Source organism: Ruditapes philippinarum, unplaced genomic scaffold (assembly GCF_026571515.1).
Source record: "Ruditapes philippinarum isolate M1 unplaced genomic scaffold, ASM2657151v2 ctg4837_1_1_1_1, whole genome shotgun sequence".
In the NCBI taxonomy this organism is placed as follows: Eukaryota; Metazoa; Mollusca; class Bivalvia; order Venerida; family Veneridae; genus Ruditapes; species Ruditapes philippinarum.
Window position 1 is genome coordinate 5,975 of NW_026860330.1, and position 72,089 is coordinate 78,063.

General features: G+C 30.5%; 1 protein-coding gene across 4 annotated transcripts; it reads left to right on the top strand.

Moving 5' to 3' along the window:
* Positions 1-1,554: 1,554 nt before the first annotated feature.
* On the top strand, positions 1,555-58,228 carry LOC132759678 (sex peptide receptor-related protein 2-like). Of its 4 annotated transcripts, none has more exons than XM_060751491.1 (2): positions 1,555-1,646; positions 55,614-58,228. In XM_060751491.1, exon 2 carries the CDS (start codon positions 55,644-55,646, stop codon positions 56,820-56,822), a length of 1,179 nt encoding a protein of 392 aa, XP_060607474.1. In that variant the 5' UTR covers positions 1,555-1,646; positions 55,614-55,643; the 3' UTR covers positions 56,823-58,228. The 4 variants fall into 4 exon arrangements, with proteins under 4 accessions (XP_060607474.1, XP_060607473.1, XP_060607472.1 ...); XM_060751490.1 differs by lacking the exon at positions 1,555-1,646 and adding an exon at positions 46,147-46,263; XM_060751489.1 differs by lacking the exon at positions 1,555-1,646 and adding an exon at positions 49,187-49,454.
* Positions 58,229-72,089: the final 13,861 nt, after the last annotated feature.

Here is a 72,089-nt window from a genome sequence, read left to right on the forward strand (position 1 = left end):
GCATGAAATTCACTTTCTACTTTGTCATTACAAAAAGGACAAAGCCTTTCATTTACCGGTAGGCGTTCATATCTCTATTCTTAGTGGTGCAGTTCCGCATCTGAACTAAGCAAAAGCGGACCTGTTGCAACGCGGTATTATGATTTTGCAATATTTCTCAGTTCCAAAAGTTGTCTTAAACTGCCTATATGTGCGCAGTTTGTTGCCACCGACCCCGCTTCTACTTTTTTCAGATGTAACATTAACATTCCACTTTGCAATAAAACTTTGCATTGTTCTAGATTGAACTTTTTCTAACATAGCTTTTTTTTGATACCATATTATCAAAATTACAAAATTCTTTACATTCAAGATCATTAAAAATTTGTTTTGTTCTGATTTTGTTTTTACATCTTGCACTACCAACTGAATTAGCATACATTAAAACTTTGTAGTTTTTGTTATGGACCTAGGCATCATACATAGTATGTGCCAAAAATTAGAAACACTTATCATCTGTCTACTTTAAGTTGGTTGCCAGCCCATATCGCCTATAAGGGCTGCTTATATTATATCAAAATGAAAGATTACTACCTGCAAACGATAGCACTGTTAATTAAAGCATTTCCCTCAAATATATAACATTACAAACTCACCCTACACCTACATGGCTGCGAGGCAAGCCGTGTATACAAAACAAAAGGCAATAGATTGACACCGTAAAAACACCGTAAAAACACACAAAAATTGTGATACTGTACACAGTCTGTTTAAAGAATATCAATCATTGATTGAAAGTTCAATGTCCATTATATAAAGTATTATTTTTCGCAATGAATAAAATGTGTAAAATTCAAAAAAATTTTTTATATAACTGCAGTTAACTATGCATAGTTCTTGTTTATAAGTTGAGTAATTAATGTTAAGGAGTTCAGGTGCAAAAACGCAACACGGATATTTTTCAATTAAACAAAAATAGGATAAAACAACATTTTCTGTTGATATGTGCACGATGCTAAATGCTTAAGTCGTTTTGAATTTATTTGCAAGAGTTTAAAGTGTTAAAGTTTTTTTTTACGAAGCCGGAAAATACGTTATCAAAATATAACATTATATAAAACATATTCAACTAACTGCTTAATTCTAGAATGTACGCGTTTTAACGCTCTTGCTTGCTACCTCATAGACACGCCTTTTAACGTCAGTATAGCGTTACTTTCAGTAAAATAACTATTCATTATATTAATATATGCATTAAAAGTTGAAAAATTAAAATATGAAAGTAACAACTATGCTTATAGTAATATAATCATCTAACTCATCTAAAAGCGTTTACATAATTGCGAAATTTCAGTGTTTGAAAATTTTTCGACTCCTTCGAAAGAAAAAGAAAAAATGTGTTTTAATTTTTAATTTTACTCAAAGATGTTATATATTTCATCTTTTATATATATGATAAGTAAAATAAAATGTATTCATTTCTTTTTATTTAAAACTAAAACGTAGAAAAGGCTATAAATATTTAACAGAGACATGCTTTTGTAGCTTGCTGTAGATGATATTGGCCATGAATGTAATTGAAAGGAGAGTTTGTTACAATCACTTTGGCAAAACTTCTCCGGACGTTGAACAGTGTTGATGTCCTAATGCGTCACTTTGAATACAAGGTATGTTGTTTTATCCTATCATTGATTTATACAAAAATGAAATATAGCATTAAATGAAATAGTATTAGTAAATGTTTAAAATTTATCAAGAACATTTTGAAAATTATCATATCGTATATTACTTGGACATTGTACTCCTTCTTTAATTTTAAGAGAATGAATGAGACAACATCGTGAACTTACTTCTATTCAAATTTAATCTATTTTCCTGTTTTTTTTTTGAAACCAAGGGCGTGTCAAAATGATATGCTTAAATGAATTAACCGAGAACAATAAATGACGTATTTTGTATCTTTGATGACGTAATCTTGTATCCATAGATATCGCATGATTAGATATATTGGCATCTGGTATTTCCGGCGGTCACTAAACTGTAACTGATTTGACAAGTAGAGATTTTGATGCTAAAGCATCAAGTCGCCGGATAGAAAAATGATTGTATTATCATAAATATAAGAAAATATAAGTTTAATGGTTCAAGTATAAAAATAAGAGGAACAATGAGTTGAGTAATGTTTGCCACTGAGGCTTGTAAGGCAAGTGCTATGCTGGTAATTCTTCTTGTAATTTTACTTTATACATATACTGTTGTACCATACATTGAAATCCGTATAGGTTACTAGTTCAGATTCAGATAATTACCGACAAATAATTACCGATCATGGAATATTTGCAAAGTGACGATGAAAATATAATTTAATTATTACATGAAACAATACAATTTTATTGTAAAAGTGTTGTACATCATTATTATGTGCTATAGAAAAAATATATAATTTAGTTGAAATCAATACACGTATTCCAATCGTTACATACGATATATAAAATTAACGTTTAATTGCCTTTCAGTGCGATAAACTATCAACACATTAAACTATATAGTTTATTATTATTTTTTCTATGTATCTAATACGATTCCGGACCCCTGACGTCATACCGTTTTGGAAACCTGCGTGACGGAAACCGACGGAATATACCGAAATCAACGATTACCATTATATATTTCAATAATGTGCCTCTTAAGCATAACATTATTTTGGGATGTTCAACCTAAACTAAACAATTGAACTTTCTTGTCGAATGTTTGACAGAAAGGGCCAAGTTAAACCCTTTACCAAGAAGAAATTAAGGAAAAGGTTTTGAAAATGTATTTTTAATGTAATGATATAAAGTATGAACCTGATTAATGAAAAATAACTTATGTAATTATCTGTACAAAATTACAATGATTTACGTCTTATCAGTTACCACCATTAACAAGCTACCTGTCTTATCAGCAATCTGTAACTATTAATAGATTTTATAACGATATACAACATATATAAACATGTAGTCACGTGATTCTTACGAAAGACCAGGGAGCATTTGTTTATAATTAGATAAAATAATGTAATATAAAAGGTCTCATAAAAAATAAACAACCAAATGATTCTAAAGTGTCATTTCAAATATCATTCATGATTTATATATTATAAAATAGCAATGCTTGACACACAGAAAAAAGTAAAAGTATCTCTAATATTCAATGACTGATCCTTGGGGATACGTTATTGATTCATTTTATGAAAATTGTAATGTTGCTTTTTAAGACGTCAATATGTGCATATTTCATTCCACTGAGCAAAGTTATCATATGTTTGATTTTTTGTGATTACTGAAAAATAATTGTTGTCTTTATTTGTTCGATGATTGATATGCTTTTATTTTCAGATTTTAAGGGCTTCTCCTACCATAGGTATAATATTAAACTATTACAAATATAGTCGCCGGTTTCTACCGGCGACTAATAAAGACAGGATCTACGTTTTAATGATAAGATTTCTGTCCCTGTCTTTTTATTTGTTGTTGCTTTTTATGTTATTATACGACTTGCCTACGCAAAATGTTTCTATTTGATTAACTGTCTTGTTAGATAACATCTAATTTTTTAACCCTTTGTACAAAATAAGTAAGCATAATGCTTTTTCCTTTTCTTTTATACATGTTATTTCGCTATATATTCAACAACTATTTTCAATTTTATAATAGAACATGTCTTTATATTTGGAAATTAATGTAACACATTTATCTCTTTAAAGAAGCATGAATCTCTCTTGAAAACGTGAACAGGAATCAAATATGTCTGTTATTGAAAGTTATTCGTTTGAAAGACGGTCGGATGCTAGATTCAAAACAACATCAGTTTACTATCAAACAAAATGTATTGTGCATTAGGACTTGTGAACTTTGCATGATTGTTACACTAAAATCTCCTGGTATAATTATACGTTCTGTTCGTGCAATGTGTATTTGATTTCATCTATGTTAGCTATAATAAAGGTTTCGTGCTGTACATGATTGACAACATACACTATACTATTTCACGAGACGTTTCAATTACATTATTTGACATCATGTTGATAAGAAACGCGATTTAATTACAGAGCATATGCAAAGCATTATTACATACGTGGGGTATATAATAAACTTTCTCTCTGATACCGCAGGCAGAATCTTTATTAGAATATTTAAAATTCACTTGCCTATTTCGACAACTTTGTCAAACATAGATTTTACCACCTGGATGAATACCGTGTTTTGTACAGTTACCGATGTTGTAATGAAATGTCACTTAAGTGGGTTTTATTTCAAGGTAAATTTTCAAAGGACATTGTTTTGATAATGGTTTATTAACTAAAATAATGATATGAAATCATGGAGTCTGTTATTCAAAGAAAATATCAACAACAAAATTAATTAGAAGCATGAATCACAACAAAATTACATAAAAATTGCAGACTCGGTTCGATTGTGTATGTATACAAGGGATAATGAAAAAGCGAAACATCCCTTACGTCCTCTAGCACCGGCTTGAGTGGTACTCAATTTTCAACACTTGAAAGTGCTTGAATCAATGAATCTAAACCTCTTTGATTAAAATAAAAGACAAATCAAGAAAACGGTTAACTACTCACAAAGAAACATTCATTATAGGTAGTTAAAACCAACATCCTTTTTAATACTAGCATTAAAATTTGTTTTATGAAATACTTATACTTATGTACATTGATTACTAATAGATTAGATATTGTGTTTATTTTCTAACCACTTTATAATCATTTCTTATAAATTACCAAGCAATATTTATTTAGATGCAATTAATTTTAAAACTGCATTTCTGAAATATATACAGGTTTTATTGAACTATAAATGTGACTGAACGTTTTCTGAAAATTATAAGCAATTACATGTATAATAATTACTCAGAGGAATTTTTTGAAAATAACTCTTTAGTTATCTTTATTTTTTTCATTTGGTTCCCACGATATTCATTTTGGTGGTGATATATTCTTGATCAATAGTTTGTTTCCAGCGATCTTACTTTCCGTTTGAATATCATGTTAATAGATGTTTGGCAGTTTTAGCTTTTGCTGTCATTTTTCTTACTTTATTGCCACTCGTATAAGTGCATTTCTTATTTGTTTTCAAGCATTGTGATTTTCCTGTTTTTGAACATCCTGAGCTGCAATGAAATTCTTGAAAATAGGGCAGAGTATTTTGATTTATTTATTTTCTTTTAGAGATTTATTAGTTTTGAGGCAATAAAAATAATAAAAATATTATGTTTATGTATTTTAAAATCTGGTAAATGGGGAATCCTTCGCATGCAATGAAAACAACAAATAACATGAAATTGAATTTATTTATTTTTTGTTAAAACTAATGGAAGACTATATTACAAATTTGTCTCAAGCGTCGAAAACCATTAAAGCTTTCAACCTGTTTGCCTTTAGATGCAAAGTTAGAAAAAAGAGAAAAAAAGAAAATAATTGTGTTTACAGTTATAATGTGCACAATTGTTGAAATGTTAAAAGTCTATACAATTTCTTTCATGTGTTATTTATAATCTTTGTGCCTGTTCTGCACCAAGGTCTATCAAGCAAACTTCGTTTCCATATATTTTGTAGATATGTATTGTCCTACATTGGATAAAGTTTATATATGCACTCTCATAACCAAGCAGTTATTTTGTAATTAAGAACACATTTTGAATTTCCTTAACGATTGAACGACACAAGAGACATGCTGCTGTAAATATGAAAGGGAAACAAATCTAGAATTTTTGTTAAAAATTTGAGATATAAAAATACAAAACAATTTGCTGAATAAATAAGAATATTTATTACATGAGTATAATGAGTATTATTAACCCGTATGGACTAAATTAACACGCTTGTTGAATAAATTCATCTATTCTGTATCGTTTCGAGCAATAATAACTTTAGTAATAATTCTTGCATTCATTTAAAAATATAAACTGGCCCATAGTTAATAGCTTAATACAAGGCAGAGTAGGGCCGAAAGGAGATTATCAACCGACAGAATGAATAATGACAGCCAGGACTTCAGCCCGAGGGCATTATTCATTTCTGGACCGATTATCAATAATTTGTCGGTTATTGACGTATAAAAAATGGTTTAAATTCACTTTATAAATGTAATAGTAGCAGTATTTTCAATTACTTTCATATTTCTGGCATTGAAATTTCTGTCGGTAAACTCGGTTCAAATACTTTATGACACACTACGAAAATCACAAATACAACAGAAAATATAACAAACAAGACTTTATGACATACTAAGAAAATATAATAGAAAATATAACAAACATGAAAACGTTTGGAAATGCACTATAGGCACTATCTTTTTCATGTTTATTTTCTTCGTTTTCATTAGGCTGCTAGGCTGCTTACTTCACAAATTTCGAAGCGTCAGAATGAAAACTTTAAAGATCAGTATCTTCAAAAATGAAGTTCATGATATTGAAAAAAGCGTGGAATAATTTAAAGAAGTGTCTACAATGTATTTCCGACCGTTTTCATGTTCGTTTGCAATATTCTTCGTTTTCTTTAGGTTGCTAGGCTGTTTGGATGCAACTTCACTTTCTTTAGGCTGTTTAACTGCTAAGCTGCCAACTTCACTAATTTCGAAGTGTCAATGTGAAAAATGTTAAAGTTCGGATATTTATGTGCTATTGATGTATACAGAAAGTAGGACAATCATGCATTTCATTGACGAGTCCCATCAAACACTATTTATATTCTAAAGTATGTAACATGCCGTTTTACAAACTGGTTTATGGTCAGGTTTTATCATCATTTTATCTTTCTTGCTATAATGAAATGGAAACAAACAAATAATTATATTACTCTAGCAAACTTCTTCTGATGCTTTTTCGCAGTTGTGCTTTCAACAAATGTCGCAATTAAGCTATGAGTTTTTCCATAAGAATTTTCATTCATATTTTATGACAATTTCTGTCAGTAAAGATGTGCAATTTATATAACGAGGGTGTAACAAACAATTGGTTTTATAAGTCATTAATCTGACCTTAAGTCTACCTCATGATTCTTCTTGCACTTTCGACAACGTTTGTTTGTTTGTTTCATTTTAGCCTTTTCCCAACAGTATTTCAGTCATATAGGCGGGTAGTTTCCTAACCATCGTTCCTGGAGAGTTACACCAGTACAAGACTACCTTCCTCCGCGCTAAACTACCAAAGCATCTCTCGGTGATCGAACCCACGCCAGAGAGGTAACTGGATAAGAAGTCATCGACTCTAACCCCTCGACTACGGAGGCGGTTCTTCCACAACATAAAAGCAAATATGTTGAAAGCAGCTTAAATTTCTTCCTCGCATGAAATTCATAAATACCTTGTATTTTCATATGAAATTAGAATGTAGTAAAAAAGGGCGTAACTTTGATGGAAAACAATAACAAAAGAATATCGTAAGTAAAACAAAAATTATTCTGAAACATTTCCATGCTATCGGTACCATCTATGATTATTAAAGGACATGGTAAAAGACATGCAAATGTTACTTGGATAATAAATACATTGTAAAATCAGATAATCATCACAGAGTTAATGCGCAGAAAAACATTGTCTCTCAGTTTCTACACTTTACTGACTTTGACTAAAAAAGATTAAAATAGTCTCTGAAGAAATGAGTCTTCAAGTGTTTCTTGAAACTATCAACTGATGAGCATTGTCTGATATTTAATAGAAGATCATTCCAGAGTTTCGGGCCGATTGTACTGAAACTTCTGTCACTGAAAGTTTTACACTTATTAAAAGGCACTTCATAACTGTCAACTGAAAATGATGATGATCTCAGAGAACGTTTTTGAACTTTAGGTGTAAGCAGGTCGGTCAAATAAGTTGGTGCATTTCCAACGTGACAGTTGTACATATATACAAGAATCTTGAATTGTATTCTGGCCTTGATGGGCAGCCAGTGTAGATCGTATAGCGCCTGCTTAGAACTGTCACTTTTCCTACGATTCAATACAAGTTTGGCACACATGTTTTGAATTCGCTGTAGTTTTGCAATATCACAGTTTGAAATACCATACAGAATCACGTTGCAATAGTCTAAGTGAGAAATAACGAGTGAGAGTACAAGAGTTTCTGTTGCATCTTGTGTGAGGAATTTGCGAATATTTTTTATGCGAAAAAAGCTAAACATAGCTGTTCGACACTATCTTGATGTGATGTTTGAAAGTCAGATTTTCGTCCAAATATGCCCCTAAATATCTGATCGTATTTAGTCGTTTGATCTTATCACCACAGATGTTAATTTCATCTTTAGACAGTTTACGCAACTGAGGAGCACTTCCGAAAATTATGTGTTCAGTTTTTGAAGAATTCATTTTTAATTTATTACTGTTCATCCAATCATTTGCTTGTGTTGCGAACTCTTCTAGTTCCGCAATGGATTCGGCCTCGAGAGCGGGTGTAGGTTTGAAACATTTGCTGGCAGTATGATCGTCGGCGAAGCCGTACACGGAGATGGTAGGGGTAACAATGTCAAATATGGTCCCTGCATACGCGAGATAGAGCCACGGCCCTAAACAGCTTCCTTGGGGGACACTGCACGTAAGATCATGCGCTGACGACATTGTATTGTTCACACTTACGCGACAACTCCTGGGTCGCAGGTACGAATTCAACCAGTCGAGTGCAACTCCACAGATACCATACTGACGATTGAGAACGTCGAGAAGGATGTCGTTGGGGATCATTACTTTTTTGGGACGCACTTCTTTACGTTTGTCACTTTTCTTCGCACTTTACTTTTGCTTTGGTCATAATTTATTGGAAAAGATAGCAATCAATTTTTAAACGATAGTATAAATCACTAATTAGTCACTTCTGCTGAAGTTGCACACACATATACACACGCGCACACGCACGCAAGCACGAAAATCGGCATGGTGATACTGTACACAACCTGTCTAAAGAATATCATTTTTGATTGAAAGTTACACCTTGCATCATAAATGAATGAAATGCATAATTTTAAGGAAAAAAGTATATATAAAATTTCATAATTTTTGCAGTAAACAATTTATGGTAAAATGTGTTTAAAATGAAACGATAATACAAACGAAAATACAGGCAAAAACAATAATAAAACAAAGGTACAGACAAGAGCACAATCATGCTTTGCCAATAATTGTTTTATTTTTACTTCGCTGCTACTTTCAAAAAGTAATTAAGAGTGTATTTATTTATAAGTAGAGCAAATGATGTTTAGGAGTTCAAGTATAAAAACGAACGACCGATTTTAAATTAAAGCACGAATAAAAAAATGAGCATTTTGTGTTTTAGCGTTTACGATGTACAATGACTTTTATTATTATAGACGTATTTGCCAACGAAGCCGAAAAATTAAACTGTCATATTTAAAAAAAAAGAAACTATGGAAGCCTTGGAGGTCACTTTTGAGTTTCGACTTTTAGATTAAGTTTACTATTTTCTTATGAAACTCAAAAGTGACCCTCCAAGGCTTCCATAAGAAACACTTTTAATTCATTATTGAGATATACGCTTTTTACGCCTTTCTTTTTTCTTTATAGGCCAGTATACTATTGTTTTTAGTGAAATAACAATGCATAATATTATGAGCATTCTACGGAAGATTGGTGGTGACATTTCACGTTCACGAATTCATGATTTAAAGATTTTAATATTTCATTACTTTAAGAGTGAAATATTAAATTTTGAAATCGTAAATTCGTGGATTCATAGTTTCACGATTTCTCTTTAAAAACCTGAATAAATAAAATAATTAAATCGTGAAATCATGAATTCACGAATTCACGATTTCATTTTTTAAAGTGAAATCGTGAAATAATAAAATCGCGAATTCATGAATGTGCGATTTCATTATTTCACGATTTCACTTGGAAACCTTAATAAATGAAATAATGATATCGTGAATTCACGAATTCATTTTTTAAAGTGAAATCTTGAAATAATGAAATCGCGAAAATGACACTAAACTTGCAGATGTTCAGAAACATTTGAGTCTAATCGATTATCGGTTACAATTAGAGAAAACAACAAAATTACTTTTTCGATTAAAATGAATTAAAGATAGAAATTTTTAATGTACTTACCGTTTAATACTTTTGCTTTGATTATTCACCGTAAATAATTGATTTGTCATTTGTTATGGCGTTTATATATATTTGTTATTAAATTAGGTGAACTGTAGACAGTTTTGAGGTAGAGCGCCTTACCTAGTCAATTAAAGCAGTTTGCTCATATAGCATTGTTGAAACATACCGTAAGATATACATATGTAAAGTTGAAATACTTAAACGAAATACCTTGCGCTGCTTTCGTGGCCGAGTGGTTACGGTCCCGACAGCTATACCCAGTGACGTTGGCTCAAATCCCTATGACACTTCACATTCTTTTGTGAGAAAATTCTGTCCTGCTAGCTTACAGAAGACCAGTGATTCTTCTAACTTGCCGTGTCATGCCTGAAACAAAGTCCAAACATGTGCCTGAGATCTACCTGTACAAGTAAATCTGAAAGGCCGATATGATACCGTTACAATAACGAAAACCCGTTAAAACTCATTTAAAAAAAGATAATCTATTCGTCAAATATCATCTGACAAACTCTGATAATTAGAAAAGAAAAGTACCGATATATACAAGGCACAATAAACATAAGCATTCTTGACTATAGCATCCATATAGTCACCTAAGTGCAGAAACGGAATAATTCCTTCTAAATTTAATAGAAGTGAACCAGTTATTGCACCAAGGTGACGATATTGCAGTAGGTATTTACTTTCTTTTTTTCTTTACCAAATAGACCATTCACAGTATACTTTATTTATAAAAATTAAAATGAGCCGCGTCACGCCAAAACCAACGTAATGCGTTTGCGACCAGCATGGATCCAGACCAGTCTCACAAATCATTGTGTTTAAACTCAAACGTAGAAAAGGCTTTAAATTGAATTGTTTTGTGTTTGAAGGTCTGTAATACAATTAATAATTACATTGAAAGTGTTTCGTATTAGACATCACCAACAACCAAGAATGAATTATATATGTATGTTGTTGGCAAATATGAGATACATGATCTGACATTACATATATTTATAAGATGTTCTAGATAGAACAAAATATAATTATTCATCACATAAATGTTCATAATAAATCACTCAGAACTTTATCAACATTTTTATCTCAAGTTATATTTCACTAAACTATCCAAATGATACCTCTCTATTGTTTTATATTGCAATTTGAAATCCATATGGAAAACATATGCCCATTGGAGACCAATCCGCTTTAAATGTTTAACAAAGCTCGTTGTAGATGATTCAATGACTGACTATTTGCCATGAATGTAATTTAAAGGGATGTTTGTTATTATCACTTTGCCAAAACTTCTTTGGATGTTAAACAGTGTTGATGCCCGAAAGCGCCGTTTTGAATCAAAGGTATGTTATCTTATAAAAGAATTAAAACAAAATGTAAAGTTAAATAGTAAATTTTAGTAGATGGTGTGGTATCTGATGTTGATCTCAATGGAAAACATTGACTGATATATAACGTCATTCAATCTATTTGTTATTTGTCAAATGTATGTTAAAATGTATTGAATGTTAGAAACTGTAATCTTCTAAGCAGAATAATAAATTAATTCATGCTGACTACACAGAGAGCGGCATCTTCTTTATTGTATTACTCTTTTGATACTAATGTTCTGTGAGTCATTGTCTAGGCTTCTCTGTGTTTAATTGAAGGAGAATAAATGAGGTTTAATATCTAATTTGAAAAACGACATCTACATATTTCACTATTATTCAATGAGATTCTCTTAAGTTCAGAGTGGGGAAATAGAATTTGACAACGTTTTCCAAATAAAATGGATCTACATTAATATAACTGATTCGGGTACAAGTGGAAAAGTCTTGCACAACATTCAAAGCAGATGTATGATTGTACGGAATACTATAAAAACCTAAAAATTGTAAACATTGTTACTCAAATTGAAACTATCTCCTCAAAAACTTTTGTTTTAACAATTTGAAAGCATTGATGCGCAATTCGACAAAAGAATATTGACAGGACAACCAATGACGTACTTTGTATCTCCGATGACGTCATCTGGCATCCATAGATATCGCGTGATTAGATACATTCGCATCTCTGGGTTTGCCAGTGGTCACTTACCAGTAACAGCTTTGATATAGTAAGGAAATGTATTGCCATGATAACACGAAAGATAATTAACAATCTTGAAGCTGAATTATTTATTTCAGATGACGATTTATTTTCATGTTCCTCGGATGTAGTGTTCTGTAAAAATAAGATAATAAGATGCTTTCCCCACAATTGCGTTGTTTTTTTTCTTTATTCTAATCTATAATAGGTAAATACCCGGCATTTCTGTTGAGTTATTATCATTAGATTTCGCTTAAATAATTTGCAATTTACATTTTTTATTCGGAGAACAAGCTTTGCAAGCATAGTCTTTTTTCCTTTTCTGTCGAACAAGTTACTACTAAATATTTTAATGCGACAAATGTAATTCGACCGCTTTAGATATGTGATTTTTTGCCCATTTAATCCCGAAACAAAACAATTTTCTACAAATATAACTTGGTATAAGTCGAGCACGATGACGTTTACATTAATCGGTCGTACCATTTTTATATAATAGTTTGTTCAAGTTCTACAATTATTACATTTTGCATTTTTTTGTAATTTTGAAGAATAAAAGTGGAAATAGAAAAGTAAATCTGAGTAGTGTAGTGGTTACAGAGTTCAGATAATGAAGATCTCAGGTTATGGAGTTCAAATTTGCAACTGTTATGGTTTTTACTTTCAGAATATATTTTTATAGAATGTCACGTAACTTTTCATTTTCTCCTTTATAATGTTTTGCACAATTTTAAGTTAAACTTATGACGGTTAAGCAAAAATGTATTTGATGTTTAACTGTCCTTGAACAGATTGAAAAGTATTATCAATCTTACTCTGTTTGAAAGGCCGAATTCTACTCGCCACATTTTTAACAATTTTTGCACATTGTTATAGACTATATATATATTTCTTCCATTGCTCATTTATCTGTTGTCTTATGCTATCCTGTAGAATGCGAATGCGTATATAACTTAATGTTCTCAAACGGTATGTGTGAATGAAATTCACATGAAACTAATATCCAGTTCATTTATAAAAGTAAAATACATCCTACACACACAAAAAAAGAAATGAAAAATGCCTTTTCAGGGATTCGAACCAGGGTCTCCACACATACAGAGCGAACACTCTACCACTACACTATTATGCTAATCGCCTAAAAAAATGAGTGAAAAAAGATTAAAGCGATACATAGCATGCTTATATATATTTAAATAATTAAAACTTTGTGACAAAAATGCCCCCAGGATAATATTTGCAAACAAAGTGTGTGAAAGTTATCTCCCATTTTTAATTTTGAAACGTTCATGCTCTGCAAAAGTAAAAGAATTCTATTATGTACAATGAGTGAAAAGTAGTAAAAAATGTACACTCAAAATTTTCCAATAAATTAAAGATGATCGTTTTAAAATTCCAAAGCGAACTTAAAAAGACGTAAACTGTTAACCCGCTTGGTTTGCGTTACTATTGTTGTATATAAACCAATATAAGACATATTTGAAATAAGCCACCTTATCAATAGCAATAAGAATATGGCATATTGTTTGAGTCTGCCCTTGAATAAAGGGCGGACGACTTGTGTCTGCCCTTTAATAAAAGGGCGGACGACTCTTTGTCCCTTTCTCGTAAGAGAAAGGGAATCTTGTGATGCGTTCATGTGGTCGCACGGTCACTTTCCTTACAACATGTCCTCGATGCGTGTATGTGGTCGCACGGTCGACAATTTCTGATATTAGGCAATGTCTTAAAAAGTCTTTCTGATACGAAACTTTATAGTGCAATGTTTAAATGTTTTTAAAAAGCTGTTTTGGACTATAATAAAGAATTTGAAAGCCTAATTAGGACTTGGTTGTTAATGTTTAGGAGTTTAAAAGCCTAATAAGGACCTTTTCTTGTTGTAAAATCATTGTTAGGGGAGATAAAAATATTACAACATTGTTACTCCCAGTAACAACTTATCATGAGTCTTTACTCATAATTAGGAGAAATAACCTCTAATTATAATTTCGTAACTCTTAATAAGTACATTAAAAAGCCTAACTATGAGACGTAAGGATAACATTTATTGTCAACCAATGAAAAAGGATCTCTACAATGTTTGGGAAAATTAATATAACTTATCATAACATACATGTATAACATATATTTTATTCGACATAAAATATAACTTTAAAAAGAAGAGGCTAAAACGATGAAATATATGCCTTTCATGAAATATGAAAACAAGTCAAGAATAAGTGTAATTCATAAGATAATCTATTAAAAAACAGGTCAAATGCCAGATTCAAAATAACAAAAACATAACATAACAAAAACATAACAGAAATGTAGCCGTCACCTTGACTTGTGAACTTAGCATAATTAAAAAGCTAAACGTCTCCAGGTACCAATATACGTTCTATTCTATGCAATGCGTCTTTGATTTGACATATGCTTGAAATAATAACAGTTTTTTTTGTTGTCTGACAACATATCATATGCTATTGCAGCAGACATTTTAATTTTATTGTCTGCCATCATGCTAATATGTAAATGGTTTTTTTTATTTACATTGCATATGTAAAGCTAATTATAACATACATGGCGCAAATATGAAACATCACGTATATGAAAGATTGAAATATTTGAAAATTAACTTGCCTATTTCAACAATTTTGTCAAACATGGAGTATACCACCTGGCTAAATACTGGAATTATAGTGACTTTGTACTGTTACCAGTGTTGTAGTAATAAATTATAAAGTAAGTTGATTTTTTAACATTGTTTTTATAACGAACGTTTAATTAACTGAAATTAAAGAGATAAAATCAGGAGAGAATCTGTTATTCAACAAAAATTGTACATATCAGAGCACGCAGATCGCTCCACTTTCCAATACTCGTTATCCGTTCTTTCTTGGAGAGCGTCTCAAAAAATGTTGCTGTAACCCTTTCGTATACTATATATAATTGTTTATGTTTAATTGATTTATGTTTATAGTTTATATATGCAATAAAATATAAAAATTTAGGTGTCTTTTTAATGTTAATCAGACACGAGCACAATCTTTAGTTTCTAACATTTCTGCTGTAATACAACTAAAAGCAATACACTTTATAATACAAGCATTTTCTGTTTTAATCATAGGTCCGATTCAAATGAGAACGGTCCTATGACTAATTTGACTCCTACACATGTATAATAAAAATGATACTTGCCCGCCACGTTTAGTCATGAGTTTTAATAAATTAATAATTAGCAACTATTCCCTATATTTGGCAATTTTGGCTCATATAACTCAAATCCCCATTGAGGTATTTCTAAGTGTAGTTTAAAATATTTCTAAGTGTAATTTAAAAGACAAATTAAGAATTCGGTTAACTACTTACCAAGAAACATTACAGGTAGTTAAAACCAACATTCTTTTAATACCGGCATTAAGGAAAATTTATGAAATACTCATACTTATATAGATTGATTATTGATAGACTAGGTATTGTGTTTTATTTTTCTAACCACTTTATAATCATTTCTCATAAATTCCCAGGTGATATCAAACTGAATTCCTATTAAACAGGTTAATTGACCTATAAATATAGATGAACTGTTTTCTAGACTTACGAGTTAATAAAACAATTATTAGAGAAAATTGTGGAAATTCCTCTGTTACTATTATAAGCTTCTTTTTTGTTGTACATGTAACCATGCTCTTTAATTTTGGTACACCAGTATTTTTTAACCAAATATTGCAATACCAGCGAATTTACTTTAGGTTTGATTAGCTTATTTTCCTTTAAAAGATTATTTCTCCTTTCCGATTGAAAAAGCTTATTTTCCTTTCCTGTTGAAAGCTTACTTTTCTTAACGAAACGTGATTATGTGATTACAAGACTTAGTAATTTTTATAGTTTCACGCATAACTGCTGGTTGAGAATGATTTTTAATCATTCAGCTTGAAAAATGTGACATTATGTATTATGTATTATGATGTATGACTTTTATGTCATTTATATGAATGAGCTAAAACATATACGTATTTATTATCGGAATCATACACCGTAACTTAGTATTTCCTTATAAGGAAGTAATCGGAAGTTATGTTTTTGGCGGCAATAGTGCACGAGTTTCTTGTAATTAGTAAAGCGGGCATTCGAGGTTTATTTGTCAAGCCGTTTAGATGTGAAATTTCCGAAAATATTGAAATATTTTCGATCATATTATACAGAAAGTTATGTAAATGTTTCCTACAATTGTTTTCTTTTTCAGGATTATGTACAGCTCAGAGCAAAGTAAACGTGTGTCTTTATACGCAAAAAAAAAAAAAAATAAAAAAAAAATGGACTTTCAAAATTGATGAGGCATATTCATTTAATTCCGTTTTGATTTATTGTGAATTATTATTCCATTTGCATATAATTATGTACATGAAATGAGTTTATTTCAGTGACAAATTAACTGTGTTTTCGTCTATTTATAATTTTCAAAATTCGTTTCCTTTTTCCATTATGACAAAAAAAAATAAAAAAATTTAGACCTCTAAATTTCGGGTTTTACGTCAGGTAGGTTCGAAGGAGCCGCTGGTCTTGAGCCTGGATTAATCCTTCAACAATACCTCCCCCTCCCACGTTGGAGTTAGGGTTGGGTATCCCGCTCGCAGCAACCTGACTTTTCGAACTTTTCCAAAAACTTCTGTTTTTACAAAACTCTATTATTCAGTTATATTGGAAAGTTTATATTTCTTTACCTTTACACGAAGTATTTGGCATTTTTTAACAGATGAATTTGCTTAGTAAATTTATTACTATAAGTCATATGGAAGCTTTTTTGGATTTTTGTCTTAACAAAAATTGATATGTAGATTTATATCCAGAATTTTGTCTTTGTTGGTTGGGAAAATAAACGGTTAGTGTCGACGGCTTACAAATACTCCCTCTAGCCTCTTAAAACTCTGTGTTGTGTTGTTTATTATTTCAAAGGTGTATTATTAAAGAATGTAAATGATTTATGCTCGTTTGAGTGTAACGAATTAGAGCATAAGCTTGATTACTTTGTATGGTTTAAAAACAGTTTTTCCTGAAATTCACATGTGGATTTATAATATAATTGAACTTGTTGAATAAAATAATATTATGCTCGCCAGAGGATCGCATAATATAATTTTATTCAACTCGTTCAACAAATTTTAGTAATTAACTTATACTCATTCAATATCCTCTATTAAGCACTATGGACCAGGAAAGAAAACAACACTAATCGGGTTAACATTTTATAGCCGTCGCAAAGGCATTTGGTTTTAATATAAAAAACAACTGTTAACAAATATTAAAATACATGTATTTTATATCGAATTTACATTAACTGCTTAAGCGATTGAAATTCATATGAGAATATATATATTTTAAACAAGTTGGAGTTCGAACGAGGGAATATCCGTTCAATTGTTCAAAACAAGATACACATGATCAATTGATCCTCCAATGAAAAATAAACAACAGAAAAAGCTTTAAATTAACAAACAATCGAAACACCAATGTGCATTTAATTTTACCTCATTACGAAAGTATCTTATTTGGCATGTCTGACAGCTAACTAGATTATATTATACCAGACGTTTCAATCATAGTTTCCGACACCATGATAATTGGGAAACGCAATTTACAGGCAAAGTGTAAAGCTTATAACAACATACGGGAGATCAATGAAACCACTATGATATGGAGAAATAATAACCTTCTGTGGGATAAAAATTAATTCATTACAAGGATATAAATGTAATGCAGATGATTAGAAAAATGCACATTCTGATGAATAAATACTAGAACACTTTGGTGCAGATTTTTGTCAATGCAATATACAGTGTACTGTAATAACTTTTATGCGCAGTAAATTTGAATTCATTTCAGAGAGCAAAATTAACCTAAATGATATAAGAAAATTGAAAAAATTAAAGGCATATTTCTGCTGTTGGCATTTTTTTGTATTGTTGGCATTTGTATTCATAACGCATGTATTAGTTTATTTCTTTTGTAAAAAAACACGTGTTACCTACAAGTATTGTGATGTTTATTTTTTTTGTGAACAGAATGAGCTGCAATGAGATTCTACACATACATGTATAAGAGAAGCATTTTAATTGATTTATGGAGAGTAGTTTATTATCGGCATTTATTATACAGTTCACTTTGAGAAGCAATAAAAGTTTTCTGTGAATGCACTTTGAATCTGTAATTGTTCTCTCTATTTGACAGCCAAAAGTTTTATGATTACAAAATTTCCTCCAACGCCTGTATCTGTAAAGTATGTAATTCAGATTACATTTCTTTCAAAGAAAAAGAAACTAATGAATTTAGAGTTAAGTAATGCACAAATATTCATAGACACTTAATTTAACACAATTGGTTTAATAACAATAATTAGCGCTAATTTCTTTCCCATTTATAACTGAAAAAGCTATAGAGCATGCGACGAAATGTGGCCATATTTTTGTGAATATTTATTTTACAAGTCTGGTGAAAGTTTCTTTATAATCCCTTAAAACACAAGTTTGTTTTTACTCTAGAAAACTTTTTGAATGTCCATAACAATTTGAACGCCTCGGGAGTCATGCTGCTGTTAGTGTGAAAATAAAAGAAATTAATTGTATAAAAAAAATGAAATATTTAAATAAATTTGGAATATTTAAATACAACACAGTTTGCACATTAAAATAACAATGTCATACTTCACATAGAAGAATGGTTAATGTTTGTAAAATACTTACATAATGTTTTCAATATAGATCTAGGACCGGTATTGAACAGTAACATTCCAAGTTATATTATGCGAGTCTCTGGCGAGCACTATTTCATTTTATTCAACGATTTCAATAAACTCAGTAGAGCTTACACAAATATAATATTCTATTTATAACATACACAATATAAAGAGTGTTTAAAGTCAAATAGAATCATTTTTCAATGACGTGTCTATAGTGTAATGCTTACATTTAGCGCGTCTTTACAATATGTTTGTATAACGCAGATGACATCACGTAAAAATATATGCACGGGCGTGCAATACCGTTTTTAGGTAGCCGCAAAATCGGCACGAAAAGTGCAGAATGATTTTTCTTTGTAATACAAACATGATGCTAAGATAAGAAATAAAAAATGAATTACTTAAAAGGAAAAGAATGGACATTCTTTTTACTTTTTTCAGGTCAAAATTGACACAAAAAAATCTAATATTATATAATAAGTGTGTACTTATTAAACTTTAAAATTGTACTGTTTTGTAAGCCAAAAACTAAAACTATTAACATTCGAAATGAAACTTAGACAACAACCTCCTCAAAATTACTCATAATTAAGACATGATGACGATAAGTGACATTTATTTGATGCTTTGGTATTAATACTTCAAAGCTCTACTCGTAATGAAAACGCATTAGTAAGACACAATTAAAAAAAAAATATCAGTGCAAAATCTATTGATGCAATATGACAATACTCTTGTATATATCTAAAACGTTTGAGTATTAAGCGAAAATAACAACATCTTCCCTCCATTTGAAAAGAAATTTATAATGTTTCATATGCTTGCCCTAAAAAACTAATTTTGTTTTGCATTGATCATTTACCGTAAATAATGATTTGTCATGCAGTATAGCTTTTGTATACTTGATAAAATGTAGCCAAAAATCTTATGAAGTGTTTTTAACGGTAAGCGTGTTGGCCTGAGTATACAATTTGATAAAGTCTTTTATTGCCATGCTAGCCTACAAAAGGTTGATGGTTCTACCAATGTACCGTCTCGTACCTGAAATAAAGAGCAGATGTATGCCGAAATACTACCTCTACATGTAATGCTGGAAAGCCGTCAATTTACATTTACAGTATCAAATGGACGTGAAAACCAACAAAAAGTACAAGAATAATATGTTCTCCAATTTTCGATATATGCCAGGCAAAATAAACATTAGAAATAAGGGGAATACAACCATAGTAGATGCTGTAGATGATATAGTTTCTGAATATTGGCCATGAATGTAATTGAAAGGGGAGTTTGTTACAATAACTTTGGCAAAAATTCTCTGGACGTTAAACAGTGTTGATGTCCTAATGTCCTAAAGCGTCACTTTGAATACTAAGTACAAGGTATGTTGTTTTATCATATCATTGATTTTTACAAAATAAAATATAGCATTAAATGAAAAAGTTTATTTTAGTAAATGTTTAAAATCTATCAAGAACATTTTGAAAATTATCATATCATACATGTATATAACTTTGACGTTTTACTCCTTAACTTTAAGGGAATGAATGCTTTAACTCCGAATTTGAAATAAAATGTTTACAAAATTATATTATTCAAGACGAGTGTTTTCTACTGTTAAGCAATTATTAGGATACAAATGTTTAGATAAACTTATCTTGTGCACAACAACAACAACAACAACAATAAGAACAAAATAAAAACAATAGAAAATGAAAATTTACGATAGGAAACTAGAAAGAAATTAATAACTCTATTACAGTCAACATCATTTATTAATATTTACCAAACGTCTTGTATATATTATACTCCTGATTCAGGAGCAAACTTTATCAGACGAAAATGTCCTACATAGCATTTTAAAGCAATTTACTGTTTTTAATAATTAAAAATGCAACACTGTTGATTTAGATCTACTTATATTCAAATTTAATCTATTACCCTGATTTGTTTTTTTTTCGAAACCAAATGATATGCTTGAAGGAATTGACAGAACAATCAATGACGTATTTTGTATATCTGATGACGTAATCTGGTATCCATAGATATCGCGTGATTAGATATACTGGCATCTGGTATTTCGAGCGGTCACTTAACTGTAATTGATTTGATAAAGACAGGATCTGTGTTATCATGTTAAGATGAAGCTTAATTATGTGTTTCAGATGAGGATTTTTTTCCGGTGTTTGTTATGTAATAATACGACTTCCTTACATTTAATTTTCTGTTTGATTAAAAGTCGTGTGTTAGATAAAGATACCAATTCCTTTTTAATCCTTGTACAAACTAAGCAAGTATAATGCTCTTTTCCTTTCTTTTAAACATGTTATTTCTATTTCATATATTCAACAACTATTTTCAACCAATACAACGTGTCTTTATTACGTTTGGAAAATAATGTATCAAATTTATCTCTTTAAAGAAGTGTAATCTCTCTTGAAAACGTGAACAGAAATCAAGTATGTCTTTTATTTAAAGTTTGAAAACCGGGCGGATGCTAGATTCAAAACAACATCAGTTTACTATCAAACAAAAATGTATTGTACATAAGGACTTTTGAACTTCGCATGATTGTTACACTAAAATCTCCTTGTATAATTATACGTTCTGTTCGTGCAATGTGTATTTGATTTCATCTATGTTAGCTATAATAAAGGTTTCGTGCTGTACATGATTGACAACATACACTATACTATTTCGAGAGACGTTTCAATTACATTATTTGACATCATGTTAATAAGGAACGCGATTTAATTACAGAGCATATGCAAAGCATTATTACATACGTTGGGCATAATAAACTTTCTCTCTGATACCGCAGGCAGAATCTTTACCTACGGGAATGATTTGAATATTCAAAATACACATGCCTATTTCGACAACTTTGTCAAACATTGATTTTACCACCTGGGTGTGTAACGTTCTTGCTGAATACCGTGTTTTTGTACAGTTACCGATGTTGTAATGAAATGTTACGTAAGTGGCTTTTTTTCAAGGCAAATCGTTCAAAGGACATTGTTTTGATAATGGTAAATTAACTAAAATGAATGATATGAAATCATGGAGTCTGTTATTCAAAGAAAACATCAACAACAAAATTAAATTGCAGACTCGGCTCGATTGCGTCTGTATATAAGGGATAATGAAAAGGCGAAACATGCCTCACGCCCCCTAGCACCGGCTTGAGTGGTACATAATTTTCAGAGCGGTACTCAATTTTCAACACTTGAAAGTACTTGAATCAATGAATCTGAACCTCTTTCAAATTGATAAAAATAAAAGACAAATCAAGAAAACGGTTAACTACTCACAAGGAAACATTCATTATAGGTAGTTTAAACCAACATCCTTTTTAATACTAGCATTAAAATTTGTTTTATGAAATACTTATACTTATGTACATGTTCATTGATTACTTATAGATTAAATGTTGTGTTTAGTTTCTAACCATTTTATAATAATTTCTCATAAATTACCAGGTAATATCAATTTAGATGCACTTTATTTTTTTTTAAAACTATATATAAATATATACAGGTTTTATTGAACTATAAATGTGACTGAACGTTTTCTGAAAATGATAATGTATAGTAATTACTCAGAGGATTTTTTTGAAAATAACTCATTAGTTATCTTCTTTTTTTTTCATTTTGTTTCCACGATATAACTTTTGGTGTCGATATATTCTTATTCTGGATCAATAGTTTGTTTTCAGCGATCATACTTTCCGTTTGAATATGGTGCTAAAAGGTGTTTGGTAGTTTTAGCTTTTGCTGTCATTTTTCTTAATGTATGGCCACTCGTATAAGTGTATTTCATATTTGTTTTCCAGCATTGTGATTTCTTTTCCTGTTTTTGAACATACTGAGCTGCAATGAAATTCGTGAAAATAGGGCATTGTACTTTAATTAATTTATGGGATGCATTTTCTTTTAGAGATTTATTAGTTTTGAGGCAATAAAAATATAAAAATATTATGTTTATGCATTTTAACATCTGGTTAATGGGGGATACTTCGCATGCAATGAAAACAACAAATTACTATATACATATATATAGAAAGACATAAAGATAACTACATGCAAAACTGGACTGAATCTCTACGCAATTCATCAAGAGCTTCCCTTTACATTCTTTTTTCAAACTTTGATTTTAAATTGTATCTTGAACAAATTAATATTCAGAATTTTAGAATAGCATTAACAAGATTTAGAGTTTCAGCACATAGGTTATTAATTGAAACAGGGAGATGGCATAAACCAAACAAAATTCCAAGAAATGAAAGAAAATGTATAATATGTAACAAACTCGAGGATGAATACCATTTTTATTAGAATGTACTTTATATTGTGATATAAGAACGAAGTATTTACCAAAGTACTACTGGAAAAGACCAAACATACCTAAATTTATCGAATTAATGTCAAATGAATCGACTACTATAATAAGAAAACTGTCCACTTTTATTTATAAAGCTTTTGAAATCCGTACACCGATTTACTTTTCTTAAAAATATTTTCACTCACACTTTTCTCCTACAACGTCATTTTTACAAGTATATATTAATAATCTGTTTTGTTTAATCATTCAGTACTTAAAAATATACATTTTATATGTAAGTGTAATGCACACGTGTATTTGATTATTAGTTCATGTTATATTATGCAATATTAAGTTTCTTCTAGTAAAACATACATATTTATATGTGATTGTAATGTATTAAATCACAAGTTCAGGTTCTATTGTGAATTATTAAGTTTCTTCCGGTTAGAACATAATGCAATTTATTTTATTTACTTTTTTATTTCTTAGTGTTTAAAAGCTTTATGCATGCAACACAATTAATTCTATTAAGAATTGTTACATAAAATGTGTAATTACATGTCTTTTAGAGACTATTATATGTCATTGTTATATGTCACCATTGACCTATATTAATTATTAAATGATTGATTGTATACCATGACACTCATGGGTTTGTAACCTTTTGTGAATAAAGATTATATATATGTATATATATATATATACTATATACATGAAATTGAATTTATTTACTTTTTGTTAAAACTAATGGAATGCTATATTACAAATTTGTCTCAAGCGTCGAAAACCATTAAAGCTTTCAACCTAAAGAAAATAATTGTGTTTACAGTTATAAACTGCACGATTGTTCAACACAATTGTTAAGAGTCCATACAATTCCTCGCATGTGTTATTTATAATCTTTGCGCCAGTTCTGCACCAATGTCTATCAAGCATACTTTGTTACGTTTCCATATTTTTGTAGATATGTATTGTCCTACATTGGATAAAGTTTATATATGCACTCTCATAACCAAGGGGTTATTTTGTAATTGAGAACACATTTTGAATTTCCTTCACGATTTAACAACACAAGATACATGCTGCTGTAAGTGTGAAAGAGGAAAAAATCTATAATTTATATTGAAAATTTGAGATTTTAAAATACAAAACGATTTGCTGAATTAAATGACTTAACATATAAGAATATTTATTTTATGAGTATAATGAGTATTATGAACCCGTATAGACTAAATTAACACGCTTGTTGAATAAATTCATTTATTCTTTATCGTTTCAAGCAATAATAACTTTAATAAAAATTCTGGCATACATTTCAATATATAAACTGGCTCATTGTTAGGTTAATACAAGGCAGAGTAGGACCGAAAGGAGATTATCAACCGACAGAATGAATAATGACATCGAGGACTTAAGCCCGAGGACATTATTCATTTCTGGACCGATTACCAAAATGGCTTAAATTCACTTTATAAATGTAAAAGTAGCAGTATTTTTATTACTTTGATATTTCTGGCACTGAAATTTCTGTCTTTGTATTGTACAGTAAACTCGTTTCAAAGACTTTATGACACACTTCGAAAATAACAAATATAATAGAAAATATAACAATCATAATAACGGCCGGAAATGCATAATAGGCATTATCTTTTTCATGTTTGTTATTTTTGGCTTGCAGCCACGACTGCAAGCCATTTCATCTGGAAAACTTGTTCCGGTTAGGTGGTTTCCTGCTTACATCTGTTGGTGCATGATTGAACGGGAAACCAGCTGCAATCTTGCCAATCGCAACTTTTCGGCCTTTTCCGTCAGTCTTCGGATTAATGATAATAGCCGATGTAGTTCCGATTGCAATCGTGACAATTCGGTCGATTCCGTCATACTGCGGAGTAAAATTACGGAAAATCTAAGCTATTTTAGTTACTTCGGTAATCCCAGTTTGTGTATATATAAATAGGATTTCTATTTTTACTTGATTTATCGGTTTAAACCGTAATAAATTATAAACGAAATTGTTTCGTTTCATTTGTTTTTCAAGACGCAAAAGTTAGTTTCTTTTATAATTGTTTTTTTTTTTTGTCTGTATTAGTTTTATACCATAGAGAACTGGTGACTGTAGTATTATTCCGTCTTCAAAGGGTGGGGTCCTTGCTTACCAAATCTCGCATGATCGAGTTATATTTAGAATCTACTGAACGCAATTCAACTTTCTTGGTGAGGTAATCTAAAAATAGCCAATGCATATCATTAACCTTGCCATTATCATAGTTGATACATGCTTATTTATTGGTACCACGCAACGAAGTATTTTAGTGCATTTACTTGTCTATAAAGCAAAGGAATGATTTCGCTGAGAAAAAGGGGAAATGAGATGTGCACACTTGTTTTCCTTCAGTATCACGTTAATATTTTTACGATTGATCATTTTCTTTATTAGTTTTATACAATAGAGAATAGATCTAAATCGTTTTGACAAAACAATATTCGGTTTTCCAAAAAAAAAAAACCAACTAAATAAACCCTTTATGATATACAAATACCTTAATTCAAAAAAAAAATGTGATAATAAATTGAAACCCCCCAAAAAGAGAACAATTTTAAAGGGTTGGGATGAAGGCACAACTGTGCAAGCCTTTCCTTTTAAAAGGAAACTTTATCTTCATTTTTGTAAGGCTGCTACGCTGCTAACTTTACAAATTTCGAAGCGTCCGAATGAAAACATTAAAGGTCAACATCTTATAAGATAAAGTTCATGATATTGAAAAAATCGTGGAACAATTTAAGGAAGTGCCTATAAAAATATAAACCATAAAGATCAGTGTCTTAAAAACAAAGTTCATGATATTGAAAAAAAGCGCGGAAAGATTTAAGAGAGCGCCTACAATGTATTTCCGACCGTTTTCATGTTTGTAATATTCTCCATTGTCTTTATGCTGTTAGGTTGCTAGGTTGCCAACTTCACTTTCTTTAGGCTGTTTGACAGCTAAGCTGCCAACTTCGCTAATTTTGAAGCGTCAGAAGGCAAATGTTAAAGTTCGGATAATTTCATTCATATTTTTATGACAATTTCTGTCAGTAAAGATGTGCAATTTATATAACGAAGGTGTTACAAACAATTGGTTTTAGCAGTCATTAATCTCACCTAAAGTCTATATCATGATTCTTCTTACACTTTCCACAACGTTGAAAACAGCAAATCTTTCGTCCCCAATAGAAATTCATACATACCTTGCATTTTCGTATTAAATTTCAATTAGTCAAATATAACGTTAGCCAAAAGAATATCGTACGTAAAACAAAATTATTCTGAAACATTTCCATGTTATCGCCAGCATTGGTGGTTATTTACCACCACCAACTGTAAAATCTATTAGATCATTAGTTAAATATTGCTTCTTATGGATCTCCCATCGAATATACCACCCTACAGGGAATTCCATTTGCCCATGGGAAATTACTGTAAAGACAAACTGTTAACTTTGATATGATGCAAACTGATGTACGTAAATCGAGATAAAGGTAAAACAGTCTAAATTAAAATCGTGCTTTCAAATTTAGATAAGATACGATAGTGTCTAGTCTGTAACATATTTTACTTAACATTTTTTGTTTGTTTACTTTGGACGATATCATTATGAAACTGTGAATGATATGACTGGTCTCGCATATAGTGCAGTATTTCTCGATTCCGGCGTTTCAGTTGCCATTCTTTAAAGAAACAACAACAAACAACAAATATTTATATATGTGACGCATTTATTAGATCTAACAATGATATAAAATTTAGTATTCCGTTGCATCTGATGTTTATCACATGTGTTGCAACAATTTAATTGTTTAAAACGCATATATTGTAGCTAACATTATCTCAAGATATTGTAACATGCCAGGTAGTGCATGACAAGATATGTATAAATAACGTTTCTTAAATAACGACACACAATCACAAAACGGAACTCATCTTCGATATCAGAAGGATTATATGTTTTACATTTTCAATTCTATTTTGTCCATTCATTTCTGTTTTTATGCGCAGCCTATGAGTCAACCTTCTGAATTTTTTATAAGACGGCTGAAAAATATCCAAATTTAATCGTTTACATGTAGCCCTCTTCACCTCTTATCTAATACCATGTTTATTATGTATGTGTTTATATACGGCTAAAACTTTCTTAAGGCTATCATTGCCTTCTCCTTTTCATTTTCGCAAACAACATTGAGGGATCCAAATATTTTTGGCAGTGAAAACTTTTCTTTAGAAAATGACGACTTTTGACTGGGGGGGGGGTTTACTTTGTGGGGTCACAATATTCTTCTGTTGGTCATTTTTCATCCCATGGATAGATTAATTTACTTTGACAATGATCATAATATTTTAGCTGAGGAATCAATATTTTGTGGGGACACAATTCTTTACGTAGGTCATTTTTCTTCGCACTTTACTTTGGCTATAGGCATAATATTTTGTCTGAGGAATCAATATTCTTTCAGAATGAATAACCATCTATTCTACTTCCATTGGGTCACTTAACTTCGTTATACCGATATTACTATATTTATCGAAGAACAAGAGACATGTATCATGATGCAATTTTATTGTTTATTTAATTGCTTCCGAGGGATCACCTTTGTCCAGATTTGTTATCGCAAGTCAGTTTGTAAAGTGTAAAACATGAAATAAATCGTTAGACCTTGATTTAAAATCTAACGAAAATAACATAATCTTTTTGGAATCGAACTTGCAGCCCTTTGATTTGTTGTCAGACAGGATAATTACTATGTCACGCGTTCGCTATGAAATCAAACGAAGTTTTATACAATCTTAGAGCAACTGTTATTAAAATAATCAACTGCTTGATTATCTTTTCTGAAGTGTTTTCACTCCACTGCATTTCATATCGTTCACTTCTGTCTTATTAAACAGTTACCTTACGCAATAAATGTTTATTTTAGGATCTGCATCACCGACACGCCTATATCAAATAAAGATATATTTTGATGATTGACCTTAATGGTGATTATTTCTAGATAAATTTAAAATTAACCTCTTACATAGATTTGAACAAATTAATATGTTCGAACAAAAAGCGCATTGTAATTATTAAATAACACCAATAACTTATAATAATCCTAATAAATAACAGAAGTATTTCACTGTTTAACCACTATTTTGGCTTTTGTATTATTTTAATAACAAATTTTTAAAATTGCAATTTCTTAGTCGATAAATAATTTTAATTTTAAAACATTATTCTTTTTGCTCATCTCCCTATGTCACACAATGCTGTATCTCTATATCTGAAGGACCACATTTGGAATAGAACAGTTAGGCTCAATCAAAACAAGCCCTCAGCATTTTCAATTTGGGCAATGTCGTTTTGGGCTTTCTTTAGGGATTTATTTTCTTTCTATTGTAAAAGAGTTACCTTGTTAACTTGTTATAGTGTGTTATACTTTAAATTTAATATTGAATGACGTGACTTTTTACACCTCTGTTTTGGGTGTGCGTTTCAATGTTTTGTCGTGTAAATGTACATTTATTTGTTGAAATGACTTTATCTATCAACCAATTTAAGCGTTGTGAAGATATATACATGTATCATGTAATTTGGAAAAGATAGCAATCAATTTTTATACGATAGTTTAATTAACTAATTATTCACTTTTGCTGACGTTGCACACACACATACACCCACGCGCACACGCTTGCACGCACGAAAAACGTCATGGTGATACTGTACACAACCAACCTATCTAAAAAATATCAATAATTGATTGAAAGTTACACCTTGCATCATAAATGAATGAACTGTGTAAATGTAAGGAAAAATATATATAATTCCATTATTTTTGCAATAAACAGTTTATTGTAAAATGTGTTTAAAATGTATTTGATACAAACGAAAACACAAACAGGTAAGAGCACACGTTTTGGCAATTATATGTTTTACTTTAACTTCCCTGCTACTTTCAATAAGTAATTATGAGTTTATCTGTTTATTAGTAGAGCAAATGATGTTGAGGAGTTTAAGTATAAAAACGCACGACACATTTCCCTTTAAAACAAGCATAAAATAAAAGAGCATTTTCTGTTTAAGTGTTTACGATGTTTAATGACTTTATTATTATATACGTATTTGCCAACGAAGCCGAAAAATGAATCTGTTATATTTTTTTAAAACACTTCAATTCATTATTGAGATGTACGCTTTTTAGCAACCTTGCTTGTTCTTTTATAGACATACATTTTAACGCCAGTATACTTTTGCTTTCAATGAAATAACAATGCATAATATTACGAGCATAACTGATTTCATAAGATTGACATCTTTATTTTGAATCTGTTGTATGCATTATAATGCTATTAGCCACGTGTTTATCTAACTCAGCTAAAAGCATTACATAATTTTGTTTTTCGATGCTTTGAACCTGCAGGACTCTTGTGTGAAAAAAGAAGACATATACTTTTAATTTTTAGACATAAAATGTACAAGGTTGGGGATCTGAAAGAATACGCTCAAACAAATAAAGTGATAAACTAATTATGATTAAATTCTGTAAATTTTATTCATAAATAATTCAAGAATATATAAACAGAACCCTTCATATATTTACCGATAAGGGGTAATGTTTTTTTTTTTTTTTTGTTTTTTTTGTTTTTGTTTTTTTTTGTTTGTTTTTTTTTCTTATGAAAACTAATAGACAAATAAATACTGATATAGAAAGCAAGCCTTATCTCCTCCTGATAAAGAACAGTGTTGCTTTTATGATTAGCAAAAACCTTAAACAAGACACAAGTACAGAAAAATGCACAGACATGTTACGACGATAAGAGATTAAAGATGAACTCTGTTCAGACCAAAACTGATATACAAACCATGAACATATATAAATGTTAAATTCTCGGCGGGTAGAACTGATTTAAAACCAAAAGACTGAAGAAATGTGTGGAATTTTTTTAGAAATATATAATATTTGTGTATATAAAATGACAATAAACTTGCAGATGTTTAAATACATTTGAGTTTTATCGAGTCCCAGTTACAATAAGAAAACAACAAAATTTTATTTTCGATTAAAATGAAGTAAAAAAAGAATTTTTTAATGAACTTACCGTTTAATACATTTGCTTTGATCATTCATCGTAAATTATTGATTTGTCATTCGTTATGGCGTTCATTTATATTTATTATTTGTAATTAAATTAGGTAAACTGTAGCCAAAACTCATATGACACTGTTTTGAGATAAAGCGCCTTGACTTAGTCAATTAAAGCAGTTTGCTTATATATCATACATAATATAGATTGTTGAAACATACCGTGAGATATCAATATGTAAAGTTTGAATACTTAAACGAAATATCTGGCCCTGCTTTCGTGGCTGAATGGTTAAGGTCTCGACAGTTACCCACTGATGTTGGCTCGAATCCCCATAACACTTCACATTTTTGTGTGTGAGAGAAAGCTGTCCTTGTAGCTTACAGAAGATCAGTGATTCTTCTTACTTGCCGTGTCATGCCTGAAATAAAGTCCAAACATGTACATGACATCTACCTCTACAAGTAAATCTGAAAGGCCGATATGATACCGTTACAATAACGAAAACCCGTAAAAACTCATTTAAAAATGCAAAATAATTACCTCTCCGTCAAATACCATCTGTTAAACTCTGATAATTAGAAAAAGAAAAGTACCATTTCGATATATACAAGGCACAATAAACATAAGCATTTAAGGGGACATGACTATAGCATCCAAATCGTCATCTTAGTGCAGAAACGGAATAAGTCCTTCTACATTTAATAGAAGTGAACCAGTTATTGCACCAAGGTGACGATATTGCTGTAGGTATTTACTTTCTTTTTTTCTTTACCAAATAGACCATTCACAGTATACTTTATTTTTAAAAATAAAAATGAGCCACGTCACGCCAAAACCAACGTAATGCGTTTGCGACCAGCATGGATCCAGACCAGCCTGCGCATCCGCGCAGTCTGATCAGGATCCATGCTGTTCGCTATCAGTTTCTCTACTTGTCGGTAAGCGAACAGCATGGATCCTGATCAGATTGCGCGGATGCGCAGGCTGGTCTTAACCCATGCTGGTCGCAAACCCATTATGTTTGTTTTATCAATACCATTGATAGGAAACATAATATTGAAACTCGCTTTATCATGTATTATAAGATTGACTGGTCCTGGTCATGTATGTCAATATGGTACTGATAATATGATAAATTATATGTGTCATCCAACCCACATAAAATAAATTAAATATGAAAAAAATCATTGTGTTTAAACTCAAACGTAGAAAAGGCTTTAAATTGAATTGTTTTGTATTTGAAGGTCTGTAATACAATTAAAAGTATTGAAAAGTATTTACATTGAAAGTATTTAGTATTAGACATCATCAGAAACCACGAATGAATTATATATGTATGTTGTTGGCAAGTATGAGATACATGATCTGATATTACATATATTTATATAGCAGATAATAATATGTTCTAGAACGAAGTATAATTATTCTCACATTAATTTTCATAGTAAATCACTCAGAACTTTATAAACATTTTTCTCTCAAGTTATATTTCACAACAAGACTAGCCAAATGATACATTTCTATTGTTTTATATTGCAATGGAAAACATATGCCCATTGGAGACCAATCCACTTTAAATGTTTAAAAAAGCTCGCTGTAAATGATTCAATGACTGACTATTTGCCATGAATGTAATTTAAAGGGAAGTTTGTTATTATCACTTTGCCAAAACTTCTTTGGATGTTAAACAGTGTTGTTGCCCGAAAGCGCCGTTTTGAATCAAAGGTATGTTATCTTATAAAAGAATTAAAACAAAAAGTTTAGTTAAATAGTTATTTCTAGTAGATGTTGGGGTATCTGATGATGATGTAAATGAAAAATATTGACTGATCCTGTATGTTTTGTGATGGATATTATTACTGTATGTGTACCACACTTACAAGAAATTATATATGTATATAATTATGCAAATAAAACAATTTTCAAACATCAAAGAATATGTAAAATATGTACTGCAAATATTTGTGCACATTTTATGTTATCAATAAATTATATGCATTCACTTCGTATTGGACTTAGAATTTATAGAAAATATATTTCTTATTACCCCCCTTTATTTACATGAAATGTTAAATTCGATAATATCTTTACTGTGTCGCTATGATAATGTGAGAGTGACGTTGCATTTTTGTGTACACAAAAGTTTACACCCTTTGTCTGAATAGGTAAAACAGGGTATTTAGAAGTGAATATGATTCAAGATAAGGAATAGAATTTGAAATGTCTCGATGGCAAAGTTGGTTAAGTTCATAGGATGCAATAAAAAATAAGTTTTATCATGAGTTCGAGCCTCACAAGTTTTCTAATCTTTTTTTATTTTCTCTTTCTCTATTTTTTTCTTTTTACATTAGATTCCAAAGAAACGGAACATAAAGGAATTTTTGTTATTATATCGAATAATTTAGATATATCGGATCCTCTGTAGTGTGTAATATATAGTAGTCGTAGACTTTTGCAGTGCACAAGTTTTTCATGCTAACTTAACTATAGTTGAAAAAATTTATGTACATGTATACATTCCGTATCAGGTTGCACCAACTTGCTAAATATAGCAACATTTAAAAACAAAAGTGAAATGAGAAGTTAACAGAAAATAACACAGCACTAATAATCTTTACAAGAAAAAAAAGAAGATATTCTTACTCGATTGATAAGTGGGATCGAACCCGGCTGTCTTGCATTGATATGTAACTAAAATTCACCAGACAACTTTACCTACTGCGTTACACCGACAATTGGTAAATTTGTCGATATTTTAACTTATATGGAAAGCCTGATTAAACACAATATAATAACTGTTTTACACCGTTATAGTGGACTTGACCACCGCGTCACTATAAAATTATCCTATATGCACGGTATATATAATGCTTATTGAAACTTACAATATTGACAAATCTTAATTTGAGCATCATGTTTATAAAATAATACCATAAAAATTTGTGTTACATGATCTTTAACGTCATTCAATCTATTTGTTATTTGTCAAATGTATGTTAAAATGTATTGATTGTTAGAAACTGTAATCTTCTAAGCAGAATAATAAATTTATTCATGCTGACTACAGAGAGCGGCATCTTCTATGTTGTTTAAACTCTTTTGATACCATCGTTCTGTGAGTCATTTTCTATTTGCGTTTAATAAAGGAGAACAAATGAGATTCAATTTCTAAATTGAAATACGACATATACATTTTAATGTATCATTCAAGCTAACTATTTATTGTCGTATCGTCCATACAATAAATAGGAAGCAAATGTACAATTAAAGATAACTTGTACCAAAAACAAAGCAATTACAAGAAACAACAACAACAAAAATCAAATAAAAAACAAAGTCTTAACAAATAAGGCACGTTTGATATGGATGCTGTCGGTAAGGACATTTAAAATGTGTCTTAATTGACGCATGGTTTACTAAATACGGCATGTTTTTCATTAACCCGTGGTATAAACTCAGCGATCACGTGGTCTAGAATTAACATAAAATTCTACATTTGTGTTCATGACATTTTTAGTTTTGACAACTTATCAAATCCCTGCATTATTAAATAAAATCATACATCATTTATTCTTATATCACAAAACAACATTGATTTCATTCGTGAAAAAATGAAGCCAGGAAATTATTTCAAATTTTGTATACAAAGAGATAAAAAGATATCAAATGATATGAAAACCTCGAAAAAATATATTTCAATAAAATCTACATCAAATGATATAAAAATCTCGAAAAAAATATTTCCAGCCCAGCCATGCAAACACACCTCACTGGAATCCCTTTTATGATATTCTTTTAACTTCAGAATAGGGAAATAGAAATAAAAGAATGACTATCTTGAAATTAACATTATTTGTCAACGTTTTCCAAAATGGATGCATTAATATAACTGATTCGAGTGCAAGTGGAAAAGTCTTGCACAACATTTCAAAGCAGATGTATGACTGTAAGGAATACATTAAAAAACCTCAACACTGTAAACATTGTTACTTATATTGAAACTATCTCCTCAAAAACTGTTTTATTTAACCATTCGAAAGCATTGACTCGCAATTCGACAAAAGAATATTGACAGACAACCAATGACGTACTTTGTATTCTCCCAGACTTCATCTTGCATTCATTACGTATCGCTTGATTAGATATATTTGCATCTCTGGGATTTTGCCAGTTCACTTACCAGTAACAAGCTTTGATATAGTATGGGAAATGTTATTGCCATTGAAACGCGCAAAATAATTAAACAATCTTGAAGCTGAATTATCTATTTCAGAGGAGGATTTATTATGTAGTGTTCTTCAATAACAAGATAATAAGATGCTTCCCCCAAAATTGCGATGTTTTTTTTATTTGTTCTAGTCTATAATAGGTAATTACCCGGCATTTCTGATGATTTATTGTCATAAGATTCCGCTTAAATAATAAAAAATTTACAATTCGGCGCACAAGCTTTGCAAGCATAATCTTTTTTCCCTATCTGTCAACAAATTACTTCTAAATATTTTAATGCAACAAATGTATTTCGACCGCTTAAGAGATAGTCAACGGAAAATGTGATAGTTTTGTCCATCTAATCCCGAAACAAAACAATTTTGTACAAATATAACTTGGTATAAGCCAAACACGATGACGTTTACATTAATTGGTCGTACCATTTTTGATATAATAGGTTGTCCAAGTTCTACAATTATTACATTTTGCATTTTTATTGCAATATAGAAAAATAAAGTGGAAATATAAACGTAAATCTGAGTAGTATAGTTGTTAGAGAGTTAACATTCTGAAGATATCTCTGGTTATGAACATGGTTTTTCGAGTTTAAATGTGCAACTGTGCACATTTCTAGAGTATGGTTTTTACTTTCAGAATATATATGTTATAGTGTGTCACGTTACCTTTCATTTTCTCTTTTATAATGTTTTACACAATTTTAAATGAAACTTATAACGGTTAAGCAAAATTAAATGTATTTGATATTTAACTGTCATTGAACAGATTGTAAAGTATTATCAATCTTATTCTGTTTGAAACGCCGAATTCTGCACGCCACAATTTTAACAATTTTTGCACATTGTTATAGACTATATATATTTGTTCTTCCATTGCTCATCACGACTGTGCATGTTGTCTTATGCTTAACCTGTAGAATGCGAATGTGTATATAACTAAATGTTCTCAAATAGCATGTGTGAATGAAATATACATGAAACTAAAATCCAGTTCTTTGTAAAAAAATACATCCTAAAGACAAAAACAAAAAAAAGAAAAGAAAAAATGCGTTTTTCCAGGATTCGAACCAGGGTCTTTCACACATACAGAGCGAGCACTCTACCACTACACTATTATGCTAAACGCTTTAAAAATGAGTGAAAAAGATTTAGGCGATACATAGTATGCTTAATATATATTATAAAAAAAATATAATACTTTGTGACAAAAAATGCCCCCAGGATAATATTTGCAAACAAAGGGGTGAGAAAGTTATCTCCCATTTTTAATTTTGAAACGTTTCATGTTCTCGCAAAAGTTAAAATTCTATCATATACAATGGAGTGAAGAGTAGTAAAAACTGAATACTCAAAAATTTTCCAATAAATTAAAGATTGATCGTTTTAAAATTTCAAAGCGAACTTAAAAAGACGTAATAACTGTTAACCGCGCTTGGTTTTCGTTACTATTGATGTATATAAACCAATTTAAGACATATCATTGTAAATAAGCCACCTTATCAATAGCAATAAGAAATAGCATATTGTTTGAGTCTGCCCTTCAATAAAGGGCGGACGACATGAGTCTGCCCTGTAATAAAAGGGCGGACGACTCTTTGTCCCTTTCTTGTAAGAGAAGGGGAATCCTGTGATGCGTGTATGTGGTCGCACGGTCAAGTTCCTTCCAACATCTCCTCGATGCGTGTATGTGGTCGCACGGTCGAAAATTTTTGATATTAGGCAATGTCTTAAAAAGTCTTTTGATACGAAACTTTATGGTGATATATTTTAATGTTTTTTAAAAACTTGATTTGGAACATAATAAAGAATTTGATTAGGACTTGGTTGTTACTGTTTAGGAGTTTTAAAAGCCTAATAAGGACCTTTTAATTACGAGTGATATAAATCTTTTTTAGGTGAGATAAAAAATATTACAGCATTGTTACTCCCAGTAAAAACTTATTAGTAATCTTTACTCATAATTAGGAGAAATAAACCTAATTATTATATACTTATAAATGAAATATTGATGAAATAAAATGCGTATTTTCAATTTCCGTATTTTCACTGTTAAAATTTATTTTTCACTGCAGTGAAACATATTTTCCGTATTTACACTGGTGTCTTGCCGGACTTCTTTCTTTTAAATTCTGCCAGTGCACAAAATTTAAGGGAAAGTCTTTCAAATATTATCGCAAAAAACAGAAAAATGTATATAATTAACAGAAAATTCAAGTTTTTTCTATAAATAAATGATTAATTTTCATCTTGTGGCATGAAAATTACTATATTTCACTCGTGGCTACCGCCACTCATGAAATATTTATTTTCATACCACTCGATGAAAGTAAATCATGTTTTTATAGAAAAAACTTGAATATCCTCTATTTATTATTTTGTAACTCTTAATAAGTGCATTAAAAAGCCTAATTAGGAGACGTAGGGATATCATTTATTGCCAAGGGATCTCTACCATGTTTTGGAAAATTAATATAACATAACATATATGTATAACATATATTTTGTTCAACATAAAATTTCATACATATAATCTATAGTCATATGTAACTTTTTTAAAAACAAAATAGAGGAAAGAGGCTAAAACGTTAAAATATAAGGCCTTTCATGAAACATGAAAACAAATAAAGATAAATTGTAATTTAAAAGACCGGTCGGATACTAAATTCAAAATAACAATAACATAACAGTCATCTTGACTTGTGAACTTAGCATGATTAAAAAGCTAAACGTCTCCATGTATCAATTATACGTGCTTTTCTATGCAATGCGTCTTTGATTTCACCTATGCTTGAAATAATAACAGTTTTTTTGTTGTCTGACAACATGTCATATACTATTGCACCAGACATTTTAATTATATTTTCTGCCATCATGCTAATATGTAAATGTTATTTATTTACAGTGCATACATGTAAAGCTAATTATAACATACGTGGTGCAAATATGAAACATCACGTATTGGAAAGAATGATATATTTGAAAATTCACTTGCCTATTTCGACAATTTTGTCAAACATGGATTTTACCACCTGGCTGAATACTAGAATTATAGTGCCTTTGTACCTTTACCAATTTTTTAATAAATTATAATGCAATTTTAAATATTGTTTTTATAAGGGACTTTTAAGTAACTGAAATTAATAAGATAAAAATCAGGGAGCCTGTTATTCAAAGATAAAATCAACAAGAAATAGAATATCAGAGCATGTAGATGTCTTAACTTTTCAATACTCGTTATCCGAGCATCTCCATATATGTTGTCAGATATTTGTCCTGTAACCCTTTTGCATACTGTATAGATCTTTATGTTTAGTTGATGCATTTTTATATATGCAATAGCATATAATAATTAAATTAAAAAATGTTAACAGACGCAGGCATATTCTAGAGTATCTTACATTGCTAGTTTTATACAACTAAAAGCAATAAACTTTTTATTACACGCATATTCCGTTTTAATAATAGGTCCAGTTTAAATGAGAACCGTTCTATGATAAATTTGACATATACACATGTATGAAAAATGATACTTGCCCGCCACATTATGTCATGAGTTTTAATTAATATCTACAAATATATTTATGACCAACTATTCCCTATACCGGTATGTGGCAAATTTGACTGATATAACTCTAAACTCCCTTGAGGTATTTCTAAGTGTAATTTAAAAGACAAATTAAAAATTCGGTTAACTACTTAAAACATCATTCATTGTAGGTGGTTTAAAAAAAGCTGGCATTAAGGTAAATTTATGACATACTTATACTTATGTAGATTGATTATTGATAGACATGGCATTGTATTTTATTTTCTAACCACTTTATAATCATTTCTCATAAATACCCAGGTGATATCAAACTGAATTCATATTAAACAGGTTTATTGACCAATAAATATGGCTGAACGATTTCTAGAATTACGAGTAAATAAAGCAATTCTTAGAGAATGTTTAGGAAATCCCTCTGTTATTATTATTAAAAGCTTTTTTAATTATGTAACCATGCTCTTCAATTTTGGTACCAAAGTATTTCTGAACCAAAGATTGCAATAACAGCTAACTTACTTTAGTTTTGAAGTATTATTTTCCTGTTTAAGATTTATTATTTTTCATTTCCAGACAGAACAGAACAGAACATTTCTTTATTTCATAGACACAAATTACAAAACATACATTTTGTTATAACATGTGAACAAATTAACAATTTGTTTACAACATAATATATATATATATATATGTAACAGCATTTATAACTATAACTACAAAGGATGGTGGGATATGGGGAAGGTGGTAATATCTTTATACTCTGATTATTAAAGAAATTTCAGAGCATAGGTATAAACGTCAAATATCATTCAGTGTGTACAAATGATTATGGTACGTTTTGAAAAAGTTTATTTCCCTTTCTTGTTGAAAAGCTTACTATCCACAAAGGCCCATGTTGCCTCAAAAATGCTATCATTTTTTATTTCGCAAAGAAGTATTTAATTTAAGGGAATACGTTTTAAACAATTTTCTTTTTGCCATATGAAAAAACTACCCGTTATTTTCCCTTTGGGAAAATAATTATAGTGAAAAAGTTTTTGTATGGAAGCAAAATTTTAAATTTTTTTAAAACTTTTTGGGCAAATTTTTAATAAAGTTTTTCCGTACGCCCAGTATTACTTCTTTCATTTGTAAAACATCCTAAATGCTCTTAACCCATTATCAAAATATTATTAAACACATGCATGCCATTTCTAAAGAATAAAAAAGTATGGATTTCTTAGACAAAAATGTACCTTTAACGCAACGTGATTATGTGATTACAAATAATTGTCATAGTTTCACAAAAACTGCTGGTTGTGAATTATTTTTTAATTATTCAGCTTAACAAATGTGACATTATGTTTTATGTATTATGATATATGACTTTTATGTCATTTATATGAATGAACTAAAACATATGCTTGATTACTTTGTTTGGGTTAAAAAAAGCCTGAAATACACATGTGAATTTATAACATTACATACGCATATATACGGCGCGCAAACATGCACACATGCACAAAAAAACAAGCATATTGTATTGTTACAGACTAATAGTATGTTAATGTCTGGCCGTGTCTTGTTTAAAAAAAGACCTTGTAATTTGAACACCAGTCACAAGATAAAAAGGACATTTAGTCTAATTACTTGCTGTTGTTTTGTCTAAACATTATTTAACTTAGCAATGCAAGTTATCAATCATTTTGTAAAATCAGATCATATAAACAAATTAATAACGCTTATTCACCTACTATTACGAGAGTCGGTAAATTTTCTTTATTTAATGAAAATAAGGTAAACAAGTATGCAGTTACTTTCAAGCAATTTTGCTTGGAATAAATTATTTTGTCTCAACAGATACATATCTATCGCTGTCTTGAGAGAGAAATTGCAAAGAATTGCACGAGCGTACGCGTCTATTCATAACAGGAACAAAAATTACACCAGTTGCAATTAATTTATCTCCCGTTGGAGAACAAGTAACCATTGATTAATATATTTCTACATTGTATACAATACGGCATATTCTTTAGTTTAATTAAGAAAACATCAGTGCAACACATTAAAGCGGTTAGACTATTCATTTGAAACACGAGCCTACAAATGTGCAAAAAAGGATCAATGCTACTTAATTTCAAACCCTTATGAATTTAAACAGTTCATATTCAATCTTGGATATTTCATAACAGTCATATTTCAACAAATGAAATTATTGGAATTTTGATATCCGATTCAATGACTTTACTAAGTGATGACGTAAGTAAAGACTTTCTTATCTCTTTTAATACTATTATCTATGTCTCATCTAATTCAGTTATTTGAATTGTGGCTATTTAATGGCCAGGAAGACTAAAGTTTTAATTTAACAAAACACAAAAGGCAAACTAAACATCTTTGAACAGATTCTGTTTTCATAAAAAGTATTTTTTCATTCGTAACTCTCATTATTGTATACCATAACTAGTATTATTTACAATGTTTATGACACATACAAAATAATATATTAGGTAAACCTCTAGAATCCGAAAATGTGATATACTTCGGAAGTAAAGAAAACAACCAAATGCATGAAAATTGAAAGTGTGATTTCCCACTGCATCCTCTTCTAGTCGACCCCCCTCCCATAGCATCGTTTTAGGCAGTATTTAATCTCTTTCACTAAGGATCAGGAAATAAAACAACCCTAATATAAAGATGGAGATAACATTTTATAGCCGTCACAAAGGCGTTTGGTTTTGATATAAAAGAAATCTGTTAACAAATATTTGAATGCATGTACTTTATCTCGAATTAGACAGTAGATATGAAACAATATATATTGTAAACAAGTTAGAGTTCAAATTAGGAAAGTTCCTGTATATTGTTCTTCAAAACGAGATTCACATGGTTGAATTGATATCCTCCCATGGAAAAGAAAATAATGAAGTGAAGCTTTAAATTAACAAACAATCGAAGGACTTGATTTGTATATGAATATGACAATAATTTGCAGGAACATGATAGTACCAGTGTGCATTTGATTGTACCTTATCATAAAAGCTTTTATTTGGTATGTATGACAGCTAACTAGATTAAATTATACCAGACGTTTCAATCATAGTTTTCGACACCATGATAATTGGGAAACGCAATTTACAGGCCGAATGTAAAGCTAATTACAACATACGGGAAATCAATGAAACCTCTATGATATGGAGAAATAATAACTTTCTGTGGGATAAAAATTAATTCATTACAAGGATATTAATGTTATATAGATGATTAGAAAAATGCATATTCTGACGAATTAATACTAGAACACTGTGATACAATTTTTCCCTATGCAATATACAGTGCTCTGTATAACTTTTATGTACAATAAATTTGAATTCATGTCAGAGAGAAAAAATAATCTAAATGAGTTAATGATAAAAGAAAATTGAAACATTTAAAGGCATATTTCTGCAGTTGGCATTATTTTTGTATTGTTGGCATTTGTATTCATAACGCATGTATTAGTTTATTTCTTTTGTAAAAAAAACCGTGTAACCTACCAGCACTGTGAGTTTTATTCTACTTGTGAACAGAATGAGCTGCAATGAGATTCTGCACATATAAGAGAAGCATTTTAAATGATTTATGGAGAGTAGTTTATTTTCGACATTTATTATACAGTTCACTTTGAGAAGCAATAAAAGTTTTCTGTGAATGCACTTTGAATCTGTAATTGTTTCTCTCTTTTTAACAGCCAAATGTTTCATGATTACAAAATTGCTATCAGAGCTGTAAACTTGCAAAGAATATACATGTAACCCTGCGCATTCAGATGATAAGTGTTAGAATACAAAGCTAAAAAAAATGGAGTTTAGAAATGCAGAAATATTCACAGACACTGAATTTAACACAAATGTGACATAGAAGAATGGTTTATTTGCAAGTTATTTATATAATATTGTTTCATTATGGTACCGGTATTAAACAGTAGCATTGCCAGTTTCTTTGTAATAATACCAACTCTGTATTTAGGAAAAAATAAACCAAAACGTTTTTGACATATAAAATAAGAAACAACCATGAACATCAATAAAGTATCTCAACAAAATTGACACGACTGTTGGATGCATTTATCAATTTTATATGTATTTTCTAGCACAAATGATAATCATACTTCAGGCAGACTGTAAAATGTCAAAATGTAAACTTGTTCATTAAGTTTTGTTACAGAGAACTTGCCAGAAAATAATGTGATTTACCTGCTTATTCCACATTTTATTAAATAAAATGTCCTGTTTTCAAATCTTAATTTGAGTTATAATTGATTAATATAATTATAATCATTACAACTTTATTGCACTGACGTTACTTTCCCATCATAATTTTTAAGGTTAATAAAAATAATATATATTTTATATATCTAATGTTTTGTACTAATTATCTATTCATTTTTATTAAAAATGTACCTATTTATTTAAATTTATATAATATCCATGTATATAAAACTATATACAATAATAACACAAATCAAATGATATACATGTATATTTAAAGTTAAGAAAGGATTACAAGGGAAGATATCAGATAATTTGTAACATGTGTCGATTTGTTTACCAATTTGAACTATTTTGAGATGAATTTTAGCGGTTACTTTGCTCCGGATTTATGTTGAAGTCTATATCAACGTGATTCAGTGAATGCGAATTCAAAACAAAAAATATAATAACAAAATAAAATATCAAAATAATCTCTTTGATAAAACACAATGTACAGCAAAATTGTGTTTGATAAATTTCATTTTATCAGACTAGCATAAATAATTGTGCCATTATGTATTATGATGTATAAAGACATTAAATTAAATGGTCTGTGACCTATTTTAAGGACATTTACAATATGGTACAATGGTTTAAGATGGTGACACATTGACCTGTGAAGTTATCACAATGTGTTTTATTAATGTTACAAAAATGTTAACTGTTAACTTTGTAGTAAAAATGGTCGGATAATAACATTTACAGCTTTAACTTTATTCATGCTTAACATCACACAACTCATTATTAGCGATAAATGTTACATTTTTGTCACTTTTTAATCTACAAATACGAGAAGAGGTTGTTAATTTAGCTTATTAACCAATATATGTAATATATCCAATAAACAAGAAAGGGCGACATTCTATTAAGGTATCCACCAACAAAACGCAGGACCACCGGCCAGGAGCCCAGCAGGACGCCAAATTCTATTTTTCACGCCTATTTCCCTGCTCATTATGCGTTTTGACAGTCCTAGCGGGAACGGCGGCCCATAATTTTCACAGCAACATTGCCACAAGTTCCTGGATCGGTCATGGCGCTCAATTCCATTCAAAGTCAGATATTCCTTGACCTACCGAGCTATGTAGGGACGCGAAATTTCATCTATTCGCTCTGAGTACAAACAATGACCTCAAAAGGGTTAAGAAGATCATTAAGCGTGTTGTTGCAAACAGTCGTCAACGGGCCTGGGTAATGAACAATCGGTATTAAGCTGCTTTCGTCATCCTTTGCGCAACCAGCCCTCCACATCTCTGCTTCACGCAATATATGTCGTATTATGGCGTTTGCTATGTTAAATTGGCAATTGTAAAGAAACGTTTGACCCCTCACTTAAAAGCTTTCCGAAACCAGGTGGAGAGACCTTTACGATAAAACATCTTGCATTTAGATTGGGGGCATCTCAAAACATTGCTGAATCAAACTTTGCAACATAAATAATTGAACCTTTATTACGCTTTTCATAATTAAGTGCAAAGTATTTGGTGCTTAGCAAAACTAAAGTAGTATATTTTCAAATTTCAATCTTCCGGCTACTTATCGATTGACTTTGTGTTGGTGGTAAATTGGACCACTTTAGCCTCCGACCTTTTAAGGCAATGCCAAGTGTCCGCACTCATTATGTACGAATTGGTGGAGGATCCATTTTAAACAAAAACTAACTATCGATATATAAGCATCTTATGATACTTTATCGCTATTGAATGTGTCATGCATTCATGCACATCAATAGTAATTATTTATGAAAGTGGATATTAAGATTAAACACATTCATGCACGTACAAGCTTACATTTTGTCTATTACATGACAGTAAAATCGTAAACGTATACATGTCTATATAACTTTGTGGTTCTTTTAATGAACAAACTAATTACAGTGACACAGTTTTCAACTTTTTTGTCACCAAAAATGTATTATATATTTTACATTTTAAATTCTTCTTGAATGTGTAATGTTTTCCCTGTTTGATGTTTGATAATTGGCAACGGTAAGATTTATTATTGCCATAGGCACACACAAAATGTACAGCAATTATTTATTACAAAATACTGTCTCTTTGATGTAAAAATAATAAAAATTTATTTGGTTAATTAGTGACATTGAAGATACAGGGTTTTTTAAAAATAAAATTTTTTGTTAAGTCACATTATATGAAATTGAAAGTCAAAAAGGAAAGGGGAAAAATGAAAAAAGAAAAAAAAAAGGGGGAACAGAAAAACCTAAAACAAACAAAACTAAAAAGTATGCGGGCCCTATGTTGATTGGGGCCTTTTTAAATTTCTGTTTTATGGATGGTAGTGGTAACTGAAGCCCCCCCTTCTTAGGGTTCCTAGCACCGGAAGAAAAATTTAACTAAAAAATTGGGAGACTTGGGAAAAAAATTTTCAAAAAATAAAAAGAAAAGTTAGTGTTAAAGTAATTTTGTAACGTATGTTGGTGCTGGAAATATGTAAGCAGAAAAAGAATCTTGTTCTAATACACGCAATAAGATGACTGACAGTAATGTTCGTTGTTTGTGTCTGTGGAAAAAAGTTGTGAAGTTTAAAGAAATTAAATGCTAGGCATGTTCCCTGCCTGTGAGGCAAGTTAAATTTGTGTTGTTATTTTAGTCTGTCAACCTCAGGAATATCTGCAGATATGAAAATCATGATCTGATACAAAACACTGAATTGATTGATGGATGATCAGTAATTAGATTAAAGTTATTTGTTAAAAGCTCTCAAATTTAATGGCAGTTCACTTATACTTGTACAAGACATAAACGGAAAGCATTTTCGCATTGCATCTTAAATCACACAGATGATTTAATCTTTGTAGATGCAATAAATTTGATAAGTTATTATGGCCCAATAGAAAATTGATAAAGCAATATCATATTCAAATGTATGTGAATATGTGAGTCGGGCAATAAATCACCTGCAGTGTTTTTAAGATTATGAATATGATGTATTCAATAGTTTTTATATTTTGTTTTGTATTTAAATGGGGTAATATATTAAAGGTAAGTCAGTTTACCCCTTTTTATAAAGGGCGTGAAGTTTTTGGGTATATATAATATAAAGAGTAAATTACCTATCACATAATATCAGCTTCATTTTGACCAAGATTATAAAACTAAATTTAAAATGTTAATGTATTTAAGATAAATTTAATGGCACAGGTTATTTCCCTTCTCTGAAAGGTATGAAAAATAATTGAACGAAACAATAGATTTTATTAGCGTGAGCTAATAAACTTAAAGATTCTGATCATTTTACATTACAAGTTTGTGTTGTGATACGGAAAAAATATTAATGCAATTTGCAAAGAAAATGCTGTAAATAAACATCAAAAGTTTGATTTAAAGAAGATTGTTGTTTGGAAGAATTAGTATTCCATGGCTATAAAATGATTTGGATAGTGACTTTCCGAAAAGTATGATAAATTTAGGGCTTCTATTTTGTACAAATTAAATAATAATTAGACAAAATGATAACATTGTAATGAGAAAAAGAACGGAAATCTTCCTTGGAAGATTAAGAATTGGCTTATTTATGCAAATATATTTGTATTGATTTAATGACTGATGCAACGTCTAATATCCTTATTCTTATAATAATGATATCACAGGAAACGTCTCCTTATTTAGCAGCTCTAGGCCTTAAAATGACGACTTTATAAATGGTTTAAAGTTAAACTTCATTACTTTAATTGTATGTACACTGGGGATTGATATGTATAAAATTTTACGGCGTGATGATAAAGAAAATGCGTGGGCGAAATCAGATGGAAAATTTGAATCAAATTAGATACGTAAAACAAGTAATTAGCATTTAAACTTGCAATTTACCTCAGTAAAATCGTTGATGTCAGAATTCACGTGTACATAGTTTATAAATATTCAGTGGATACGGGATTTACGTAGAATATCAGGTATATCACGAATTTTATTTTTGAAACATGTGTTATTTTTGACGATTTACATATTTATATTGATTTCCATAATTATATATTTCATAAATGCATGTATTTCTTAAATGTTTTACATTATCAATCAAATCAAGTCTGCAATTTTCGTTACATATAATTTTTGTTTTCATTGCTTCGGATAGATCTCCAATACTCCAGATTTAGCAAAATATTTCCTTTTATCATGTTCATTTTTCTCTCTTTTTTCATTAAAATTCGGATTGATTTTCAGTGCTCCAGATTTTCGTTATTTTGGAAGTTGCATAGTAATTTGTCAGTTCTGATAATGTTTGCAAAATCTTTCCCTCTGTCATGTTCATTTTTTCTCTTTTTCATTGAAATTAGGCAAATCTGATATTAATGGGTATAAAAGTCAGACATTTAAGTCAGACACAATTTTTTATCATTATATTCAAACTACTGAACAATCTGTACAAATAAACCATGTGTTAATAGAATGACTTTTCTCCCGCTCATGCAAAACAGTTTGTTTTTATCTGTCAAAAGAGAAAAATACGTGTTACATAAACTATACTTGAAATAAAGAAAAAACAGTTGTTATTGTTTATTATTTATAGAATACATCAGTTAATTCAAATAGTCACTTATCGTGAAGTGTTGGCTGCAAGAACCAAATGTTGTTAATTCAAACGTAACAAATTCTGTTCTTGTGTTATGTGCTCTTGTTGTTTTGTTTACAATACGCCAACTTGATCTACCGGTTTAGACAGCATTCAGTAGACATTTCAAGATGTATAGTCGTAGAAGAATTGTCAACAGCAGAATTAGTCAAACACTTTATACAAACCTAATCTAGGAATTGTTTGCAGATTTTTTCAACAGGTAATACATTATAGCAGTGAAATTAGGAATTGTTTGCAGATATGTATAGGTTTTATTTACGTAATGTGTGAGCGTCCGAGTTTTATATTCAAGTAGTTGAGGTGAACAGTACAGATTATATCTGATTCATAGAGTAATTAACTATATTGGCTAACATTATAACTGATACGCGCGTATAAAAAAAGATTGCTTATAATTATGTTGCTATGGTTATACTCTCTTATTGAATTGATTCTTGACCCAGGTTACGTCAAATTTACATTCAAGAATTTTTGTAAGCATAGATAACATATTGCTAAATATGTTTTTTCTTCTTCTTTTCTTTGATAAATTAACAGCAAGAAAAATGATGTGTTACAGGTTAAAATATAACCTTAGAATTAAAAATTAATGTATGCTTTAAAACATTCGAATATTAAGCAGGTGACCTGTAAATTTCTCCGTACATTTGGACATAATATGTAACTATATACGGGCGTTGTCTATCAAAGAAAATGCGTAAGGCGAAATTAAATAGAATGTTCAATTCAAAATGTGATACGTAATTATTAACAATTAACCATAAAATTAAGCGCAGTATACTAAAATATCTAGATAATATGTATTAACGTATTACATTTGGAATACGTTCAGTGGATGTAGACATTCCATATATGATATCAGGTATATTAATTTTATTTTTTATTAAGTTTGACAGATTTATGTAACATAACATGTATGTTTTATATTTAATATTATCTTAGTAGTCGTATAATACCAAGTCACTACACTTTTTTAAAATTTTCTTTTCAATTTTCATGTTCATTTCTTTTTCTATCTGGCAATTTCAGAATGTGTATCTTTTCATTAAATTGAAGTAAATCTGACATTGATTGGTATGAACCTTATCGATTTAAGTCAGACACAACTTTTATCATTACTTGCCCACTTCTGAACAATCAATACCAATATACCAAATGATGCAATAATATTATGATAATATTGAAGATATATAATTTCAACCATAAAATTTAATCCTTAATTTTTTAAAACAAAAATAACGATTCATTCGCCAAAGTATCATAATATAAAAATAACGGGCAGTAGTTTAAGATCAGCGGATCGTAGAATATATACTTTAAATCATGTCAAAGGTCTTTACAGTAAAGTTTATATACTTCTTTTACAACAATAGAGTTTAAAGCTTTTGTAATAAAATGGAAAACTGAATACGTTTTTAAAACTTATGATTTAAGTACATATGATTGTTGTCACTCATGCAAAACAGTTTGATAGGAGAAAAAAGTTTAAAACCATAATTAAAAGAAACAGTTGTGTTAAATAATTCATACATCAGTTAATTAAAAAAAAAGCAGTGTTGGATACAAAATCCAAATTCGTGCAATTTAAACTTAACAATTGTTTTCATATAATCTTTTGGATATCGTATGTGCTGTAAGTTGTTTTGTTCTACAATATGCCAATTTGATCTACAAGTATGTACATAATTCGATAGCATATACAGATGATTCAGACACGAAAAAAGTTATTCAAGCAGTTTATACAACCGAAATGAAGCAATTGTTTATATTTCAAACAGATTATTCCAACGCGTAATTAGTTCTTGTAGTAAATTTAGGAATTAATTGAAGCTATTTTACGAAATATAAAAGTAAGATGCCTTTCTGGTTCTATGAGTTTTATTTACGTAATGTGTTACCGGCCAAGCGAAACATTCTATTGGAGCGAATTATTTCAGATATAACTACAGATTGTAAAGGTAGATTACAGCTTATTCATGAAGTAACCATACTGCCCAATATTATATATTTGGCACGTGCTTATTAACAAATTGGTTTTACGAGTACTAAATGTTGCGTATGGTTTAGCGGAGGATATTACCTTTATTCTTAAAGAAGGGTTAGCCAGACTTACATTTAAGATTTATTTTGTAAATATTTATAATAAAGTACCTAACCATGAGTAAAAATAAGATCTTTAAAAAAAAACAATGCATATAAAGCGATGTGAAACAGGTAACAAAAATAACCTTACAATTAAAATGTGATTAATTGTTTTAAACTTTCGAATACATTGTAGTGTAAGTTGATCACATATGATCTCAAACATTCTCCGTAGCTTTGGACATGATATGTTATTTCATACAGGCGTTGTCTATTAAAGAAGATGGGCAAGGCGAAATCAATGTGATTATTGCCATTTAAACTTGCAATTTATCTCAGTATACTTAAAGCCCTGGATAATATGTATTCACGTTGATGTAGAATGAATAAATATTCAGTGGATGTAAGGAATAAATTAAATAATATCAGGTATACTAACTTCAATTTTGATTTAAACTTAAACTTATTTTGTCGTTTTTATATTTATGAATTTTATCATGCACGTTTTTGTTCTTTTTTGCCTTTTAAAAAAATCTTATTGTTTTGGTAGTTGTGATATATTTAGTGATTTCTGCTATTAAATATGACAATTTTATGTGATGCGTTATTTCATTAAATTATAAAGTTAAACTGACATCAATAGATATAAAAGTTAATGCACATTTTTATCTTTTAATCTTCAAATACTGAACAGTCAAATAATTCAAATGTCAATATACTACATGTTTATGATAACATCATGATAATGACAATGTAGTAATAAAATTTGAACCATTGAATTCTGTCATGATTATCTTTTTAAGCAAATATAATGATTCAATCATCAAAGTATTTAGATATTATAAACTATGGCGGGCAGTGGACTGTAGCCTATATTATCTAAATCATGACTAAGGCCCTTTATAATTTATACACTTCTGACATATAAAATCAGAGCTTGAACACTTTGGATGTTGAAATGAAACACTAATTATCTTTTAAAAAACTACATTCAAACATTTTACATATTACTAATGATGTAAGAACGTAAGTTTGAATTTTTCTCTCGGTCAAGCAAATCAATTTGCATAAATCTTTCAGAAGAAGGAAAGAGAGATTTAAATAATATACAATTATAGGAAAAAAATCAGTTGGTTTAAAAATAATTTATATGTAAGTTTATTGATAAATACAATTGTCTATAATTGATTTGAAGGTTTCTAAATCTGACACTGGTAAAATAGTAAATGAACGATAAAAGTTATGTCTAGTACCTATGGTTGCTGATATGGTACGCTTTTGTGCGTCGTGTTGGCGCTAGCGACAACAGGACAAAGCCCCAAACGGAGCGTTGTCGGACTTTCGTCCGGTCGCTAACGATGTACGCCAAACGGCGCGATGTCATGCGGCGTGTTGTCGCGATGTCATATTGTCGTTCGGGTGAAATCGAAGGATTGGCTTATACGCCAAGCGACAGGGCGACATCGCCGTTTGGCGCTTTTTCATGTTGACGCTAGCGACAAGACGAAAATGCGATAACGATATAGTTTGCGTTGTCGCTATCAAAAACGCAACGCGCAATGTACCAAATTAGCCACCATATACCAGATACCAGATTCTGTCTAGACGTAAGATGGTAAATGAAATACATTTTTTAAGTGAAATGTCACTTAAAATAGTTTTTATTGTGTCGGCGTCAGGTTTTTATTTCATTCTTGTTTCCTGTGTCTTGCTTTTTGTCAATAGCTCAAATTAATTTATAAAGTAATGAACAAGTTACAATGCTGTCATCTTTTGAATGATTGACGGTGACACATGTTATAATGAATGTTTCCTGAAATATATGGACCGTCATAAAAATTGCAACAATATCCGCATCACTACGTCATGTTAAATTCGGAAACATTTTAACGTTTAGAATTAAAATGAAACATTATTTGCCCCAGTGAAAATGTTATTAAGACACTAGTATCAAGATCGCATTTGATAACCCAGATAAATAGCTTTAAGGTACACATTTGACTAGAAAATGAGGATACTTTAATTTAAGAACTGGTAGTTCACTTTGATATCTGAGAAGGAATTGAAATCTAATAATCAGAAGTTTTAAACGATGTTTAAACTTTAACATTTTCAAACATCTGGTTAGATCGGTCGTCCATTGACCGGATCTCGTGCGATTTAATAAAGTTTATAACTTTTTTTCTATCACCTACAATTATGATAAGACAAAAGATAACCAATCATGTTGCGCTGTTTTCTTGTGCCTTTTACGAAAATACATGCCTTTTCTTTTGCACGGGTTAATGGTGAAACATGTTGCTTGCTTCGTATAGATAAATTTAATATTTAATTCGAAAATTGGACTTAACGGATATCTTTCAACTCGTAATATTTCATAGGTCTCTTAAGATAATGTTTAAAATATAAAATTTCATTAATAGTTTTGACGTTATAAACGCGTGTCTTCGTGTCAGCATTTTAAAAGGATGTCGATAAACATTGTGCACATATTTTATATGGAAAGTGCATTTTAAGTCACGTAAAGCTTGATATTTTGAAATCTATTTTGCAGGTGTTTGAAAATGTTAAAAAATATATCAATATTTTGAAATTTATTGTGTATCATTAAACCTGTGAGGATATAATGTCAAAAAGTAGTGCGGAAAAGGTTAATGCAAATTATATATGTCAACTTTGTAACAAAGGTATTTTATTTGACCTGCCCAAAATTTTAAGTTAAAAATGACCAAAACAGCAGATTTGAACTTGAGAAAGCAAAAACAAAATCCAAAAAATTTTACTTCCCACTTTAAAAATTTTTTTGTTAATTAAATTTTCAAATTTAAAAAATTTTATATTAAATTAAATTTAAAAATATTGATTTAAAGAAAAAGAATTTTTTCATTATATATTCTATATGATTCATAATCAAACGTCCGTAAAAGTTATAGAATTCGTTCATTCGAACATGCACCAATTAATTGTAATGAGACGTGTCAAAGTAAATGTAGAATTATGTAGAAAATCATACAATTCAGCCTCTTATTCTTCAATAACCTGCCGAAAACATTAATATTAAAACACTATAAATAGTTGAACTTATCTCAAGTCACGCGTACGATGTTATTTAAAATACCAGTTAACTGGTAGCGCGGCGTAAGAAAGATGTGCGTCGGGATTGCTGTAATTAAAGTGGTTGGTGTTATTATCGCAAACGTATTTAGGACATAAATTTACAAATAATTACTATACATTGTAAGCCTTTCTAATCTAGCTTTAAGCGGACAAGTTAATTTATAAGGTATGCTTAAAACATATTTTTATCATCTTTATCATAGCTTATATATTTTAAAATATTAATATTGAAAATATTTTGTTTGTGTATTTCATTATTTAGTTATTTATGTTATGTTTAGCTTGAAAATACTTTTTGAAATTAACTCATTAAGCTAATTATTATGACTATTGTGATTTGTGAAAATTCCTTATTTCATATATTTTTCTATATTTTATATAATGCATTGTAACAAAACGAGTCAACCGTTCCTGCTTTAAAATGTGTTCAATATTTCTCGCTATATATTTTATATAACTTTTTGTCTAAGGTTGATATTAAGTAAATGCACATAAAAACAAGCATATCATTTGCATATCCAGACAGGAAAAAGTCTGAAATTAAAACATTCGTCAGAGGGTTTTAACGAAGCAAATCGATCAATCATTAGTATAAAATACATCTAATCCAGCTATGGTAACCTTTTTAACCATGTTTTCAACGAAAACCGGGTAATTGTAATGCCGAAGTCTGCGAAAGGGCAGGCGGGCGGGCTTCAGGCGTCAACTTTTGATTTCCGCTTTATAACGTTAGTTTGCTTCGTCTTTTGACACAAAACTTAGTTTATAGGTAACTTATATTAAGGAAGCAGCATGGGATCGCTACTCAGGTGTCTGTGGTCAAGATCCAGAACAAAGTTACTAAAAATAAAAAATCAGTTTCCGCTCAATAACTTGAGTTTGCTTTGGCCTATTGACATCGAACTTGGTGTGTGTGTAGCTTATATCAAGAGGCAGCTTGGGATAGCTACCCAAGCGTCTATGGACAAGGTCAAGGTTACTGTTACTAGATATAGAAATTCAGTTTTCGCTTTATAACTTGAGTGTGGCCTATTGACACACAACTTGATTTATGAGTAACTTATTTCCAGAGGCACCTTTGAATTGCTACCAAGGTGTCTGTGATCAAGGTCAAGGTCACTGTTACTAAAAATAGAAATTCAGTTTCCGCTCAATAACTTGAGTTTGGTTTGGCATATTGACACCAAACTTGGTGTACGGATAGCTTATATCAAGAGGCAGCATGGGATTGCTATCCAGGTGTCTGTGATCAAGGTCAAGGTCACTGTTACTAAAAATAGAAATTCAGTTTCCGCTCTATAACTTGAGTTTGCTTTGGCCTATTGACAACTAACTTGGTGTATGGATAGCTTATATCAAGAGGCAGCTTGGGATTGCTACCCAGGTGTCTGTTATCAAGGTCAAGGTCACTGTAACTGAAAATAGAAATTCAGTTTCTGCTCAATAACTTGAGTTTGGTTTGGCCTATTGACACCAAACTTGGTGTATGGATAGCTTATATCAAGAGGCAGCTTGAGATTGCTATCCAGGTGTCTGTGATCAAGGTCAAGGTCAATGTTACTTAAAATAGAAATTCAGTTTCCACTCAATAACTTGAGTTTGCTTTGGCCTTTTGCCACCAAAATTGATGAATGGGTAGCTTATATCAAGAGGCAGCTTGGGATTGCTACCCAGGTGTCTGTGATCAAGGTTAATGTATTTAGTTTTCATGTTATAACTTGAGTTTGCTTTGACCTTTTGACACCAAACTTGCTGAGTGGCAGCTTTGGATTGCTACTTAGATATCTGGGAGCAAGTTCAAGGTCATTTGCTTACAATAGAATTTTCAGCTTCTACCCAATAACTTCAGTGCACTTTGACCTATTGATTGCTGTCACATAAAAACTTGGCCGTTGAAAACCTGGTTTTCGTCGCATTGCGGCGGTTCTTGTTTAGTTTTATAATGCTTTATTAATAATAATATCATGGCTTTATTAATGATATTATCATGGCTTTAATTTGTTGGTAATCTGTATCAAAATATACTTGTATAGTATCCTACATTCTTTCCCATAGTTTTCTTATTGTGTTTTCAAACATTGTGCTATTTCAGAATGCATTTTTTTCAAAATCTTTAAAAAATCAATCATTTGTAGAGAGCGTAGCTAAGAAAGAAGAACGTGACTAGTTTTTGATACTTAGCAGTGGCGCCCTTGTTGGTTGCATCCAATGTACATGTATATTATATTTGGAAAACGCGTCTTGTAGTATTTTCGTGGGCACAAATGAATCCAGAGACCTTTGCACTAACGACAAATTGAAATTAAGCATGTTATCCCACTACTTTTAATCAATCACTTAGTCTGAATGAAGATATCGGTTGCTTACGGAATAACTAGAAAAATTTTATAAATATTTTATAAAAATATTTAATATTTTACCAAAAGAAAATAATTATATAACGACTTTTTTAACTAAAATACTGTATGCTGTGTATGTCTTCAACTCGATTAAAACTTTAAATGATAATTAACCACCCAATGAGAAATTATAACCCAAGTCATTAGTCTTTGTAGCAATTTATCATATCACCATATCACGTCCTCCAACTCGACATTTACTTGATTTATTTTAATATTTATATCATTGATAATACATAACATAAATAATGTCTTAAAACGTTGCGAGTTTACTTTCCTCAGTTTCGGATAATAAAGTTTGAATTACTTGATGTTATCCTTGACATTTTGTTTTACATTAAGTGTTACCAGCTAATTCTATTCAAATCTTAAATTTTGCTTGACTAAAATTCGTCAAGATATAGAATATTTAATGTGGTGTTTGTTCGGGACTTATACTGCGTTAATTGAATCGAGCCTTGCTGTGTTGATCTTTGTTCATAACATAACATCACATAACGTAACGTAACGTAAAGTAACGTTAAAACGTAAGGAATATATGCAGGCTGGTTCTATACAAGCGATTTTCCGGGTCAACATGTTAAGTGTTAAATCTAAATAATCTTGATAATTTGTATTTTAATTTGTTAATTGTATGTGACTTTGAATTTGTTTGTGTCGTAATTGCGATATATAAGTGCTAGAACAAGAAAATTAATCTAAAAATAACTATCATTAACTGATATGTCTTATTTTAATATATTGCCGACCAGTGTGTTTTTTGGTATGATCCAGACAAATGAATAAAATACCATGGTCACAACGTCCAATGTGTCATGTGTACGCAACGTAGAATAAGTCGACGTCGTCAATTTGTGTTTAGTTTTGGTTAAACCACATTAAGCTCTTCTAAAAACCAAGCTGAAAAACCAAGCTGATACAACAGTAAAATTTATAAAACGGAAATGTGGAATACTTAGGAGTACTAAAAAAACATCTGACTATATGATTTTAACTGAATGGTATGATTTCAAAATATAGAAAAAAATCTATGAATTTGATCATTTAACTACACATTTTTATATATCTTCAGAAATAAGGAACACGTAAACAAATTGGAAACATGGATGACTCAACAACTTCTTACAATGACGTTCATTCACACATTGGCGTTTACAACGTTACGTCAAACATGAATGATAGCCATGGGACACATGTATACTATGACGAAAACTATGATGAATCTTATGACGGATATTACGAATACGTTTATGACGATCATCTTTATGAAATATTCAATTTTGAACTTCCAATTTATGGATATATTTGGCCAGTTCTTGTTTTATTCACAACGTGCTGCAACTTCATTGTGATTGGTGGATTTTTGCGCAAACGCATGCGCAATGCGACCAATTTGATTTTGGTTTTCATAGCTCTTTCAGATTCGCTTACAGGACTTGTGACGTTGCCGGCAACGTTTCATATTTTCACGAATAAAAATTTTGCCCTCACAAAGGACTGGTGCAATGTTGCTATGATAACTCGTCTATATATTTCGCGTGCTTTTCATACCATATCTGTTTGGGAAACACTGCTCCTAGCTTTTCATAGATTTCTGCAAATTCGTCATCCAAATCTTGGTAAGAAAGTGTGCACAATGCCTAAGACATTATTTGTTATTTTAGTAATATACCTTGCATCGTTTGGCTTACATATATTCCATGCATTTGATATAAAAGCCGAGGAAGGATTCTGTCAATGGAGTATTAGGGAACCATGTGGATGGGCGTGTGTTTACATGTGGCTTACTTTACTTCTGAGCCACATTCTTCCGTCACTTGCAATAGTTGGATTGGCCGTGATTTTGATTACAACCCTGAATACATTCAAACGTGAGTCATTTGTGACTAATCGTTCAGGACGACGAAAACAGACGCAAAGGAACGTAACTATAGTCGTGATTCTGATTGTCGTAATATTCCTTGTGCCAGAACTGCCTTACGGCATATTTTACTTGATCACCGTCAGTCTAAATCACTCGGGAAAACGGATATTCCCGCTACGCACCAACAGGCTTATCCACTGTATTTATGAACTTTTTCTTATTGTTAGTTTTCATCTGAACTTTTGGGTTTACTGCATTATGATTCGGAGTTTTCGTTCGTGTATCAAAAGTTTGTTACGTCTAGTGACCTGTCGACCCGCGAACTTCGAACGACTAGAAGGGGAAGTGACGTCATCGAGTGGCGGAGGTCTAGAATTAGCTGGAATGACTACTGAAACAGACTCGAATCAGAACTAATTTCTTAAGTCGCCCCAGTAAAATATTTCATAAACTATGTAGTAATTACAATGTAAATATTTTACTAAGTTTAAACAGAAAAGTGCCAAAATAAGCTGTTTTCGTGGTTTTCCTAAGAGGTAAATCATCTAATTAATCACAGTAATATTCATATTCATTTTATGGGGTTTTAATGACTTTATAATGAGCTTCGGATCTGAGCATTATTTGCTTCGAATATTCATTTTGTGATTTTATCAATATTTCTGAAGTATAACCCAAAACTGTATCGGTATAAAAAAAGTGTTGTACATATTTTGAATATCAGAAGTTTATGATACAAAAATATTTTAGTTCACTTTTTTCATCCTTTCAAAGTAAACGACCAATGACCATTTCTATCCAGAGCCAGACAAGAGAGAGAAATAGAATCCAAAACGGCAATATTGAAAATGTTGCAGTCTCGCTTTGATTGAGTCTGTTTGTGGACGGTACTGGAGAGTGAAGGCTACTGTCCATGCCCTCTAGCTTGCTTGGGCTTAAGCAGAATTTAACATTTAAACATAACAATAAATTTTGGAATTTAGAAACATCCGCACATGTGTTTATACGGCGGTTATCATGGAACATTCAATGAGAAGCCTTAGTGCCATTCTATAAAAAGTGGCGTATTGTCCTCAAGTACAGAATGCATGTGTCATCAACAAGAAAACAGTGGGCAAATCTAAGTAATATATAGCTTAATTTTTGAGGATCAGAAGTTATGAAGCCTGCATATCAAAGATATGCTGTCAAAAGACCAATTCAAAAAACAGGGCATATCCTTGGGGCGATAATACAGTATTTAAGTCAGGAAATAGAAAAAAAAACAAATATAAAGAACTAAAAGTGCGACAAACATATCAATAATGTCATGTTTAAAGATATTTAAGGATCATAATACATGTACAGCATTTCTGATTGTATATTCTTGACGACTTTTCTACGGCCTCTACACAGCACAATCTATGCTGATATGGCGATAAAAATAGAAAGAATCTCTAATGAAAGTCCAAAACGTCAAAGTTGAAAATATTCGGTTTGAGTGATCGAAAGTCACTCTAACTTGTAATCTGATCTCACTATTTATATTGTTGGCTGCTTTGATGTCAAAGACCTTCAAATAACAACAGACAGTTCGACTTAAAAGACTGACGAGTACAGTATAATATACAAATAACAATAATACACTACAAATACAAATTAGTTTTAATTGAAAAGCATTAACCAAAAATAACCTAAATGGTACAGAGCAAAAATAACATAAAAGAGATAATTGAAAATTGAAAATTGTAATAGCATATTTATACTGACACAAGTTTGGCAATTAAAATTGTTTCTTGTGTTGTTTGTATTATAAATTCATAATGCATGTATTAGTTTATCTCCGTTGAAAAAAGACGTGTTAGCAGTACTGTGTTTTTTTATTCTTTTTTTGTGAACAGAGTTAGCTGCAATGAGATTCCTGACATAAAATAGCAGCATTTAAATTGATTTATGAGGAAAAGTTATTTTCGCAATTATCTAACAGTCCTCTTTGAGAAGCAATAACAGTTTTCTCTGTGTGCACTTTATCTGTATTTGTTTCTCTTTATTTGATAGCTAAAGGTTTCATGATTACAATACTGCCTCCAGCGTCGTAAACCTGTAAAATATTTAATTCAGATGTGGGTTTTTTTCCAAGAAAAGAGAATAAAACTAATGAATTTTGAAGTTAGGAAATGCACAAATCTAAATAAAATATCTGTCTGTCTGTCTGTCCTAAAAAATCGAGTTTTGTTCTTACTCTAGAACACTGAATTTTCATAATAATTAGAACGGTTCGGGAGTCATGCTGCTGTTTGAAAGTAAAAAAGATCAATTGGATAAAAATTTTAGAATATTGAAATACAATACAGCTAATTTACATGTGACTAGAAGAATATTTATTTGAAATTTACATATATCATAATGTTTTTCTCATATACGGTATTGAACAGTAGCATTGCCAGTTTCTTGTTATAATACCAAATTCTGGAAACAAAGTGATCCCTCGGAAGCATTAATCACAACAAAATAACATAAGAATTGCAGACTCGGTTTAATTGAGTCTGTACATGAGGGATAATGAATAAGTGCAACATCCCTCACGGCCCCTAGCACCGGCTTGAGCGGTACTCAATTCTCAACACTTTATAGTGTTGGCATTGTAAGAGCGGTACTCAATTCTCAACACTTTATAGTGTTGGCATCAATGATCCCGAAGGACCAGAAAATATAACAATACTGAAGTGAAGTACGTATTTAGGACAAAAATAAATCAAACCATTTTTTTATATATAAAATAAGAAACAACCATGAACATCAATAAAGTATCTCAACAAAATTGACACGACTGTTGGATACATTTATCAATTTTATATATATTTTCTAGCATAAATGATAATAATACTTCTGGTAGACATTTGTTTCAAAATGTAAACTGGTTCATTACCTATGTTTCCAAAACTAATAAGAAATAAGTCTTGTTATAAGAGAACTTGCCAGAAAATAATACAATTTACTTGGTTACTTTACATTTTATTTCAGGAAAATAAAATATCCTGTTTTCAAATCTTAATTTGAGTTATAATTGAATAATATAATTATAATTATTACAACTTTATTGCATTGACTTTACTTTCCCGTCATAATTTTTAAGGTAAATAAACATTATATATATTTTATAGTAACATCTAATATTTGTACTTATTATCTATTTATTTTAATTGAAAAATGTTAACTATTTGTTTAAATTTATATAATATCCATGTATATAATAGCCATATACAATAAAAATGCACATCAAAAGATATATATTCAAAGTTAGGCAAGGATAAAAACTGAAGATTTCAGTTAATTTGTAACATGTGTCGATTTGTTTTAACAAATTGAACTATTTTGAGATGACTTTTAGCGGTTACTCTTCTCTGCTCCTGATTTATGTTGAAGACTATATCAACGAGATTCAGTGAATGCGAATTCAAAACAAAAATATAATAACAAAATAAATATCAAAGTAATTTGATAAAACACAATTTATAGCGAAATTTTGTTTTAAAAAATGTATTTTATCAGTCTAGCATAAATAATTGTGCCATTATGTATTATGATGTATATAGACATTAAATTAAATGGTCTGTGGCATATTTTAAGGACATTTACAATATGGTACAATGATTTAAGATGGTGACACATTGACCTGTGAAGTTATCGCAATATGTTTTATTAATGTTAGGAAAATGTTAACTGTTAACTTTGTAGTAATAACATTTACAGCTTTAACGTTATTCATGCTTAACATCACACAAATCATTATTAGCGATAGAATGTTACATTTTTGTCACTTTTTAATCTACAAATACGAGAAAAAGTTGATGCTTTAGCTTATTAACCAATATATGTAATATATCCAATAAACAAGAAAGGGCGACATTCTATGAAGGTATCCACCAACAAAACACAGGATCACCGACAAGGAGCCCAGCAGGACGCCAAATTCAATTCATAAAATTTATTTGCTATTAGATGTATACAAAAAGTAGGGCAATTATGCATTACATTCACGAGTACAATGGATTCCCACAAAGCACTAGTCTATTTAGATTTAAAAGTACGTAACATGCCACTTTATAGAATAATTGGTTAGAATTTATCATAATGTACCTATCTAAATTGCATGTGTACTCGTTTGGATTCATTTTTATTAGATAAATATGGTGGCTGATTAGAGATATGTCATAAATTTCCTCCGCGGGGCGCCAGAGAAAAACACGAAAATACGACAGGGTGATAAGTTGTCCTATATTCGTGTTTTTGCTTTTCGATGCATGGGGCACCAGACGAAACAAGAAAATACGACAAAATTTTCACTTTCTCGTACTTTCACCTCACTGGGTGCCAGGCAAAACAAAAAACTATGACAATGTGACCACTTTGTCGTTCTTAAGCTCTGCGGGATACCAGGCGGAAACACGAACATACGACAAAGTGCTTACTCTGTCGCATGTTGGTGATTTCGACTGGCGTCCCGAGGATTTACAGGGCACAAATCAGCCACCATAGATATAGGTATCATCCGTGACTTAGTTAGCAGAGCTGCGCCAGCTGGGTGTTTTAAAGCAGTATATAATTATGCTTAAATCATGAATACCATTAAAGTGTCGTTTCTTGAGTATGGGCGAGTAAGCAATATCTTGCGCTTCAAATGAATTCAAATAAACTGGTATTGTTTGCAACCTTTTTTAGTTTCTTTAACAGTATATATGCTCTCAATGCCGTAATTAGGCAATGATATTCCTAAAAGCAATTTCATTTATTCTTGCTTGTTCATTTACGTTTAGTAAAACCAACAATCTTATCGGACATTAAGCTCACTTACAGTCATCAAGCATCTGACATTTCTTAAATGAATTTAAAGCAGCGAAATATTCTCACACAACAGCAATAGAAATTCATAAATAACTTGCATTTTCATATAAAATTAGAAGTAGTCATAAACAACTCTAGATAACTTTGATTATAAAATAATCATCAAAAGGATATATTTTGCAAAACAAAATAGAGTTAGTCTGAATCATCGCTGCGTTCTCGTCACCATTGGTCGTTAATTTACCTTTGCCATCTGTTACAGCTATTTAAGACATAAGTGAATATATTTCTGTATTTATATTTTCTGTATTTATCTATTTTCTTCCTATGACAATGTATAAAATAATCTTCCATGGGAAATACCTTTTACCCGGAGGTAACATTTAAACCTAACTTTTATATAATGTTATTCATTGCGATATTGAAAATAATCACAAAAAAATATTATCAAAGCTAGAGACATGTAAATAAAACCCTGTAGTTTCAAATGAAAAGTAATTACGTCATAGTATAAGCCGAGGGTACTAAATCAACTAAGTGATGTAAAACAGCAAGGCATCTGTTAAAATTGCAGTCATTTAACTGGAACTGTGATGATAAAGTCAGGAAGTAATTTTATCCTCATTTGATAAAGTGATACTGTATGCCCTGTATGTAAAAATAATGAAAATATAACATTGAAGTCTAAAACAAAAGAATGAATTTATCTTTTGAAGAAGAGAAATGCTGTACGTAAATCAAGGGAAATGTTAAAAACAACCTGTTTTAAAACCTAGCTATCAAATTTAGATAAGATACGATATTGTCTTGAACAAATTTTACTTTTTGGTATTTTCTCACGGAAATTTTCACGAAATGTGAATACTTATGTTTTGAATTTAACTTCCAGTATCGTCCATGAACAGGCTTAATCAAACCTTGTATGTATTTTTTTCAATTTTGTCGTTTTGGACGTTCTTTAGGGATTCCATGTTTTCTCTAGTTTAGTACATTAGTACAATTATGTATCTATTCCGACAGTTTAGCTTTCTTCTTGGATACGTTCATTTGCTTATAATTTAAATCAAAAACACAATTACGATTATTATCATTACTTATAAATAGGAAAGAAAAATATTACAACATTGTTACTCCCAGTAATGTTTACTCATAATTTAGAGAAATAAACCTAGTTATAATTTTGTAAACTCTTAATAAGTGCATTAAAATGCCTAACTAGGAGACGTAGGGATAACATTTATTGTCAACCAATAAAAACGATCTCTACAATGTTTGGGAAAATTAATATAACATAACATATATGTATAACATATATTTTATTCATCATAAAATTGTATACATACAATCTATAGTCATATGTAACTTTAAAAAAGAGGCTAAAACGATAAAATATAAGGCCTCTCATGAAATATGAAAACAAATCAAGATTAATTGTAATTCATAAGATATTATCTTGAAAACCGGTCAGATGCTAGATTCAAAATAACAATAACATAACAGAAATGTAGCACTCATCTTGACTTGTGAACTTGGCATAATTAAGAAGCTAAACGTGTCAATTGTACTTTCTATTCTATGCAACGTGTCTTAGATTTCACCTATTCTTGAAATAATAACAGTTTTTTTGTGTTGTCTGACAACATATCATATGCTATTGCACCAGACATTTTAATTATATTTTCTGTCATCATGCTAATATGTAAATGTTATTTATTTACAGTGCATATGTAAAGCTAATTATAACATACATGGCTCAAATATGAAACATCACGTATTAGAAAGATTGAAATATTTGAAAATTTACTTGCCTATTTCAACAATTTTGTCAAACATGGATTTTACCACCTGGCTGATTACTGGCATTATAGTGACTTTGTAGTGTTACCAATTTTGAAATAATAAAGTATAACGCAAGTTGTTTTTACATGGGACTTTTGATTAGATAAAATCTGGGAGTCTGTTATTCAAAGATAAAATCAACAAAAAATAGTATATCAGAGCATGCAGACTCTTCATTGTTCAATACTCGTAATCCGTTCTTTCTTGGAGAGTGTCTCCGAAAATGTTGTAAAGACGTTTGTCCTGTAACCCTTTTGTATACTATAGAGATTTTTTATGTTTAACTGATGTATGTTTATATTATTAGTTACATAGATTGTTGCCTTATATAAACGGCTATTTGAAAATATAACCCGAGCCGCTAGGCGAGGGTTATATTGCAAACAGCCGTTTATAGAAGAAGAACTTTTATTTGCAATATCAAACTGAATTCCTATTAAACAGGTTAATTAACCAATAAATTTGGCTCTTACGAAGCCATTCTTAGAGAAAATTTAGGAAATCCCTCTTTTGTTATTATAAGTTTTTTTTTCATTTTGTACATGTAACCATGCTCTATAATTTTGGTACACCAGTATTTTTTTACCAAATATTGCAATATCAGCGAATTTACTGTAGGTTTGAATAGCTTATTTTCCTTTAAAAAATTATTTCTCCTTTCCGATTGAAAAAGCTTATTTTCCTTTCCTGTTGAAAGCTTACTTTTCTTAACGAAACGTGATTATGTGATTACAAGACTTAGTAATTTTTATAGTTCCACGCATAACTGCAGGTTGAGAATGATTTTTAATCATTCAGCTTGAAAAATGTGACATAATGTATAATGTATCATGATGTATGACTTTTATGTCATTTATATAAATGAGCTAAAACATATGCTTGAATACTTTGTATGGTTTAAAAATGTTTTTCCTGAAATGCACATGTGGATTTATAATATAATACACATGCACGCACACACGTGTACTCGCGCGCGCAAACATCCGCACAGACATATACCGTTACAGACTAACAGTATATTTATGTCCGTGTCTTATTTTAATAATAGACCGTACAATCTTGTAACTTGAACACCAGTCACAAGATAAAAAGGACGTTTAGTCCAATTACTTACTGTTGTTTTGTCTTAGCATTATTTAATTTAGCAATGCAATGCAAATAATCAATCATTTTGTTAAATCGGATGCACATATAAACAAATTAATAACGCTTATACACCTACTATTAATCGAGTCTCTACATTTTATTTCTTAAATGAAGAATACGGTGAACAAGTATGCAGTTACTTTCAAGCAATTTGCTTGGAATGAATTATTTTGTCTCTACACTTGCATATCTATCACTGTCTTGCTAGAGAATTGCAAAAAATAGCACGCGCGTACGCGTCTATTCATAACGGAAACAAAAATGACACGAATTGCAATCAATTTATCTTCCGTTGGATAACAACTAATCATGTTGAGTAATATATATTACTACGTTGTATACAATACGGCATATTTTAAAGTTTAATTAAGAATTTCATCAGTGCAACACATTTAAGCGGTCAGACTATTTATTTCAAACATGAACCTACAAATGTGACAAGGAGCAATGCTACTTGTTTTTAAAACCTAATGCATTTAAACAGTTCAAAATCAATCGTGGATATTTCATAACAGTCATATTTCAACAATGAAAATTATTGGAATTTTGATATCCGATTCAATGACTTTACTAAGTGATTGACGTAAGTAAAGACTTTCTTATCTCTTTTAATACTTCTTTAATACACTTGTTACTATATATAGTAACAAAATCGCCTATGATTTCAAATGATTATGAGTATCACGTGACCTATTATGAGTTTGCGGCCCGGGGCCGAGAACTAGTCATCAGCCATTTGAACATGTGCACGTGCACAAACTGAGACAATGACGTCATATTTTACGTCATCAAACAGTTAACTGTAAAAGTGAAAATAGGTTGTAAGCATGAATCGCTTGATTTTATTATGAGAGCTGAAGCGTATTTCGTACTTACAGTTGAAATTTAAAGAAATAATAAGACAAATTCATTCCGAAAAAAAAAGAAAATAAAACTTGCTTCTAGATTCTACAGCAATGTACTTTGAACATACAAAAAGTAAACAACTCTGTAGCAGATACTGTACTGTACAGTAGAAATGCAGACAGGAATTTCAATGAAAGAAAATTAAAAGTAGATCTTTTTAAAAAAGAAAATGCTACTATTAATTAATACACGTCTTAGTTGTGCCAGAAGTGATAATCGGCCCTGAAATGAATTATGCCCTCGGGGCCATTATTCATTTTGCGGGCCGATTATCACCTTCCGACCCTACTCTGCCGTGTATTAATCTCTTAATCTATGTCTCATCTAATTCAACTATTTGAATTATGGCTATTTAATGGCCAGGAAGACTATAGCTTTAATTTAACAAAACGCAAATGGCAAACTAAACATCTTTGAACATATTCTGTTATTAAAATACATGTATTTTACATCGAATTTGACAGTTACTGCTTAAGCGGTTGCAATTCATTTGAGACAATATATATTTTAAACAAGTTAGAGTTCAAATTAGGGAAGTTCTTGTAAGTTGTTCTTCAAAATGAAATACACATGATTAACAAAAAACATGAAATGAAAGCTCTAAATTAACAAACAATCGATAGACTAGTGATTTGTATATGAATATGACAATAATTTGCCTGAACATAATAGTACCAGTGTGCATTTGATTTCACCTCATCATGAAAGCATTTTATTTGGCATGTCTGACAGCTTACTAGATTATATTATACCAGACGTTTCAATCAAAGTTTCTGACACCATGGTAATTTGGAAACGCATTTTACAGACCATATATAAAGCTAATTACAACATACGGGAGATCAATGAAACCTCTATGATATGGAGAAATAATAACTTTCTGTGGGATAAAAATGAATTCATTACAAGGATATTAATGCACTGTAGATGATTAGAAAAATTCATATTCTGAGAAATAAATACTAGAAAACTGTGATGCAGATTTTTGTCAATGCAATATACAGTGTACTGTAATAACTTTTACACACAGTAAATTTGAATTCATTTCAGAGAGCAAAATTTACCTAAATGAGTTAATGATATAAGAAAATTTAAAGGCATATTTGGCATTTTTTTGTATTGTTGGTATTTGTATTCATAACGCATGTATTAGTTTATTTCTTTTGAAAAAAAAATTGAGGTGCAATAAGATTCTACACATATAAGAGTAGCATTTTAATTGATTTATGGAGTTTGTTTCCGACATTTATTATACAGTTCATTTTGAGAAGCAATAAAAGATTTCTGTTCATGCACTTTGAATCTATAACTGTTTCATTCTGTTTGACAGCCAAATGTTTCATGATCAGAGCTGTAAACTTGCAAAGAATATAACCCTGCGCATTTAGATGAAAAGTTTTAGAATACAAAACTAATGTATTTGGAGTTAAGAAATGCACAAATATTTACAGACATTGAATTTAACACAGTTGTTTTAATAACAATAATTAGCACTAATTTCTCACCCATTTATAACTTGATGCTACGAAATGTGTCCATATTTTGTGAATATTTGTTTTCCTAGTCTGGTGAAAGTTTCTTTATAAGCCCTTACAATCAAGTTTTGTATTTTACTCTAGAACACTTGAATGTATCTAACAATTAGAACGCCTCGGGAGTCATGCTGTTGTTCGTATAAAAGTAAAAGAAATCAGTTGGATAAAAAGATATAGAATATTGAAATACAATGCAGTTCGCTTATTAAAATGACATAGAAGAATATGTATTTACAAGTTATTTATATAATAATGTTTTCAAAATTGTACCGGTATTGAACAGTAGCATTCCCAGTTTTCTTTTAATAATACCAACTCTGTAATTAGGGCAAAAATAAACCAAAACATTTTTTGACATATAAAATAAGAAACAACCATTAACATCAATAAAGTATCTCAACAAAATTGACACGACTGTTGGATACATATATCAATTTTATATATATTTTCTAGCACAAATTTAATGATAATAATACTTCAGGCAGACATTTGTTTCAAAATGTAAACTAGTTCATTACTAATTATGTTTCCAAAACTAATGAGAGAAGTTTTGGTACAGAGAACTTGCCAGATTTACCCGCTTACTCCACATTTCATTTCAGGAAAAATAAAATGTCCTGTTTCCAAATCTTAATTTGAGTTATAATTGATTAATATAATTATAATTATTGCATTGACGTTACTTTCCTGTCATAATTTTTAAGGTAAATAAACATAATATATATTTTATAGTAACATCTAATATTTTGTACTAATTATCTATTTATTTTAATTGAAAATTGTACCGATTTGTTTAAATTTATATAATATCCATGTATATAATAACCATGTACAATAAAAACGCACATCAAATGATATATATTCAAAGTTAAGGAAGGATTAGAACTGAGATTTCAGTTAATTTGTAACATGTGTCGATTTGTTTTAACAAATTGAACTATTTTGAGATGACTTTTAGCGGTTACTCTACTCTGCTCCTGATTCATGTTGAAGACTATATCAACGTGATTCAGTGAATGCTAATTCAAAACAAAAATATAATAACAAAATACAATATCAAAGTAATCTCTTTGATAAAACACAATTTACAGCAAAGTTTTGTTTGATAAATTATATTTTATTAGTCTAGCATAAATAATTGTGCCATTATGTATTATGATGTATAAAGACATTAAATTAAATGATCTGTGACCTATTATAAGGACAGTCGCAATATGGTACAATGATTTACGATGGTGACACATTGACCTGTGAAGTTATCACAATGTGTTTTATTAATGTTACAAAAATGTTAACTGTTAACTTGTAGTAAAAATGGTCGGATAATAACATTTACAGCTTTAACTTTATTCATGCTTAACATCACACAAATCATTATTAGCGATTAAATGTTACATTTTTGTCACTTTTTAATCTACAAATACGAGAAGAGGCTGTTACTTTAGCTTATTAACCAATATATTTAATATAGCCAATAAACAAGAAAGGGCGACATTCTATGAAGGTATCCACAAACAAAACACAGGATTACCGACAAGGAGCCCAGCAGGACGCCAAATCCCATTTTTCAATACTATTCATAAATGTGCTATTAGATGTATACAAAAAGTAGGGCAATTATGCATTACATTAACGAGTACATGGATTCCTACTAAGCATTATTTATATCTTAAAGTACGTAACATACCACTTTATAGAATAATTGGTCAGGATTTATCATAATGTGCCTATCTAAATTGCATTGTGTGTGTCCTCGTTTGAATTCATTTTTATTAGATAAATATGGTGGCTGATTTTAGACATGTCATATATTTTCTCCGCGGGGCGCCAGAGAAAAACACGAAAATACGACAAAGTGATCATTTGTCGTAAAATCGTGTTTATGCTTTTTCGATGCGTGAGGCACAAGACGAAACAAGAAAATACGACAAAATGTCGTTCTGTCACCCCGCTAGGTGCCAGGCAAAACTCAAAATTACGACAATGTGACCACTTTGTCGTTTTTTAGCTCTGCGGGGTACCAGGTGGAAATACGAACATACGACAAAGTGCTTACTCTGTCGTATGTTGGTGATTTCGACTGGCGTCCCGAGGATTTACAGGGCACAAATCAGCCACCATAGATATAGGTATCATCCGTGAACATTAACTAAAATTAGTTAGCAGAGTTGCGCCAGCTTGGTGTTTATAGGAATATATATGCTTTAATCATGAATACCATTCCACAACAGAAACTCATAAAAAAACTTACATTTTTATGTGAACTGAGACTGAGTCAAAAACAACGTTAGATAACATTGATTGAAAAGAAAGTCTACAAAAGGATATATTTTGTAAAATAAAATAGAGTTAGTCTGAATCATGATTATTTACATTTGCCACCTGTTAAAGCTATTTAAGACATGGGTAAACATATTGCTTCCCATGTAAATGTACAAAACGATCTTCCGTGGGACATATCATTTACCCTGGGGGAATTCCTGTAAAGGCAAAATTTAAACTTAATTTTTATATAATGCTTTTCATTGCTATATTAAAAAGTCAGTTGATATAATTTATTTTGAAGTATAATCACAAAACATATTTACAAAACTATACACATGTAAAAAAGAAACTTTGTAATATCAAATGAAAAATAATTATGTCATAGTATAAGCCGAGGGTACTAAATCAACTAAGTGATGTAAAACAGCAAGGCATCTGTTTTAATTGCAGTCATTTAAATGGAGCTGTGATGATAAAGTTAGGAAGAAATTTTTATCCTCATTTGATAAAGTTCATACTGCATACCCTGTTTTAACCAGTGAAAAAATGAAAGTAAAACCTCGTAGTCGAAAACATATGAATAAATCATCCTTTGATAAATGCAGTACGTAAATCTAGGGAACGGTAAAATAATCAGTTTTAAAACCTAGCCATCAGATTTAGATAAGATAGATATTGTCTCGTCTTGTATTTTTCTCACAGAATATTTCACGAAATGTGAATAATTATGTTTTGAAGTTCACGATGATTTTTAAATTTCATCGGTGCTGGGGGCGGCGGTGTGGACGGTAACTTCCAATACCTTCATGAACAGGCTTAATCAAACCGTGCATGCATTTTTTTTCAATTTTGTCGTTTGGGCTTTCTTTAGAGATTCCGTTTTTTTCTGTTTTAGAACAGTAATACCATTATGTATCTATTCCGGCAATTTACCTTTCTTCTTGGATACGTTCATTTGTTTATAATTTAAATCAAAAAGAAAATTACGATTGTTATCATTACTTATTTATTAAAGTAATTATAATTATTACAAATAATTCAATAAATAAGTTACTTTTTTCAAAGGCCATTAAAAAGGGTTATCATATTCTTTTAGACAATATGGTTATATGGTACTTCATGCATTGCATATGTATTTTATTAATTCATATTATTCATATTATGTATCAGCTTTCATGATATTTACCGTCTTCTGGAACCAAAATTTAAAGCCTTTTCTACCACATTAGAGTCTGGACAGCCTAAACTTCTGTGTTTTACAGGAATACTGTATATTTTGGCCGAGTAAATCGACTGCAGTTACATTTTCTTATACCAATTAACTTTTGCTAAGCATCAATAATATTCGTACAAATTACTTTTTAATGCCAATATAATGTATTCTCAATTTGAGTGAAAGACAAGTTGAATATTTTTACTGATTTTACATCAGTTATAATTAAAAGGAGAGGAAGACCCTCTATTTTTGGACACGCAACTTCATTAATGTTTACAAGTTAAGACTCAGTAACGTGTGTGTGACCTAATCATAAAGATTACTAATTACTTACTCCCTAGGAATTTCGACAGTCTATGCGAGGATGGCGGCCCATCATTCTCACAGCAGCATAGCCTCAAGCTCCTGGATGCTTCTAGGTTCTGATGAGCTGATAACCTTACCTGCAGCTTTATCTACCATTGCTCAATTGAAATTAGGTCGGATGATCAAGCTGACTGGTCAAGGCGCTCAATATCACACTTCATGTATTCATGGACCACCTGAGCCATGTTGAGTCGCTCACTTTCGTCTATTTGCATTGAGTACAAACAATGACACCAAAAACGTTAAGATTACGAAGATGCGTTGTTGTTGCAAACCTCCCTCGACAGGCCTGGGTAATCAATAATCGGTCTAGAGCTGCTGCCATCACCCGTTGTCTGCATCCGCCATGTATCTTGACGGATGTACCGCACTGTTGGTACCTTACACATGTTGTGGTGATAATGGTGTATCGTACGCCAAGCTCCTAACCAACTCACGGTGTGTGCGACCCTGCTCCACTATCTCTACACTCTATATCCGTCTTATTTTGCGTTTGTCATGTCAAATTGACAAATGTAAAAAAGTCTACCCTTGGATGACCAAAAATGTGTTAAATCGGTGTATAACATGTCTTTGCTCTTACTAAAAACACAGAAAAGCGAGAGTAAATGCTCTCCGGGACTAGCTGGCGAGAACTTCACGATAAAACTTCTTGCTCACATCAAACTATGCAAAATACATTATTGAATCTTTTTTTACATTTTTCATAAAAAAATGCAAAATCTTTGGTGCTTAGCAAAAGCTAAGTAGTATATATTCAAATTACAATCTTCCAGCTACTTATCTATTGTATTTGTGTTTGTGGTAATTTCACCGCTTTGGCTTCCAAACTTGTCTGAAAGCGTTGTCAATGCTCCATGTCCAAAATGGCAGAGGGCCCATATGAAATAAAAATATTAAACAAACAATCGATATGGGCATCCTTTGATACTTTATCGCTGATTACAAATTCTTAATGAATGTGTCTGAAATTGGATATTAAAATTTAACACAATCATGTACATGTATATACTAGCCTACAGTTATCGATCATATGGCAGTAAAATCTTAACATAATAGTATAAAGTTGTTGTTCTTTCTAGTGAACAAAAACAGTAACAGAGACACAAATATATATTTTTGTCATCAAAATGGCTAATATATTTTACGTGAATGAGTAATGTTTTCTCTGTTTGATAATTGGCAATGGTTAGATTTATAGGCAGAAAAAGTGTATAGCAATTATTCATTTCAAAATACTGTCTCTTTGATGTTATAATTAGAAAAACTGACTTTGTTGATTAATGAAAATGAAGATACATGGTTGTTTAGATTATCAACAATGTCTTTCTTTTAGTCACATTAAAGTGTATTTTTGTCAATGGCCAAAGGGTTAATGAGATAGAGAAAAACAAAAAGCATTAAACGGCAAAACTGAAAATTTTGCAGATTCGGTTTAATTAAGCCTAAAGAAGTGCTAACTGGAAGCTACCTTTCATGCCCCTAGTACCGACTTAAGCAGAATTCAACTTTTGAATACAAAAAAATGGTGAGACATGCGGAGATCAATTTCAAAGAAAGAAGAACAGCTGAGTAATAAAGCAATTT

Coding starts and splice junctions, on each gene's coding strand:
- LOC132759678 (XM_060751491.1), top strand. CDS start 55,644: ATGGATGACTCAACAACTTCTTACAATGACGTTCATTCACACATTGGC.